Genomic DNA, 66981 nt, shown 5'->3' with positions numbered 1-66981 from the left:
CCGCAATACACATAAAAGTTCATTGATAAAAACGGCATGGGGATTTCCCCACAGGGGAACTCCGAACCAAAATGTAACAAAAAAACGGTGGGGGCCCCCCTAAAATCCATACCAGGCCCTTCAAGTCTGGCATGGGGTCCCCCCAAAAATCCATACCAGACCCTTATGCGAGCACACAACCTGGCAGGCCACAGGAAAAGAGGGGGAGACGAGAGAGCGCCCCCCTCCTGAACCATACCAGGCCACATGCCCTCAACATTGGGAGGGTGCTTTGAAGTAGCCCCTCAAAGCTCATTGTCACCATGTTGATGGGGAGAAGGGCCTCATGCTCACAACCCTTGCCCGGTGGTTGTGGGGGTCTGCGGGTGGAGGGCTTATCAGAATCTGGAAGCCCCCTTTAACAAGGGGACCCCTAGATCCCGCCTCCCCGTGTGAATTGGTAATGGGGTGCAAATGTACCCCTACCAATTCACAAAAAAAGTGACAAAAAACTTAAAAAAAGACAAAATACAGTTTTTTATTAAATTCTTCTTTGCGCTTCTTCTTTCATCTTCTTTCTTCTTGTCTTCCTTTGGTGTTGTACTTCTTCTCCATCTTCTTCTTCATCTTCTCCTAGCTCCGCTCTTCTCGTCTCACATCTTGCTCCAGCTTCTTCTCCGTGCACGATCGGCCTCAGCAGTGTGATGCTCCTCTGATGCACGGGGACTTCCCTATGGCTTTCCCTGTGTTGTCAGAGGGGGGCGGGTCACCCGTAAACGGGTGACCCCGTCCGTTTTGGTTTGGGGTTCCCCATGGGGAAATCCCCATGCCGTTTTTATCAATGAACTTTTATGTGTATTGCGGACCAACAATTTATTGTAGCCTCGAGTAGTTTTAAATTACTTTTTTTCCTTTAGAAATGTCATTTTGCTGTCGGACTGTTCTAAACACGGGAAACATGCGCCCCTTTACAGGCATACTATAGACACCTCCCAGGTATGAAATTTAAAGGAATATTAAACTTTTATTGTTTCACTTTAAGCATTATTAAAATCACTGCTCCCGAAAAAATTGCAGTTTTTAACACTTTTTTTACATGTCCCCAGGGGCAGGACGCAGGTCCCCAAACACTTTTTATGATAATACCATGCATATAAGCCTTTAAAATTAGCACTTTTGATTTCTCCCATAGACTTTTAAAGGTATGTTCCGCGGCTTCCAAATTTGCCGAAAACACCCAAAATTGTTCGCTGTTCCGCGAACTGGCGAAGAGCCAACGTTCCAGTCGAACATGAGTTCTAGTCAAACATAAAGCTCATCCCTGGTCATGACACAAGCCAGAACGGGGAAATGCCTTGCTTACATAGCCACTTCCCCGTTCTGAAGCTCAGTGACACGATCGCGGGGAGACCGGCTGACATCGAATCTGCAGGTCCTGTGGGCACGGTCAAGCTGTACGCTGCGGGCGCATTCTTCTGGTAGTCTGCTATCCCCGCCTCTTCAAGGGGGCATACAGGTACATCCATTTGCCCACTGCTGCTATTGTGCCGATGTATATCAGTATGCAGCGGTTGGCAAGTGGTTAATAAAGGAATTGTCAAAAACGGTCTCTGTGTTTTAATTACTTTTGACACTTTTTTTGGTAAATTGGTAGGGGTACTACATACGCCATACTCATTCATCATGGGGGTACCAGTATCTGAGGGGTCCCCTTGTTAAAGGGGGCTTCCATATTCCAGTAAGCCCTCTGCCTGCAGACCCCCACAACCACATGCTCAGATGGAGTCTAGTATGGATTTTGAGGGGAGCTTCACCCCTTTTTTTTTCTTCCATTACATTTTGGCATGGGTTTCCTATCAGGGAATCCCTGTGAGATGTCTGGCACACATATGTGCGCAGGCCCGTAGAGTTTCTCTAGAATGGCTAACAGGCGTGCTCATGCACGCAAGAGTCTGGGATCACGGGTGCGCAAGCGCACAGGCATAATCCCTCTTGGCGCCAGACAGCCTATTTAAAGGGCGTTTAACCTCCTATCCTTTGCTGACTGATCTGTATCCTGTATCCTGATCTGATCCTGCGTGCTCTTCCAATTGCTGACCTGGCTTGATCTTTGACCTTGGCTGTGTATCCTGTTCCTGTTCTGCTGCCCACCTCTGACCCGGCTCCATTCCTGACTCTGGCTCTGTCCATGATTTGGTACCCCACTGCCCGCATGCTGATGACCCTGGCTATTCCTGAGACTCTGCTTCAGTCTATGATCCTGGCTTCTGTTAACCCTCAGGTGCCTGCCTGGCTGTCTACTGCTCCAGCTCTGCACACCGCTGCATACTCCAGTCTCCAGAACCCTGACAAGCTGCTGGCCCGGAATCATCCATATCAGGCTCTCGAATCCCTCCTGTCCTTCAGCTTCCTCTGTCTCATCCTCAGTGGGAGATATAAGAGAGGCCGACCTCATCAACTCAGTCTCCTATCAGGTACATGACAGTCCACCTTGAAATTCATACCAGACCCGAAGAGCCTGGTATGGATTAGGGGGACTCCCATGCATTTTTTTTTTTTGTTTCAATATGTCTTTATTGGTTTATCAAGATGATCAAACGTTTTAAACATGTTAGTATATACTTCTTGTAAGTGCATATAAACGTATAAGCAATCATGGTGCAGAGAGAGAGGGAGTAGATGGGCAGATGCCCAAAAGGATATAGTCAGGGGGAAGGTATAGATGAGAAGTAAGAAGGAGGAAGATGAAAACGGGGGTGCGAAGGCTTGGGTGGGGCAGGGGTAGGGTAGAGGGGAGGGGAGTAAGGGAAGGTAGAGAGGTGAAAGACAAGGGAAGGGAAGGGGGGAGGATGACACCACAAGTTGGATAACAAACACAAACAAGGGAGGAGGTCATATTTAACCACTTACTTACCGGCCACTTAAACCCCCCTCCTGCCCGGACCAATTTTCAGCTTTCAGCGCTGATGCACTTTGAATGACAATCAAACAACTAGATATTTCTTTTGGTGGTATTTAATCACAGCTGGGATTTTAATTGCTAAACAAACAAAAAAAGGAAAATGTTTAAAAAAAAATCATGTTTCATAGTTTGCTATAAAATGTTTCTCTTTCATTGATATGCGCTGATGAGGAGGCACTGGTGGACACTGATAGGCTGCACTGGTGGGCACTGATAGGCACAGTTAAGGCAGCAATGATAGGCACAGTTAAGGCGGCACTGTTGGACACAGATAAGGCGGCATTGATGGGCACTGATAGGTACCACTGATAGATGCCACTGATGGGCACTGATAGGTGGCACTGATGGGCGGTACTGGTGGGCACTGATGGGCACTGGTAGGTGACACTGATGGGCACTGGTAGGTGGCACTGATGTGCAGCACTGTTGATGAGACACTGATTGTGGGCACTGATAGGTGGCACTGTGAGCAATGATGGATGGCACTCTGGACACTGATGGGTGAGGCTGGTGGGCACTGATAGGTGACTTTGTTGTGTACTGTTGGTGGCACAGCCGCCAGTGATTGGATTTTTCTTTTCTCCTTGCACTGTCAGCGTGAGGAGAAAAAATAGCCGGTTACCGGCTCTGTTTACATCACATGATCAGCTGTCATTGGCTGACAGCTGATCACGTGGTAAGGGGCCAGGATCGACCCCCGACACCAATCTGTGATCCAGCAAGTCTCAGAGGCATGCAATCCGCTCGGGCACGGGAGGACAGCAATAGTCGTACTCCCGGCAAAGCAGGTCCGTGCTGTAGCCATAATTTGGCTATAACGTGGATCTGAATATGTTAATTGTGTTACATTTTAGCAATATATTAAGCAATTTTGAAACCGGATTGATTACATCAGGTTAGAGATTGCTAGGGTTGGGGTAGAGTGCCAGTAGGGTGAGAGGTCCATGGAGACCATAGAAAGATAAATTTGTCAAGATGCAAGTTTTATTTTCCGAGCATAAACTCAAGAAGTGCATGTTCATTTAACATTTTAGTTGTAGTAGCAACATCAGGGGTGTTTATTGTTTCCAGTTCCTGGTTATTGTGAGTCTGGCTGCTTTGAATATGTGTAGGGGGGTTTGGAACCAGTGATGGATGGTGCTTCATTTTTTTTGGGGGGCGCAAACAGAGCCCCAACCATCAACCCCTCCCCCGTCACTCGCCCTTAATAGGGCTTACAGACAGACAGATTGATAGGCAGGCAGATAAATAGATAGATTTAATATTAAAACTTTTTTTTGCATTGATACATGTCCCCTGGGGCAGGACCCAGGTCCCCATAGACTTTTTATGGCAATAACTTGCATATAAGCCTTTAAATGAGCACTTTTGGTTTTTCATGTTAGTATCCCATAGACTTTAACAGTGTCCCATGGCTTTAGAATTTGCAGCGAACAACACATAATGTTCGCTGTTTGCCGAACAGGCAAACACCCAATGTTCGAGTTGAACTTATATTTAACTTGAGCATTGGACTCATCCCTAGTTGTGACATATTATGTATTCCAGCTTGGTCCCAATCTACCAGTGAGGTTACTGGGATCAATGGTTCAAGAGATCTCAGTGGGAGGAAGTGAAGAGTTTGTTGTGAAAGGCCTTAACTACTGAGCTCTATACTTTAAGAGATGCTTTAATGGTGTCCAGGAATTGTGGTGGGAGAATTTGTGAGAGCCAGGTAGCCTTTAATATAATTTTCAGGTCTGATTTCATAGCAGCAGACTCAATTTGAGTCCAGGGTAGTCCTAGAGTAGGAGTCCGCCATGGCCTTGATTGGGAGAGAATGGTAGCTTTGTAGTAGGCAGTAAAGTTGGGAGCACCCATGCCTGGTAATTTAGGCAACATGCTGAGAGTCTCTTTTCTGAGGTGTGGTTTTCTAGAATCCCAGATGAAGTTCTGTATAATGGTTTGGATCCATCTAAACTGTACTTGAGAATGTGGGAGAGCCAGTGTGCAAAATAGATACATAGCATGTTGTAATAATAACATTTTTGCTATGGATATACGACCTACCCATGAGGTAACTTTAAGGGTAGAACATTGTTTTAATAAGGTGTTGGTTACATTTATAAGGTTGAGAGCCTGTATCTTAAAGGCTGGAGACATAAGTTGAACTCCTAAGTATGAAAGCTTATCTTGAAGAACCTACGAGAAGGGAGTGATACTAGCGATTTTGGTTTTAGTTTGTGGTGGGAGCTTAACAGCTAACATATGGGATTTAGAGCTTATATAAAAAATTAAACCGAAGTGGTCTAGTAGGGCACAAAGGGGTGGAAGAGACTATTCTAGGCTTGTTAGGGGAATGAGGATATTGTCAAATGAGGATATATATCTGTTGAGGGATGGGATCTAATGTGTTCGGCAAGGGGTTCCATGACTAAGGAAAAAATTATCAGGGAAAAGTGGGCACCCCTGATGTGTTCGTTTTGTAAAATGGAAGGAGGATGACATAGATCCTGAGGTCCAGACTTTGGCAGTTAGCTGTGAGTACAGAGTGGTTATAGCTGAGAGTATGCAGCCTGAAAATCCAATTTGGAGAGTACAGCTAGCATATATGACCAGTGTACCTGGTCAAAGTTTTTCCCTGCTTTGAGTAAAAATAGTATAGAGGGAGTTTTATGATATTCAGCCCACTGTATTAAGTTCATAAATCGTCTAGTGCCGTTGGACGTTTGACGCCAGTATACAAATCCAACTTGATCTGGATGTTAGGAGTAATCAGCAAGGCGAAGTGCTATAGGTTTTGCATATATTTTGGCGTCCATGTTCAGTAGAGAAATGGGGTGGAAATTGGCTGGGTCTTCCATAGGTTTCCCAGGTTTAGGAATGGTAACAATGATGGATTCAAGAAACTCAGAAGGGCATACTCCATTTTTAGCAATGATGTTTATGGCGTTAGTAAAGTGAGGGAGTAAATGCGTAATGGGCCGGGGAGTAGAAGGTTTAATCCCTTTCGTTGCCATGTGCACAGCGCCAGATATCATACAGGTCCTCCCAGGTTAGGAAGGCAATTTAGTTTAAGTGATTTATTATGAGAGGGGTCCGTTGAGTCAGAGGCAGATAATTAGTGAATGAGACTTGTACTGTTGGAGTTTCCACACTAGAATAATGAAGAATTTTGGGGTGGGGGTGTTCGGGGCATATACTGTATGTTGAATATAGTGAGCCGTGAGTTACTGTAGGAGGCAGATAATATCAGGAAGCAGCCGCTTGGATCGGCATTCACAGAATAGAGCTGAAAGGCTACAGAGCTTTTTACTGCAATCATAATGCCTCGGCGATTTGGAAATATCATGGTGGGTTTATTGGACACAAATGATATAGCATTTAGAGGTGAGAGCTTCCTTCCAAACAAGGGAACATTTATAGGGGCTATTGAGCCCTTTTTGGCATTTAGAGATACAATTAAAGTGACATGGGGTAAGAAAGGACAAGAGCAGATCGAGATTAATTTGACCATGGGTGCATGCAACGAAAAAGACAACAGCCTTTTGAAGCAAGTAGCATTAATATTTGCATAGGTATAAATGAATGTTTCGGGGGGCGTGGCTTGGCGCGCAACGAGGATGGCAGCACATTAGGTGAGCTCCGTCGGACGCGCGGCCCTACGGCCTGAAAACCCACCGCACAGCCCTCAATGCCGGGTAAAAAGCACTGCAGCACGGCACCCTCTCGCCCCAGACGTGGCCAGACACCCGCGGCAGCAAGAAACATCTCGGAGCTGTTTAAACACAGCTCCGCCATCAGGAGCAGCGCGGCCGAATCCAAGATGGCGCCGACACCCCGCCATGAGGTGGACCAGGGCGGAGACTCAGACTCGGCCACGGAGGCCCCAGGTAGGGGGAAAACGAAGTCAAATCAGCCCCTGACATATGCAGACATGTCCTGCTTCACAGCAGACATTAAATCTACATTCTCAGCCGCAATCACAGACTTGAAAACGAACCTAGTGGTTCTCACTGAAAAACTGGCAGCCACAGAGCATGCTGGCAAGCAGAGGGACAAGGCCCTACATAGACTGGATGAGGTAGCAACGGCACATGCACAGCATTTTATTGAAATGAACAGGCATTTGGAAGACCTCGATAATAGGGGGAGAAGGAACAACATAAGGGTGAGGGGAATACCCGAATCTGTGGACGCTGACCAAATAATCCCTGCGCTCCAAAGAGTGTTCAATAGTCTCCTGGAAAGACAAGAGGACACTGTGATTGAGTTTGTTCAGGCGCACAGGGCCCTTAGACCGAGGGGTTTAGATAATGCTCCCCCCAGGGATGTGATTTGCTGCCTCCAAAGTTTCCAGCTAAAGGAGTCCATAATGCGCAAGGCCCGCAGGAATGATAGGATTGTTTTTAATGGTGAAACTATCATGCTGTTCCAGGACTTATCACAGATCACCCTCAGGAATCGCAGAGCCTTACGCCCCTTGCTTGAGCAGCTGAGAGAAAAAGGTTTGAACTACACGTGGCGCTTTCCTTTTGCACTTATTGTAGCCGCTAATGGTCGCCAACATGTGCTGCGATCACCTCTGGACCTACCGGACTTTTGTGCAAATCTAGGTCTGGAGCTTGTGGAGCTCCCGGATTGGTATGCAGAATTCGCCCTCCCCCCTAAATGCAAAAACCAAGTGCGCTCACCGTTTGCCACTCCGGAGAAGCACAGCAACAAGAAACCGAAATATGGCAAAGCTGGAAGCTCGAAAGTTGGCACGCCAAACCTGAGAGGCGCCCTGGAGCGGGACAGGGCCGGAGAATAATGGACGCGGCTCAACTCGCAACATCGTCACCAACTTCTGCACCTGTTCCTTTCAACAATCTGTGACTGAGGATGGTCTGTCGCCATTTGATGACCCCCTTTGTGATGTTTTGGTTGCCCTGCAGCACCCGGCGACGGACAGTATAGCATCTCGACCCCCTTTTGGGGGGCACCAAACCTAATGCCTCTCTCCTTCACACGGCTCAGTAGGCTCCATTGCTTTACGGGGATTGAACTGTCATCGATTCATCTGCACGAGGTAGATTGACTGGCACCTTGCCCGGGCACACTGGACTACTCCTCTCAAGACCGGGAAGGGAGCTCCCCAGGGGGCTGAGGCTCATATCTATGGGGACTCGGCTCGCGTTTGCTATATTGCAGCGGACTACTACTCTGCCTTTCAAAGCTACAGGGCCTGCTCGGAGGGAGGCTGGACAGGCATTTTTCTGGTTTGCAGGTTGTTGACGGGGTTGGAATGCCACCACGACGCTTGGAAGGCGGTGGTTGCTGCGGGGTTTCCGTAGTTTGAGATGTTGCTCAGTTTATTGTGTATGCGGTGCTCTATATACATATATATATGTCTATATGTAGGCGTAGATGTATGATTTTTACCACAGGGGGAGTTTGGGGTCGGGCGCCTCACTTCGGTGGGGCGTGGGGCCCCACTCTCTCAGGGTTGATTAATGCGCTTAATTAATACGTTTACATATTAGGGCCGTGCGTCGAGTGGAGATGGCTTTACGTGACATCAAACTCATTTACAGTGTTTAGGAATTTGTGTTGATTCATATAAGTTCCGAGTTGACGTCTCCCTCTCGCCCCCACAAGGTGCCTTGGCTCTTCAAGGACACCACATCATAGCTGGATAGGGAACTATCTAGTGATAATACTTGTTCTCCTTTTACTATAGCCTTAGATCTCTTTTTCTTGGGGCTTGGGTCGACCCCCTAGAGTAATCTAACTAAATTGCTCGCTATTGCTTCCGCGCTTCTATAGCCACCCATTGAAACTGTTATTTAACTTTTTGCTTTTTCTTCCAGTGCACAGGCCCCTCCGAACCACGAGTCTCCTGGCCGCACACCATGGCCTATACATCCCTGGGTGCTGCACCCACCGTGATATTGCATAATGTACGGGGACTGAATATCCCTGAAAAACGCGCCACGCTATTGAGGGAAGCCAAGAAGGGTAAGCCGCACTTTGTGTTACTACAGGAGACACACTTTAAGACTAATGCCGTGCCTAGAATTACTGATGCGACCTATACCAGGGCTTTTCATTCCACAAATAACCTAGCCAAATCCAAAGGGGTGTCAACCCTGATTCACAAAAATGCGCCTTTTGAGTTGGCAGAGCAGTTAACTGACACGGAAGGACGCTATGTATTCATTAGGGGGAAATATGGAGGTACGCCCATTACTATAGCAAATGTATACTTCCCCAACAAAGGACATTTGACGTTCTGCAGACATCTGATCCATCAGTTAATGGGTTTTGCAACCGGCTGTCTGGTTCTGGGTGGAGACTTTAACATACCGTTGAGCCCACTACTGGACACGTCCACGGGCAAAACGTGTGTGCGATATAAGACTCTCCAGTGCATTAAAAAGCTCTTGCAATCCTTACATCTGATTGATGCGTGGAGATTTAAGAACCCAGACGGACGCGACTACACATTTTACTCCATCCCGCACAAAATACACATTAGATTGGACTATCTTTTTATTTCCCGAAATGATCTAGCCAAATTGACAGACGCCCGTATCGGTCTGCAAACGATCTCGGATCATACCCCAATCGCTCTCACCCTGACCCCGACGGGACCCTCCCAGCGGACGCAATCCTGGAGACTGAACGCCTCCTTACTTACTGACCAGACGTTGTTGCCCAAATTGAAAGAGTCCATTGCTGACTTCTTTGCACGAAATGACACACCAGATATCGACCCTTTGACTATCTGGGAAGCTCATAAGTGTACGATGAGGGGAGAGCTGATGAAATTAGGGGCACAACGTAAGAGACTGGAGGCACGGGAAGTACTGGCACTGACCGACCGTATTAACAAACTAGAGACATTGCACAAACAGTCGCTCTCGATAGACTTGGCCAGGGAACTGTTGGACCTGCGGAAAACGCTCCAGCGGATTTTTGAAACAAAATCTAAACGATTCCTGTTTTTTAGGAAAAGAGTCTACTATGAATCGGGGAACAAAACAAGCAGGACGTTAGCCAGAGCCCTCAAAGAGCAGAACTACAGTAATGCTATACTGGGCATTAAGCAGTCCAATGGATCTCTGGATATCACTACAGAAGCCATCGCGGGCCATTTTCATGCATATTATTCCAATCTTTATAACCTGCCACGACAACATAGACAACCAGACATGTCAGGCGACAGATCCCAGATTATCGCAGATTTTCTGACTAAGAGTGGTCTTCCTTCCCTTGATAACTCCGATGCAGACTCTCTGGAACAACCGATAGGAGTGACGGAGATTAGGCAGGCGATCAAAGCACTGAAACTGGGAAAAAGTCCGGGCCCTGACGGGTACACAGCGATCTATTATAAGACTTTTATTGATCTTCTAGATGGACCATTGGGGAAGGCCTTGAACTTCTTGCCCCAATCTACAAAGACGTCACAGGACTGGCTCTCAGCCTTTATAACGGTCATACCGAAACCAGGAAAGGACCCCTCGGAGTGTGCAAGCTACCGGCCAATCTCACTTTTAAATCTAGATTTGAAGATTTTTGCTAAAATTTTGGCGGAAAGATTAAAACCGCTCCTGGCTAATTTGATAGGCCCAGAACAGGTGGGCTTTATGCCGGGGAGGGAGGCCAAGGACAATGTTATTAAGTCCTTGCTGCTGATCCACGCGGCGGAAAAGGGTACGGTCGAGGGCCTTCTCCTGTCTACGGACGCGGAGAAGGCCTTCGACAGAGTAGCGTGGGACTACATGATGGCCACATGTAGGCATGTGGGTTTGGGCACAAACATGTTAGCCTGGATCTCGACTTTATACCGGAATCCCACGGCTCAACTGAAAATAAATGGCACACTATCAGAGAGGGTCCGTATTGCCAACGGAACAAGACAGGGATGTCCACTGTCTCCGCTGTTATTTATTTTGACCCTGGAGCCGTTCATTCGGTTGATTAATTTAGAGCCCTCCATAAGCGGCTTCCGGATGGCGGGCGGGGAGTTCAAGGTTGCAGCTTACGCAGACGACTTGCATTTTTTACTTGACTTCTCCACACACGTCCCTCCCTAATTTGCTGAATGCTTTTAAACAATACGGATACGTATCCAACCTAAAAATAAATTACGCAAAGTCTGAGGCCTTGAACGTGACATTACCGACCCAGACGCTTAACGCGACGAAAGCCAACTCACCCTTTCGTTGGGAATCTCGCTCCCTGAATTATTTGGGGGTTAGGTTACCTACGCAGGTCTCCCAGACCTTTGAGCAAAACTTTACGCCCATATTTAAAGCTATCGAACAAGACCTGACGAGATGGCACACGGGAAACTTCTCATGGTTTGGCCGTGCGGCGATCGTCAAAATGACAGTTCTCCCGAGACTTCTTTATTTGTTTCGCACACTTCCCATCAAGATCCCGAGGCGTTGGTTTCATGCCCTCTGATCGTTGATCATGAAGTTTATCTGGGCACACAAAAAGCCGAGAATTAAGTACGAATCCTTGATTAGATCAAAGGAGCTCGGAGGACTGGGAATACCTGATTTTCACAATTACTATGTGGCTGCGCATGTGGCGAGAATCATAGATTGGCACTGCCATGGCAACACTAAGGACTGGGTTGCGTTGGAGAGGTCAATCTTTTCATTACCGCTGACTTTCTCACCCTGGATCCCATGGGAGGCATATCCGGATGACCTGAAACGTCACCCGGTAACCGGGACGACACTTAGGCTGATACAGGATCTCCCCCTATGGACAGAAATCACTTCAGGTAGAGGCCCCTTGACACCACTTCACGACAATCCAGACTTCATTCCAGGGCTAGGTAACCCACAGCTTCAGACTATCAATGGAGACAGACCCTTACTAGCCAAGGACTGCTACACACACAATGAGGTGAAAGGCCTCCCAGAAATGAAAGGGGACTTGGGCCGTCCCAGGCTGACTTTCTGGACTTACCTCCAACTGAGGAGTTATTTACAGACGCACGGGAAGTTGGGCACGTTTAATAGGCACTTGACAGGCTTTGAGTCGGTGTGTCTCTCTGGTACACAGGTTATTAAGGCTACCTCGATGGCATATGAGTGGCTGCAGGAGGCTAAACAGCCAGTGGGGGACGGACCCAGGAGACGGTGGTCGGAGGAACTACAGGTAACAATCAGTGAGAGACAGTGGAGGAGTGCTTGTTTGTTAGCTCATAAGTGCTCAATCAGCACTAAAATTCAGGAAACGGCCTTTAAATTACTGACACATTGGTACCTAACCCCCCAAAGGTTACACAGGTGGAACCCACAGGTTTACGAACTATGTTGGAGGTGTCAGAGGGAGGTGGGTTCCTTACTGCACATTTGGTGGCACTGTCCGCGGATTGTCCCTTTTTGGGATACAGTAAGGAAGTATATCAGGGAAATGACAGGTACCACTTTGGCCCTGGATGCTGCAGGCTGCTTGTTACACATATCCAGCTGGTCTCTGAAGAGATACAAGCGCTCTCTCACCGTACATCTACTGAATGCGGCAAAATCTTTAATCCCAGTGCACTGGAAGTCCTCTCTGGCCCCTTCTGTGAAAGATTGGCTACACAGAGTTGTAGACATCTACGAATTGGAAAACACAAGGGCTCAGGCAGATGAGAAAGTGGAGAGTTTCCTGGTAACTTGGCAACCATGGATTATCTTCAGGTACTCAGCGACATTCGCAGAGATTGTCTCAGGTTGAAAAGGGGAAGCACACTGCTCTCTAGGACCGACCCACATCTCCCACAGCCACGAGGAGGCGACTCCGCTGGCTGTGGGGGTTGACCCGCTCTTTCTTACTCCCGATCCCCCCTTTCCCCTTTTTTTTTTATACTTCTCTTTTCATTTCTCATTCACTTTCTCGTCTATTTTATTTTCTCACTTCCTCTTCCCCGCAAGGCCCCTTTCCCCTACTCTTCCGTGCCTTTTCCCGCTACTTTTTGCTACCTACTCTTTATATAACACTCTTCTGAGGCTTTAAGACATTCCTACTTTTGGTTAAACACAATGGAAATATGTTATCTGGTTATATTTGCATGTGGTATGCGAATTTTGTATGTTGATTTCAGTAATGGCACTGTTGTGGGACTTGGGATTTCCGCCACAGCGAAGCCATTTGGCGAACAGTGTTAGCAACCACACCGTCCTACTTTGGTTCCAGCTCACAGTATGATGTATTCTGGTTTTATAGGTAACCTTAAGCATATTTGATTGTATAGCTATTGATGTCATTGTGTTTCCTGTTCACATTGTATTATTATCGGTCTCAATAAACTCTTTAAAGTAAAAAAAAATAAATGAATGTTTCATATAACAGAAAATATGTGTGTGTGTCTGTGTGTGTGTGTGTGTGTGTGGGGGGGGGTTAAGGAAAGAAAGTGAGGAGAATAATGAAGAAGAAAATGAGGTAAGAAGAGGAAAACAAAATGACTTGCGTACATAGTACACCTTAACTGGGAGGGTAATAACATGGCTCTGCAAGTAGCAGGGCAGAAAAATATATAATAACAGTAAACCCAGTAAATTAACTGCTAACACAGGGGAAGAGTAGATACTACTATATAGATTGTGCCTGTCTATTAGGTCTTAGGTAGTCATTTATTGATGATGCCATGCTAGTCTTCTTGAATATGATTAGGTGTGTTGTAGTTTGGGGCTCCTTCATCAGGTGCTAGGCTCCAATTATGGAGTCATTTTAGGCCCTGTTTCAGGTGTAGGATGGCAGTGGTTTTGCCCTGGTGGGTAATGGAGATCTTGGCTGGTAATCCACATTTATATGGAATGTTGTGTTGCTGAAGAATTTTGGTGATTGGGGCAAGCTCCTTTCATTTCTTCGCTGTAGCTGCAGAGATATCTGAGAAAATGGCAAGGTGAGTGTAGGGGTCTGGAACAGGGGACATATTTCTGGCGGCCCTCAGTATTTTCTGTTTGGAGTTGAAAAAATGTATGCGGATGAGGACATCTCTTGGCTTGAATACTGCAATGTGTGGAGGCTTAAAGATCCTGTTGGCCCTATCGATAAATAGGTCTTGTTCAGACAGGGAGGGTACCAGAATCTTAAAGAGGCTTTGGAGATATTGTGTCAGCTCCTGAGGAGGGGCCGATTCAGGGACACCATGGATTTTTAGCTTGTTTCTGCGAGAGCGATTCTCAAAATCTGGCAGCTTAGATTGAATGCATTGGAGCTTAGTCACCTGTTAGCGATGGGCATCAAGCGATTCATTATAAGCATCTGTGAAATCTATTGTCTCTCACCTTGTCAGTGCATTCTCTTAAATCATCTATTTGTATTTGGATGTGGGAGATTGATTTTGAAAGGTCTTTCTGAATGCCTTTCTGCAGGGTCATGAGCATCTGTTTCAAAGTGTGCATTATCCAATGTAGGAAGGTCATAATCATCATCCTCTGCCTCCCCTTGTCATTGTGGAAGTGTAGTGACTTTTCTCTTTCCTGTGGCCACCTGGCTTGGTGAGGCAAAGGGTAATGAGGCAGCCTTCTTGTTCCTGTCCCTGCTTGGCATGGCTATAGGGCTAGAGCACTCCATGTGAGGAGCTTGAGGCTGTGCAGAGCACTGCGGGGAAGCATGTGTTGCTGCCTGGTCTCTGTGTCCGGAGCCATCTTGGGGCCTGTGCGGTTGGGAACTGCTAAAGAAGGCAGACAGCCTGTGGGTTTCCGGCGGCTTGTTGTTCAGCTTTCAAGACATAACTGCAGGGTCTCCAGGTAGGAGCTGCTTCGGGTGGTGTCGGCGCTGCTAAGTCCCCTGTGTTAGCAGAGAGCACGGCTCAAGTGGCCATCTCGGATTGCGGCCAAGTCCGCACCCTTTTTTCATTTTTTTATTGCTCAGAGTCTTTTTTTATTCAGCTGTCAGCACAGAAGCCCATTTACAGCTGATTACTCATCATCGGTTGTTAAGCATTCCACGGCCGACTTCCCGGCCTCGCTCCTTAACAACCAGCTATTCACTGCACCCTGATTAGGCAAATCTTTGCCCAATCAGGGCTTAGAATGCAAAAACTATTCATAAACTTCTTCATATGTAACATAATTTCTGTTTAGATCACCATGTTGTATTCACCCCAGCCAGGCTATTCTGTCCCCTCCATGGATAGTGTATTTTCACTTGCAGGACCCATTCACGTCTAGCATAGTAAGGGCGCATGTTTTGTGGACCGTTTTTACTGTGCCACGCATAGGGCAGCCTGTTGATTTTAATGGGCTGGTCTACATGTGACTCATGGGACATTTTGGTTTGTTGTGGGTTGCTTGTTTTTCGCAGCATTTGCCACTCCTTTTTTCACATGGAAAAATGTGTGTTTGCTTCTGTGTTCTGTGTGCCATTAACAATTAATTGTACTGAAAGCACAGCTAGAAATTTTAGGTGTATAAAAGTGGCCATATACTATACAATCTGATTGTACAATCTACTTTAGATTTACAAAATGTATATAATAGGAGGAAACACCTATCTAGCCAATCACTCTGTATCCACTCAGACAGGCCCTTGCACTACATAGTTCATGGTAGATCTAAAGGAGATTATACAATCAGATTGTATATTTTATGGTGAACTTTAGGGCCCTTTTACATGGGCAGTCTGGCCAGCAGACTCCGCTTTGCTTAGCGGGGGGATTGCTCCACATTCCCCCGTTGAGCAGGCGAATGACAGATCCGTCTCCTCTTACTGTGCAGAAACACACCTGTCAGAGCCCCGCTCTCATCTATGGAGAGATTGGATGAAAACAGATCACTGTCCGTTTTCATCCGATTCTATCCGATCCATCAGATGGATGGAAAATAGGGTCGCTATACATCTGGTTTTCATGAACAGGATTGGATTGGATAGCAGCAGGTGACCATCCACCGCTCCATAGGAGTGAATGGAGCATCTGATCAGGTCTGCTTGAAAAACTGACAGAGGGACCTGATCGGAAAGCTCGTATGAAAGGGGCCTTATAGAACCTAGGACACACGTCTCCTCTTTTCCCTACTACAGCTCTATACACATAAGCTGTTATTTCATATCTCATTTTCTGCACACTTCAAAATGCCAAATGAACGCTCTATGCAACATTAAGCTGGGGTTCATACTGTAGCGAACACAGACTTTGCATATGATTCGCACCTGCACTGCAGTGTCGATCACATGCAATATCTGTGCAATGCGAATTCAGCCATACAATTTCTATGTGTTGATAAAGTAACACGAAATGGCTCCAAACTATCAATGTATAAATGAGTGAAGCTGTCCCTTTAAAAGTGGCTAAACACTCAAGTGGTATATATATATATATATATATATATATATATATATATATATATATATATATACACACATCTACTAAAATCAAAATTGGGAATCTAATACCTGTGATTATATATAAAATATAACTAAAACATTTAACAATCAGCTTCAAAAGAATAATATACAATCAACAAAAAATCCCTAAAAAAATCAAGACACCATGATAAAACGTGAAAGAGTTCAAAAATATTTTTAGGGATGCAGTTCTAAAGGTGATAAGAGTGTCAAATCACCCTAAAACATACGTGGGGTGTTCCCACTCATCAGTACTGGTTGTAAAAAAACTCAAGGTTGGTAGATATCTCTACACCAGCAACACAGGTAATGATAATTCCTTATTTTTTGTTGAACTTCAGGCAATCATGCTTAAAGAAAGACAAAGAAGACACAATCATAGCGTAGCAAAGCTTAATAGCAGGAGCTAATGCAGGTTAGAAAAACAATGCCCACTCACATTTGAAAGTGCTATGTGCTAGCACCAACATCAATCAACAACTTTAGGGTACCTATGTACGCCATCCAGACGCCCATGGTGTGTGTTCCAAAGCAAGAGGAAGTAGAATCCAGCAGGCATGGAAATTATGTCAGTGAGGGATGGGCAAACAGCCTCTATTCATTTGTTACGCTATGATTGTTCCTTTGTTGTGTCTCCTATGTCTTTCTTTGAGCATGATTGCCCGAAGTTCAACAAAGAATAAGGAATTATCATTACCTGTGTTGCTGGTGTAGAGATATCTACCAACCTTGAGTTTTTTTTACAGAAAGTGCTGGTGAGTGTGAACACCCCACATATGTTTGAGTGATTTTACACTCTTATCATCTTTAGAACTGCATCTCTCAAAATATTTTTGAACTCTTTCACGTTTTATCATGGTGTTTTAATTTTTTGGGGATTTTTTCTTGATTGTATATTATTCATTTGAAGTTGATTGTTAATCATGTTTTAGTTATTTTCGTATAGATATTCATATGTTTTTTAGTAGAGTATTATATGTATTTTTTGTTTTTTTGAGGTAGCGCCATACCCTTTTTACACAGCCTTATACAAAATGTATGCTCGCATTGGATTTTCACAAAAAAGGTAAAAAAAGTGCAGGGACTTTTTCTTTCCTGCACTGGAATCTGTCCGCATGAGTCTTCTCACATCTGTGATCCAATCTGGGCGTGTAATTGACATTATATTGACACTCGCAGCCATTCACAGAAGGCAGTGTGAGCTGCCTGCAGGAGAGATGTGATGTGGGAATGGGAGCTGTAATGGCGCTGGTTCCTGCATCGCCACAGTGTGAACCCAGGCTAAAATTAAGTAAGGACATTTATTTAGTGAGAGGGTTGATCACTGATTGATTGCATTTAATTTAAAAAAAACATACACCTGGGAGTGGGTGGGTAGGTAGGAGGGTGAATGATGCAGGGTGTGTGCTAATGAGGTCAGCTGGTCAACTCCTTCCTGTGTCATGACCTAAAGTCTGTCCAAGAAGTAAGGTAGAAGTAATGGATACGTTTGGAAATATGGATAAAGACAATGAAGTAAGTGTATGTTGAATTAATGGAAAGCTTTGATATTTTTGCAAAAGAAGTACACTAATGCTATATTAATGCATAGGGGAGCTGGAATTTAAGAAAAAAAAGGTGGATAAAGGTGAACTTAGCCTTTAAGCTCCTGGTGAAGTGGACCAAAGTCCAAGAAAAACGTCAAGCTTTGCAGACATTGTTTAGATAAAAACTGGATATAAGTTTGTATACCCAATTGGGCTATTGGTGTAAAAAGCCAAGTTTACCCCTTGCCGCCGAGCGTACGCAGATGTGCATACTTGGCTTTCGGGGGTTATACCGGGATGATTCCCACAGCTGCAGGCATCATCCCAGTACTGTTTTTTAGAGCCAGCAATCGGCTTTCCAGCGATAACAACCAAAGCAGCTAAAAGCCACTTGCCTATTATACCGGAGGAGCCGGAGGGGATGACCCCCTCCAGCCGCTCTTATCCGGCCTCCCGTTCCCCCGAGAGGCTGTTCCTTGTGACAGCAATAAAATTGATCATTTATTTTTAAAACGATTTATTAATATTAAAATAAATAAAAATAAATAAGATAAACATTATTTAAAGTGCCCCAGTTGCCGCGAGCTCGCGCAGCAAAGAAATCGCATACGGAAGTCACGCCCACATATGTAAACAGTGTTCAAATCACACATGTGAGGTATCGCCGTGATCGACAGAGTGAGAGCAATAATTATAGCACTAAACCTCCTCTGTAACTCTAACCTGGTAACTGTAAAAAAATTGTTGCCATTCCACAAATGCGTGCAATTATAAAACGTGACATGTTTGGTATTTATTTACTCGGCGTAACATCATCTTTCACATTATACAAAAAAATTGGGTTAAATTTACTGTTTCGTTTTTTAAAATTCATGAATGTGTCCCTTTTCCCAGAAAGTTGTGTTTAAAACACCACTGCACAAATACCATGTGACATAAAATATCGCCATTTTATTCTCTAGATTCTCTGCTAAAAAAAAAAAAAAAAAAAATATATATATATATATATATATATATATATATATATATATATATATATATATATATATATATATATATATATATATATATATAATGTTTGGGGGTTCTAAGTAATTTTCTAGCAAATATACAGATTTTAACTTTTAAACACCAAATGTCAAAAATAGGCTTAGTCATGAAAGGGTTATTGATACGCATAATTTTAACTGTGTGTGGTTTTTAATTAATTTGTAACTTTGAATGATAAGCAGACTTGTGCCATTAAATTCCCACCATATCTTGGAGGCAACAAAACCTCCTCCTTTTTTTATACTGGTGTTTGATTAAATGAACAGCATTGGATGGAGCACAGATCATAGACTTTGTTCAGGAAGGGGTAGGGGAGTGTCATTTCAGTATAAGTCAGCTTGAATGAAATTTTTTATGTGTAGTACAGTGGCATTTTAAGTTCAAAATACTATATTTCTAATAATAGGAATAACATTTTGGTAATGTTTATACTATGGCTAGTCCAAAAGTTGAGAAAGGAGTTGTATTGGTCTTTGAGCTTGCAACCAAGCCTTGTAAAAAGCTGCTAAAAAAAATGCTAATGTGCCTAATATCAGGAAAAACACTGTTTTAAATGTTTTAAAAATTTGTTTTTGTTAATTATTAGTTTTACTTTGTCATTATATCCACAATTACCAATAGACCAGTAACACAATTTTTTGCACCATTTTGTTTAATGCCAAGTGTGCCAAGAAAAACAACTGCTATGGAAGGTGTTAGCTGATGTGCCTAAAAACAGGAAAGACACAAATGTACTTTAATTAAATCATAAACCTTTTTAAATTATGTATATATGTAATTTTAATAAAATGTTTACTTTTATTTTTGCTGTTGTGTCTGAAGTTATCAGTACACCAAAACACAATTAATTGCACAGTTTTATCGAATGCCTATATATATATTTTTTTCTTCTTTAAAGCAAATGAACACAGTCTTGTAGTTTTATTCCACAAACTTTGAATATTGCCTTGGGAATATATCATAGTCTCAGAAGCCAAACGTAATTCTAATACACAATTCTCAAATCTCCAAATATGCACCCATCTGCTTTGATGATTTACTGTTGGCTTACTGTGCTGTGTAACTGCTGTAAGGCAAGTTGCTAGTCCATGATTGCTTTTGTGGTTATAGTAGTCAAATTTCATAATGTTAAACAATGCTTCTGTAATACAGAATGCATAATCAAGCTGAAGACATTAAAACACTGACACTATGGTGCTATGTGACTACTGTGATTTTACCTCCAGTTAAACTTCCAAATATATCCTTTTTTGAAAACACTGTGAGCTTAAGAAGATAAAGTGTGCAAAGAAGACTTAAATATGGATTCCAATATTGTACTGAGATTGATTTTTTAAAGTATACCTATTAAGAGTGTAGTATTGGGGCTACCATTGCTTGTCTTCTTGTGAAAAATCTTGTTGCCTGGCTGATTCCTTCATGCAGCAAATGAATGTCAGAAAAAATCTTTAATTTATTTTAAGGGAAATTATCAAAAGTCATCAAAAATGGAGCAGACAGAATATGAAAACAGATGAGCATGGCAACCAATCGAGTTCTATCTTTCATTTTCAAAGCTTAAAGGGTAAGTCCATTCCCCTCTGAGTGATCTATGTGCATTGCAAGAATTTTAACAAAGTTTGGTGCAGATTCCTACCTTTTATAATTCTGAAGAAATCCCTGTGTGTTTGGCTGTATTCATGTGGGAAAGTTAGTCTAATGGGAGTGGTTTCATAATTATCAATCAGCTGTGCACCTGCAGGGCACTAATGAGGAAAGCTGCAGGGTCTGCATCCCTTTAGATGCGATTTTCTACCGTGGGTATCTCACCAAAAATTATTATTATTATTTTTTTTTTTTGCAGGGGATGTCTGAAATCTGACTTGTACCTTAGTGCAGACTTCTAGGAAAATCAGTAAACCAATCACACAAGTAGGAAATAATGTTTCTGGGGGGCATTCTGTACACATTCTGTGTACAGAACACCTCCAGGTAGCCATATTGTATTGCATTTTCAGAAAGCACATGTCGGCGGTATTTTTGAAAGCCCATGGTGTGTGAAACACACTCAGAAATGTCACCCAGTGGCAAAAAATGGGTGTACACAAGCCCTCTAAAATCAGAGGGCCTTGCCCTGATCCCCCAGGGCATTAGGCTCCAGACTGGGACTGAGGTACTTACACTTGGTCCATCTGCCCGAAACCAGATGGAACCCATTCTCTGGAGGATCTGCTGAAACAGACCCATCCAAGTACTAGGTGGGACTCCCCCGAAGGGAGACCCCATGAGAGAGGGTGAACTAAGCCAGAAAGCCATGTCCACTCCCTCCCAAGACTTTCAGGGCAGGCCTAAGGACCTACACCATACCAGTGCAACGTACTAAAACCATGTACAAGCATAAAAATACAAAAAGTGACAAACGTGGGTTTAAATAAAAAGAAAGCGGGGAAGAAGGATGTGGAGAGGAGAGTGAAAAATGGTCATTATGTGAAACAATGACCAGGCCCTCTGGCCAGGAATAAAAAATTCCTCCAGTCCCAGCCAAAAGCACTGACCCAGGTGGAAAAAAAAAGTGGGATAAGGTGCAGTGACCATGGTGCCATAAATAAAAGTGACCCTCACTTACTGTGATATTATGGCACCCCTGGACTGCCACTCCAAGGACACATACACCATGGGTTTTTCTCCAACCCTGGCCCTGCAGCCCCCACCCCTACCAGGAAGGCCTGGATCTCTGAGAGCTTAGGGAGAGTCCTGGACGCAAGGGCTCAACCACCACTCCTGTCGCTCCTACCTAATTTCATTAGAGAAATACTAACCATCCCCCTGGTGGCAAAGGGGTCCAGTGTTCTTTCCTGAAAAACTGGCAGGAGCAAGGACCGCACCAATCTAGGCCAGAAGGCCAGGGACCCGACCCATCTGCCAGACCCAGCACCTATCTTCACCAGGAGCACCCTTCAGGCCTGCTCAGACACAACCATGCATTGGCCTCTATCACCTAAGAGTGCCCCTACCGAAACAGACCGTCCAGATACAATTGCACCAGAGGATTTGCATAGCCCTCCACATTGGCAGCAGCACAGCACCTCCTCTGGCAACTGATAAGAACAGATACTACACTTGATCTTAGCCAAAAGGCCAAGAGACTAACATCTCCTTTAGAACAATGTCTATAACAGGCTGGTTATTTGTGGAGAATATATCTATGGAATCTGGCAGCTCCATGGTGTCATCCCCTGAGTCATGGAGAGAGCTCACCTCATGATCTGCATCCATCCAGAATCTTGCATTTTCTGGGCTCCCAGAGGTTGGTGTGGTTGGCGAAGATTGTGGGCTTTTAGGGGGGCTGCTCCTTTTTTGAGTTTTCCCTTTCTGTGCTGATTAATTAGGAAAGCCAGATGCCGGGGTGGATGAGCCAGCACCATTTTGTTTAGGCCTGAGGGTGAAGAATTCCATGAGTTTCTGGGGGCAATCAATCTCCTTCCTGTTCCTGGACATGATGTCTTCTCATTTCTCTGGTGCTTTAGAGCAAGAACACAGAGTTGGGGTGAGAAGAGATGGCCCTGGTAGGTCAATGTGAGCTGTATTTGTCCCATTGGTACCAGAGCTCTGTTACTAAGCATCTATCATGATCTCCCTCTAGCTCTGCCCCCTCAATTTTTTTATCCCCATAAATGTGGATTTACCATTTGACTAAACAAGGTAAAGATAGAAATGAATTGGTTGCCATGCACAGCTGCTCCATAGCTGCCTTCTCCAGATTTGATAAATCTCCCTGTGCAGAGGAGGCACAATTGAGGTTTGAGGCTGCGGGTGCAAAGGAGACACAATAGAGACTAGAGACAGTAGGGTTGTTTTACTAAAGGCAAATAGAGGTGCATTTTACAGGTGCAGTTGCACTCTGCTAGTGTGTTTGACCCAGAGAATAGTAAATGAGCGGAAGCTTTACTTTACAAAGAATACCCATTTTTACATGGGAGGAAAAAAACAATATTTTTGTTTGCACATAGATTGAATGATGGAAGTCAGCAGAACTTTACCCTATTTACTAAGCTCTAAAGCTACTGCATTTGCAAACTGTACACTTTGGGGTTGTTTTACTAAAAATGGAGACAAAATCTGGTGCAGCTACACATGGTAGCCAGTCAGCTTCTAATTTTAGCTTGTTCAATTAAACTTTGACAAAAAAATGGAAGCTGGTTTCTATGCAGAGCTGCACCAGATGTTGCACTTTCCAGTTTTAGTAAATCAACCCTTTTATTTGCCTTAAAGGGGTTGTAAAGGTAATTTTTTTATTTTCTACATAGGTTCCTTTAAGCTAGGGCATTGTTGGTTCACTTACCTTTTCCTTTGATTTCCCTTCTAAATGTTTTTTTGCTTTGTCTGAATATCTCACTTCCTGTTTCTCCTCAGTAAACTTCTCACCATCATCGGAGCTGGTGGTTAGTCAGCCAGAACAGCTTACTGAACAGCTTACTGGGGTGAAACAGGAAGTGAGAAATTTAGACAAAGAAAACAAAGAAAAAAAACATTTAGAAGGGAAATCGAAGGAAAAGATAAGTGAACCAACAATGCACTAGCTTAAAGGAACCTATGTAGAAAATAAAAAAATTACCTTTACAACCCCGTAAATCAACCCCTGTGGGTGCAGATGTGGTGCAGCATCATTGAAACCACAGAGGAGATAGGATGCTCCCAGTCTGTGTTATTGTTTAGAAGAAAAAACAGAAAGGCACATACACCCCATCATCCTATTTTTGTATGTTTTTTTTTTTTGCCAGGGGTATTGGGTAATTTGGTAATTGCATGGATTCTTTGAATCAGTAGACCCGGCCAAACTTATGATGCGCTGATAGGAGTGAAAAAAGGAGGCTTTAAACAGCTGAAAACTTTTGAATAGACCATCTTGATCACTGAAAGTTTTTTTTTTTTTTTAATGTACATATTCAGTCCGGTCTATTATTCCTCCCTAGTTAAATTACAATTCAGAATTGACTTTATGTTCTGGTTGAGAGAAAGTTAATGCAGAAAGATGATGAAGAACATCGATCCCCTCAAAAAAAAAATATATATAATTTGTGTTACTGGCAGGATTATCAGTTAAATATAAGGGAAACAAAAATGAAAAAAATAACAACAAACAAAAGTAGCCACCATATAATTTTTGTTTTTTGGTTTAGATACATTTGCTAATACTGTTAATAGGTAAATCAATTAATAGCACATATTGAATGAAATTACATATTTACACTGTTTTGAATAATTGATTATGGATTTTTATATTTTACTTCTATACTTCTATACCTGATAGAGATATGCATTTGACGTTGTTTGGATGGTGTCCTTTACAATAAGAAATGTTTAAAAGAACTTAAATACATCTGTTTTCTTCTTCACAAACATGCATGCATCCATTCTTTATTAATAGGCTCTTTTGTGAATCCAACATTCCTTCCAGATGTCCTGTCCCTTTCCATATACCTTTCTACAGCTAAACCTGCAAAAAAAAATAACAGGCCTGCAGTGCTGGTCTTAATCTTCTTCAAAGGGTGGTCTGGTAGATTGGTCAGTTCCACATACCTCAGGCAATACTTCTCAGGCCAGTTCAATACTTGCCTCATTATAGCCTTTTTGAAGATTTTTTCTCTCTCAAGATGTCATTTTATTTCATCCATGCTAAAATGGACGCTATAGATAAAAACCAGATGACAAAGTTTGATATCATATGGAAACCCTGGATTAAATATTATACGTCAGATAATATTGACAACCGAGTTTTATTGTTATGGTGATTAAGATTTTTTATAGAATTACAACATTAGCTGATATATAAAACCTCCTCCGGAGAATTATTCCCTCCCCTTCCCCTCCTATATACCTTTTATGTTCTTCCCTTACTATATAATACTTACTATAAACATACTTTAGAAGTTATGGTCAAAACTTTAAAATCATATATTTCCTTTTAGACATATTTATATTTTCTTGGGATTAAAATGTTTAAAACTCAGCTATAAGAATGTTTTCAAATTCTAAAATATATAAGGCCATTTATTGTCATTCCCACGAGAATATCTTGAAATTCTTCTTTGCTTTGTATCATCCGTACTTCAATATGTCTACTTTTTATTTCTGGTATCACATAATTTGTCTTATATTCTGTACATGTAATTTATTTTAACATAAAATAAAAAATTTTGAACGAGAAAAGATGTCATTTTAAGAGATGTATGTCTCCATAGTAGAACAGTTCCTGTGCAACCTACAACCTACTTGAACTTGCTCTTTTCTTTTTATTCTTTACAGCATCCTGAATTATCTGCTTGGCTGGCCTTTGCTGCATCAAATTGTCTCTTAGATCTTAGCGGATTGTTGTCTAGTGCCTAGAGTTACCTGTATCTTGTTAGTTCATTTATTTATCATTCACTCAATTTTTAACATGTGTATGTTATTTTGTTTTTACATCAGGTAGATGACTATTTTTACTTTGGATATGGGTCATAGCTATGTATGGGTTGCCACTTGTTATTGCATTTGTCATGCATCACTACAGTCTCCCCATATAAACAGGTGATTTTGAGGACAAGGATTGTGTTTTTTATTATATTGGGAAAGCTACCCCACCTACGGTCTGGTTTGGAAATCTCATATATACACAATGAGCTTTCCAAAGATCAAGATCTCAGAAGATGGCAAATGTATTGTCTAGTTTCACATCCTTTGTCCTATCTTAAAATGATCTACAGGAATAAATGTGAGATCTTTGTCAAAGGTTTTGTTTTGTGTCACATGGGTAAGGAGGGGGGTGAGGACCCATGGAAGTAAGAGGCGATTGAATCTTCTGTCCTTGCTTTACTTTCAATATTTTCATTTCAATTTTCAGTATAAAAGAACATCATTTACACTCATGGTGTCAAAACCATAAAAAGACAAACACAATAACTTACAAGGCATCTAATAGGCATGGTAAAAACAATGAGAGGTTAAGAGGGAGGGTGGTTTTCCAGGATGTACAATAAGCATTTCCTAAGGGATATACAGTAGCTAATATACTGGAATGGTAAAGCCAGCAGGGAAGCCTCCTATAAAAAGGCGCTCCATCAAAATTCCATTCTCCACATCTACTATCTATTTCCTAGGATTGAAGAAAAAATGTACAGATTTTCAGTACAGCTTTTAAGTCTTTTTTTGGATAGTTTACAATTTCTGAGAGTTGAAAGCAAACTTATGGCAACTGATAATAATTTTTTAGAAGACTGAAGATGAAAACATGTTACCAAATTTGTGTCACAGATATTAAAGGGGTTGTAAACCCTCATGTTTTTTCATCTTAATGCATCCTATGCATTAAGGTGAAAAAATTCCTGGCAGTGACTGGCCCCCCAGCACCCCGTTTTACTTACCTGAGCCCTGGAATTTCACACGCTAGAGATGCTCTCTTCCTCTGCCCCGGGTTCTCAGCTCCTGATTGGATAGATTGACAGCAGCGCAGCCATTGGCTCCCGCTGCTGTCAATCAAATCCAATGATGCGGGGACGGGGTCGAGTCAGGCATTCATGTCTATGGATGCAAATGCTGGACTCAGAAGAGCGCCCACAAGGTTCTCCTGGGAGGGTTATCTGATGTGGGGAAGAGCCACAAGAGCCTTCAAGGGACCCTGGAAGAGGCTGTTCGGGGCCCCTCTGTGCAAAATGAGCTGCACAGTGGAGATAAGTATGACATGTTTGTTATTTAAAAAAAATGTAAAAACACACCTTCACCATCACTTTAAGCTTGTATGCAACTGAGCACATTGCATCTGGAAATAATATTAGTGTCTTGTTTAATAGACTGACAAGGCCAAATGTTACAGTTTAGTACTTCAGATATTCAGTATGTATGGAAAGATTGCAATTTCTGAGTGACTGTGTGGGCATATTACATTGGGAAAGAACAAATCGGATTCTTGATTCAGAAACTGAAGAGGGAATAAAAATTCAGATTAGCATCACCGCTATTAAAGTGGTTCTAAAGCTAAAACATTTACTTACCTTAATGCATTTCCTGGATTAAGGGAAGACATGACATTGGTTCCTGCTGCTTTCAGCCAGATTCAGTGAGGAGGGAGCTGAGGGGTGCATCTCCATAGGAAGTGGCTTGAGGATGAGCCAAGAGTGCTGGCATCGGACCCCAGAGGGTGAGGAATTGGTGGCCACTCTATGCAATACCTATTGTACAGAACAGGTAAGTAAAACATGTTTGTTATTTAAAAAAAAAAATGAAGACTTTAAAATTACAAATGATTTTAATCCTTTTTGGACAGGCTAAATTTACAGGTATTAGGAATCAGCATGCATATTGCATCTGGGAAGAAACAAATGGTGTCTATCTGTTGTTTCAAATTTAAAAAAAATGAATGCACAGATTGTAGCACACATTTTAAGCCTTTCTTTGAGATGCATGCAGAATTAAAAATAAATAGTGTTTTGTTTCAGACTAAACATGAAAAAAGGTTACAGTAGTGTACCCCAGATCTTTAGAATGTATGGTCAGACTGCACTTTCTGAGGAACTGATCAGGCATATTGAAGCTGGAAGTTAAAAATAGTGTCTTTTTGTGTTAAATGTTAAATAAAAAGAAAATTAATTGATTCTGGTATATCTGGTGAGTGGCCATTGCATCAGGTGGTGGTGAAGTCACTCTTTTGGTGGATATAGCAGCCCTTTATACAGGGGGAATATATTTGCACAGAAGCGATCACTCATGCATTGCACTGAAGCAAATTATAATTATCATTGTTCTTTATTTTTTCATTTTTTGTTATTTTTATAACACGGAATTGCACTTTATATATTGTTGTTGAATTGTATGAATGTATATGTCTTCATTAATGGTGTATATGCATTGAGGAAACTATATATGTTTTGATATATGCACAACACTTTAAATTTTTATAAATAAAATAAATATATGCAAACATTGCAATCTATTTCAGTGGTTCAAGGTCAGGAGGATCATCTGATACCCTCAGACACCCCATCTGGGAACAAACTGTGTCTTGAAGGGGAGACGCTTCAGCTAACCTTTAATCTTGTGTGTAAAAATTCTGTAGGTCAGTAAGGAATCAAGGGATACTTTCAAACTGTGGTCCTTAACCAGTTGCCGACCAGCACACGCCGATGTACGTCGGCAGAATGGCACGGACAGGCAAATGGGCGTACCTGTACGTCCCTTTAAATTTGCCGTCCTGCCATCGGGACCCTGGTCGGGACCCCCGTGAGTCCGGTCGCGGGACCCGTGGACTCGATCGCCGCGGGCATACCCGCGATCGTCTCACGGAGCGGCTGAATGAAGAAATTCCGTTGTAAACAGCATTTCTCCATTCTGCCTAGCAACTAGTGACGCTGATCTCTGCTCCATGTGATTGGAGCAGAGATCAGTGTTCACTAAATGAAAGCCCAACCCCCCCACAGTTAGTAACACACCCCTAGGAACACTTAACCCCTACACTGCCACCCACTGGTTAACCCCTTCACTGCCAGTGTCATTTACACAGGAATCACTGCATTTATATAGCAGTGATTACTGTATAAATGACAATGGTCCCAAAAATGTGTCAAAAAATGTCCGATGTGTCCGCCATAATGTCGCAGTCACAATAAATATCGCTGATCGCCGCCATTTCTAGTAAAAAAAAAAATATTAACAAAAATGCCATAAAACTATCCCTTATTTTGTAAATGCTATAACTTTTGCGCAAACCAATCAATAATCGCTTATTGCGATTTTTTTTACCAAAAATATGTAGAAGAATACGTATCAGCCTGAACTGAGGGAAAAAAATGTTTTTTTATATATTTTTGGGGGATATTTATTATAACATAAAGTAAAAAATAATGTGTTTTTTTCAAAATTGTCGCTCTATTTTTGTTTATAGCGCAAAAAATAAAAACCGCAGAGGTGATCAAATACCACCAAAAGAAAGCTCTATTTGTGGGGAAAAAAGGACGTCAATTTTGTTTGGGAGCCACGTCGCACGACCGCGCAATTGTCAGTTAAAGCGACGCAGTGCTGAATCGCAAAAAGTGGTCTGGTCTTTGACCAGCAAAATGGTCCGGTCTGTAAGTGGTTAAAAGTGGACAAGAAATAAACAGGTGGCTTAACAGTAACCATGTATTTTTAATATTGAGGGCGTTATGCTTTCATGTAGACTTTATATACCTATTACACATCACAAGGTTACACCCAAAGTGAACTGAAGCTTATGGGTAGTGTTTAAGTTGTCACAGATAGCGCAATTAACAGGTAGAGCTTACACAATGCAGTGAGATAGCGCTTGTGTAGGAGAGTCTACTGTGGTGTTCTAGATAATTCTGGGAAGTTGGCTACCCTATTGGGGGAGCCATGGTATATAAAGAAAGAAGTAGTAGAGGAAAGGGGAAGAAAGGGAAGATAGGGTGGGAGAAGGGGGAACCCGTGGTGTCACCAAATGGAACCTAGTGGGGAATATCAATATGCCATTAGGTGATATCTATTACAGGAGTAGAAGAGATTTGTCAAAGTTGGGCGGCTGATATTTGTGTTCGAACTAATTTACACCATAAATAAGTAGAAATAGTAAAAGGTTTCAACCCTTGGTGGGAAAATGCATTTGGATCTTTCAGTTTGTAGCTCCCACATGCAAATTTTTAGTGTTGCTGGTGTGACAAAGTAAGAAAATGGAGGAGTGTGACACATCTTTCTTGGACTTTGTTTTTTTTATTACTATTATTTATTTATTCCATCTATATTTTCTGTTATGTATGCACAATTTTATGGGGAAATCACTTAAGTTATACATTAATTTAGCGAAATCACTTAAGTTATACATTAATTTAGCACCACACTTTAATTTTGCTAAATTTGTATTGAGCCACTAGGCATGAGTGTGGCTAGGGGAATACTTCTTCTATTCCAGCAGCTGGTGCAAACAAACTCTTCTGCTGAATGCTACAGCTGGAGACAGTAGGTGGAGTTGGCATAATCAGGGAAAGTTTGCAGCCTATGCTTGAGCCCCATGCTGACTCTCTTCCACTCGAAAGGAACCATAAGGTAAATCTTTGACACCCCTTGGAAGAATTTCATTCCTTTTGCTACAGGCTGCTGATTTTAATCTTGTATTATGGGTGTAGAGGTGGAAAGGTTGGAGCTTGAAGCCCTTTTCCTGCTGATGGTTGTCATTCAGGTGCTGCTCCTTGTGAATTGTGTAGTTAGAAGCCATGTGTCTCATTGCACATGTGGTACCCAAATGACCATTGGTATTACAGTGGGTTCACACTGATGTGGTTTGGGTGCAGAGTGATTTATCCACATTTTACAGGCAGTTTTAGGTGCACTGCCATTGACGTCTATTAGACCATGAATCTTTATGAAAGAGTATTAAAGTCCTGCATGCTGCATCTTTGATGCTCTTTCACAAAACAGTGAACACACAGTCTAATAGAAGTCAATTGGAAGTCAATAGGAACCACGTATAAAACATGTATACAGTCACACTGCACCTATGTTACATCCAAACCTCAGTGCACTAGTATGAACCCAGCCTTAATCGGATGATAGCAAAGAAAAAAAAACAAGAACGCATGGGACTTTTTAGGTGCTACTTAAGAGTACAACTTTCATTAGCCATTATTGTTAAGGGTCAGTTCACACTGGAATGTGCTTGTCCCATGCAATCCAGTTTTGGCAGTCCATTTATCTTAGTGGGCCACCATACATACCAAAAAACTGGAAAAAGCAGCGCAAGCAATACTTTTTCAGATCATAACACACCAAGCTGCATGGTAGTGAGTTACCATGTGGTTTAGTGGCCACAAATGTTCTGTATTTTTATGAGCTATGTTTGAGATGCCATAACAAATTAATTGTCACCCATGTGTGTTTCGCAAGGGCAGCATGCTCACACATGGTGCTGGAAATGTATGCTGAATGCATCTTTTCTGCACTGCATTCCAATGTGAACAAGCCCTAAATCAGCTTTTATTACAAGCATTTTGCTTTAAAGTTAAAAACCATCAAAACTCTTTTTTTCACATTGTGTGGACAAAATAACATAAAATAAACTATATGCTAACACACCTATTTTTCAAATAGCTTCCAAAAAGATTTACACAACAGGACACGGTTAAAGAATAATAGGGATTTTAGTCATTCCCTTATCTATTTAAAACAAAATTCAAAACTATTTTTTTTTAGCTTTAGATACACTCTAATCACTATTTAAATGAGATGGAATTTCTTTTTTATTATGCACTCAACATATCCTGAGTACAAAAAAACAGTGGATGAACGTATTGTCCTGGGAAATAAATAAACAAGGCAAACAATATCTGACATTTTTATTTAAACCTACAGAGGGAGACTCTTATGAAATCCCAGATCAGCTTTATGCATAATATGAAGCACCAATAAACCATTTAGTAAACAATTTAAGATTAGATATAAGACTACACAGAACACTCCCAAAGGAGTGGAAGAAATAAGTATTCTTGTCATACTCTTGTATGACGTATATCATATTCTTGTCAAGTAATGTGTAAAAATCCCACAAAATAGACAATAATACTTAAAATAAAAGAAACCCTATGGTGACAACATTAAAAAACCAAAAGTAATTTAGCATCAGGTAGATGAGTTCTGGCTTCTATTAGTTGCTAAGTATCTGTTGAACCCTTTAATGCTCAGTTCACACCGTGGCGAATTGGATGTGGTTTCCCCGCATCCAAATCACAATGGCAGGAGATTTTGACTGGATCTCTATGGAACCCGGTGCACATATCTCCGCAGCGGGTCCGTTTTAGGTCCGAATTCAGCCCAATATTTGGACCTGAAATGGTTAACCAGGACAAACCAGACCCCCGCTGAGAGACGGATGTGGTTCATATGTGAACTCAGCCTCAGTGTTACCATTTTTCTGCACAGCACAACTTATTTGTTTTTAATTTGTGGCCTTCAGAGAATGAGACTGATTTACTAAACAAACTAAGATTTTTCATAATAAATTGTATGACACAAAAATGTGATTGGATACTTGAAGTAAATATGTATTTCATTTCATTTTAATATTGAAATTTTTTAGGGGTCTATATTAAATCAGCCCTAAAGCTGGCCATAGATAGGAAGTGTTTTCTCATTTAGGAAGCAGGCAGAATTAAAAAGAAAAAAACATATATAGATATAGATTTATGGCATTTTTATTAATATTTTTTTTATTAATAAAATCTGCGATTTTTATCATAACTGCAACATTGCCGTGGACAGATCAGACACTTTTTGACATTATTTTGGGACCATTGGCATGTATACAATGATCAGTGCTATAAAAATGCACGATTACTGTGTAAATGTCACTGGCAGGGAAGGGGTTAAACAATAGGGGGCGATCAAAGGGTCAGCATGTTCTAACTGTAGGTGGATGGGCTCACTAGAACATGACAGAGATCACTGTTCCCAATCACTGGGAGAAGTAGATCCATGTTATGTTGCTTGGCAGAACAGGGAAATGCCTTGTATCTCCCCGTTCTGCCTCTCCGTGCCATTATTGTGGGCCACTGGCAGACATCGAGTCTGCGGGGCATGCTCCTGGGGTGTGCAGCGCACGTGAGCCCGCTAGCCATGGATGATGCAGCAACGCACGGGTACGTTGTTTTGTGCACCCGTACAACTTTGCCAACGTATATCGGCGTGAGCCGATTGGCAAGTGGTTAAAGATGTCTAGATGCTGAACCCCATTTAAATCAATAGGCGCAAAATCTATCAAATTAAAAAATGCTAATTTTCTGGGCTAATAGGCAGGTAGGTTTAAAATAAATATATAATCTGAGGGATGGACACTGCCCTTGGGGAAAAAATAAAAAATTTCATGTGACCAAGAGTAGTGATTTTTTTAAAGCACTGACATTTACAAAGGAAAGTTTTAGATTGCCAGCAAATGCCATCTCCCTCCTGGGTTCTTCTTTTATTTTTATTTTTTTTACAGATAAAACAACACACAGATGTTATGTATTGTGGAGGACCTTTAACTGCTTGCTGCCCGCCCACCATCATATGATGGCAGAGTGGTGCAGCTCTTGTTCTGCTCCCCTGCAGCTTGGCGATCGTGGCCGCACCATGTTGCTAGGACATGGTGCGACCCCGATCTGTGGAAAGAGCCAAGTCCTCAGCTCTTTAAACATGTGATCGGCTTTGTCCAATCACAGCCAGTCATATGTAAAAAAGGAAGTGCCTGTAATCGGCGCTCCTCGCCTCACACTGACAGAGTGTGTGGCGAGGAGAGCCAATCAGTGACAATCTCCTCATAGGGGAACATTTAGGAATGTAATCAGGGCACTGATCATCAGTGCCCTGATTACAATAGTAAAAAAAAGTGTAAAAAAAACATTGCCCACCAATGCCAATGATCAGTGCCCACCAGTGGCAGCAATCAGTGCCCACCACTGCCCAAAAGTGCCACCAATCAGTGCCCATTAGCATCCCAGTCAATGTTGGCAATCAATGCCGACTATCGGTGCTGCCCATCAATGCCCATTACTGCAGTCAATCAATGCCCATTGGTGCCGCTCATCAGTGCCACCCATCAATGCCCATCAGTGTCCATCAGTACCGCCTATCCGGTCCGCCTATCAGTGCCCACCAGTGCCACCTATTAGTGCCCACTAATACCACCTGTTAGTGCCCACTAGTGCAGCCTAACAGTGCCCACCAAGTGCCACCTATCAGTGCTCATCAGTGCCACATATCAGTGCCACCTGTCAGTGCCAATAATTGTGGCATATTAGTGCCTCCTCATCAGTGCCACCTAATCAGTGCCAGTAAGTGCCGCCTCATCAGTGCCCATAAGTGCCACCTCAGTTCAGCCTATCAGTGTTCATTGGTGCCGCCTCATCAGCGCACATCAGGGATGGCAAAAAATGACTTAGTTACAAAATTTACTGACAGAAAAAAAGTGAAAAACTTTTTTTTTCAACATTTTTGGTCTTTTTTTTGTAAAAAAATAAAAAACCCAGCAGTGATTAAATACCACCAAAAGAAAGCTCTATTTGTGTGAAGAAAATGCTAATAAAATTGTTTGGGTACACTGTAGCATGACCGTGCAATTGTCATTCAAAGTGTGACAGTGCAGAAAGCTGAAAAATGGCTTGGGCAAGAAGGGGCTGAAAGTGCCCTGTAGGCAAGTGGTTAAAGAGGTCTGCATGTTTTTTAAGATGCTGACAATGAAGTTTTATTTGCTGGCAATTTAACTAGATGCTGACCACTGGCTGTCAAATGACGGCCAGGCGGCGCACCTATTGTGGCGGGAGGCCGTCATATGACGATCGTGTGTGAGGAGGAGATTGCGGTAACATCTCCTTACCGCCTACAGTGTACACCAATCTTACTGATTGCCCCCCCCAATAAAGAGGACCTGTCACCACCCCTCATAGTACCTGTCAATCACAGTCCATCAGAGTACCCGTCACAGTCCATCAGAGTATTTGAGTACCTGTCACAGCCCATCAGAGTACCCGAGTACCTGTCACAGCCCATCTGAGCACCCGAGTACCTGTCACAGCCCATCTGAGTACCTGAGTACCTGTCCCAGCCCATCTGAGTACCCAAGTACCTGTCAGTTCATCTGAGTACCCGAGTACCTGTCCCAGCCCATCAGAGTACCCGAGTACCTGTCCCGGCCCATCAGAGTACCCAAGTACCTGTCCCGGCACATCAGAGTACCTGAGTACCTGTCACGGCACATCAGAGTACCCGAGTACCTGTCACGGCCCATCAGAGTACCCGAGTACCTGTCACGACCCATCAGAATACCCGAGTACCTGTCACGGTCCATCAGAGTACCCAAGTATCTGTCACGGTCCATCAGGGTACCCGAGTACCTGTCACGGTCCATCAGGGTACCCGAGTACCTGTCACGGTCCATCAGGGTACCTGAGTACCTGTCACGGTCCATCAGGGTACCCGAGTACCTGTCACAGTCCATCAGGGTACCCGAGTACCTGTCACAGTCCATTAGAGTACCGAGTACCTGTCACAGTCCATCAGGGTACCCGAGTATCTGTCACGGTCCATCAGAGTACCCGAGTATCTGTCACAGTCCATCAGAGTACCTGAGTACCTGTCACAGCCCATCAAAGTACCCGAGTACCTGTCACGGTTCATCCGAGTACCCAAGTAGCTGTCACAGCCCATCAAAATACCCGAGTACCTGTCACAGTTCATCCGAGTACCCGAGTACCTGTTACAGCCCATCTGAGTACCCGAGTACCTGTCTCAGCCCATCTGAGTACCCGAGTACCTGTTCCAGTCCATCTGAGTACCCGAGTACCTGTCACAGTCCGAGTACCTGTCACAGTCCGAGTACCCGAGTACCTGTCACAGTCCAAGTACCCGAGTACCTGTCACAGTTCATCTGAGTACCCGAGTACCTGTCACAGTTCATCTGAGTACCCGAGTACCTGTCACAGTTCATCTGAGTACCTGAGTACCTGTCACAGTTCATCTTAGTACCCAAGTACCTGTCACAGTCCATATGAGTACCTGTCACCGCCCTTCAGAGTACCCAAATACCAGTCACCAAGCCATCAGAGTACCTGTCACCAGGCCATCAGAGTACCCAAGTACCTGTCACCAGGCCATCAGAGTACCCGAGTACCTGTCATCATGCCATCAGAGTACCCGAGTACCTGTCATCAGGCCATCAGAGTACCCGAGTACCTATCTCCAGCCCATCAGAGTACCCGAGTACCTATCTCCAGCCCCTCAGAGTACCCAAGTACCTATTTGCAGCCCATGTTTCATAAAATATACGTTGGGTGTTTGCTTTCCAAAATGGGGTCATTTTGTGGGTAATTTAGCTGTCCTGGTGGTCCAGGACCTTCAAAAGTGTGAAGGGTAGGAATGAAATGAGATGTGTCATTTATGCTCCTAGAACGCCTGAACGTACTACTTCAATGTTTGGCCTCTCTATGTGGCCAGGCTGTGTAAAAGTCCTACACATGTGGTATCGCCATACTCGGGAGGAGTAGTAGAATGTGTTTTGGGGTGTGATTTTTGCTATATACATGCTATGTGTTAGAAATATCTTATAAATTGACAATTTTGTGTAAAAAAAAATGCATTTTAATTTTTTTCCACATATTCCAAAAACTTCTGGAAAAAAATTAACCATTCAAAAGACTCATTATGCCTTGCAGATTATACGTTGGGGTGTTTGCTTTCCAAAATGGGGTCATTTTATGGGAAATTCCATTGTCCTGGTACTCCAGGGCCTTCAAAAGTGTAATAGGTGGTTGAGAAATGAGATGCGTCATTTTTGCTCGTAGAACGTCTGAAGGTACTACATCAATGTTGGTGCTCTGTATGTGGCCAGGCTGTGTAAAAGTCTCACACATGTTACTTACTTAATACCTTGGAATGTCTACTTTGTAAAAAGGGGTCATTTGGGGGTTATTTGTACTTTCCTGACTTGTTAGTGTTTCAAGAAATGAGATACACCTGATGTACTGAAGGCCTGATCAGAAGTGATCAATTTTCAGTGATTGGCACCATAGTTTGTAGACTCTATAACTTTCACAAAGACCAAATAATATTCACTAATGTGGGTTATTTTTACCAAGATAGGTAGCAGTATAAATTTTGGCCAAAATGTATGAAGAACAATTACTAATTAGCAAAAATTTATGACAGAAACAAAGAAAAAGGCATTTTTTTCACAAAATTTACGTTTTATTTTATTTATAGCACAAAAAATAAAAAACCCACTAGTGATTAAATACCACTAAAAGAAAGCTCTATTTGTGTGGAAAAAAGGACACAAGTTTCAAATGGATACAGTGTTGGATGAATGAGTAATTGTCATTCAAACTATGAGAGCGCTGAAAGCTGAAAATTGGTCTGGTCAGGAAGGGGGTGTAACTGCACTGTATTGAGGTGGTTAAACTGTGTATTTTTTTTTCTTAGCATAGAGCCCTACAAAAAATACATATCAGAACTTATAAATCTGGTATGGATGTTAAGGGAGGTCCCCCAGGAAATACATACCAGACACTTAAGGGCCATACATGTGGGCTGAATATCGGATGGTATCAGCTGGTTCAAAAAAAGCCAGCATTTGGCCCGTGTGTATGGAGGATGGTCTGGCAGAAGCTGGCTGTTCAAGAGCGCTGACCAGTGTGTTCTGGCATGGAGGTCAGCCCTCATCAGAACACAATAGTTTAGCGGGGGAGATAGCTGTACTAAAATCAAATTGTTAGTACAACGGCTCTTCCTGAGCTCTTCTGTTTTTTATGTTTCAGCTTGCTGGGTTGAAAAAAACCTTTAGCATGTACCAGGGTTCAGGGTCTAGTATAGATTTTAAAGGCAAAAAGACCTGAGCATGCAAACTGGTTGCCCATGATTCAGGGGCAATAAGTATGTGACCCCCTTCTGAGCCATGCTTTCCAGGAAAAGCACCTTGTTACTATGTTGAAGAGGACAATAGCCTGTTTCCTACAACCTGGCTGGTTGTTGTAAAGGTCTGCAGGTCGGGGCTTATTGGAATATCAAACCCCCTTTAATAATAAGGGTACCCCCAGATACTGCCCTCATGCATGCATGAGTATGGAGTACTATTCACAAAGATGTCATCTAAAAACAAAGAAAACAAAACATTTGAAAAGTCTTTTAAAATCCCCCAAAAGTCCCTTATTGTAAATCCATTGTCAATCACGATGCCTACTGCCAGCATGCACACTCCTAAACATAAGCTTAACCACTTCCGGACTGCCACATGCTGGTATACGTCCTCACTTTGAGGATGGATATCCTTGTTATGTTATACCCCGGTATTGCCGTGTTAGGCGGGCGGTCCTGTAGAAGATTAAAGTGGTCTTTGCGGCAGATTCACTGCGAGATCACTTTTATTGGCGATGGGAGGGGGCCCCCCTCCCACCGCAATCCGGTGCCCTTCACCGCTGCCGTCGGCAGTGGCAGAGACAGTCAGATCCTTCCCGTGGCTGTGCATTGAGACAAGTGAGGGGAAGATGGCCCTCACCCGTCTCCATGACACTACAGGGCGGAAGCAACGTCAAAACGTCACTTCCGCCCATAGCTCTTAAAGGCCTATTTTTTTTTCATTTTTTTTTTCATTTTTTAAGTGACAATTTTTTTTTATTGCATTTTTCCCGCCGATCTCGCGTACAGAAGCAAACGCATATGCCAATAACACCCACATATGAAAACAGTGTTTAAACCACACATGTGAGGTATCGACGTGATCGGTAGACCAAGAGCAATAATTCTAGCCCTAGGCCCCCTCTGTAACACAAAAACATGCAACCTGTAGAATTTTTTAGTTGAAATAATTTTTATTGAGCAGTTTGTTGTACAGAGAACAGTATAAAGGTTTTAACAATTGACAATAAGGCACTTACATAGTAAAGCCAGGATATACTATAACCTCTCTATGAGTTCCTCTGTTCTTATTTGTAATCAAATAAGGATTGACTGCATAATAGTATGTTTAATTAACATTATAACTTATGTAAATAGAAAGATCATAAGATTTATGGAACTTCAACAAATGTCAACACTTTAGTGTTGGCAATTAGACGATATAATAGTAGAATGATGATAGAGGAGGCTAAGGAAGGGAAGAACGGGGAAAGGGAGGAAATTTAGGCAGTAATATAGTTACAGGACTACGACCAAGAGGAGTTCAGGGAATTCCAAATTGACCAATTGGAAATATATCTTGCAACAGAACCGTCTTTGAAAGCTAATATATTTTCGTAATTCTGCCACAGTATTAACTTTTAATATTAGTTCTCTCACACTGGGGATTTCACTGGTTTTCCATTTGCTTATCATTAAGGATCTAGTGGCAAATACACTATGCATTGCTATAGATCTTACCATTAATGTATATTTTGACATATTAATGCTCAGGATTGCTTTTTCAATAGACAGCTGTACAAAGACCCCAGATACCTTCGCAATTAATTTGAAAACTTCTGTCAAGAATCCACGTATGTGAGGACATGCCCACACCATATGGACCAGCATTCCCACCTGTCCACAACCCCTCCAACAAAGATTTGAGTTGCTGTTGGAAAATTTAGCAACTATGTATGGGGTGTAGTACCATCTTGCCAGTAGTTTTGTGCTAATTCGTCATAGTTCGAGCATCTTGAGAATTGATTTTTACATTTGGTTGCATAGATCCCTTGTTTTTCTGTGAAAACCTTGCCCAATTCCTTTTCCCACTTGATTAGTTGGTTGGATTTGAGAAAGACTGACTTGGAGTTGAGTAAGTCGTATATCAGGGAGATACCTTTCGCTTTTGAGTTAGTGGAATTTAAGTGTCTCCAAAGTTGTGTAGGGATTGGGAAATTATTTGTATTTAGTTGTTGATAAATGGCGGATATTTGGAAATGTGTAGGAAGGTATACTGAATTTATCTTGGATTTCTGCAAATATCATCAGTGTGTCATCCTTCATAAGGTCTTTTAAGTGGAGAGTTTCCTTTCTTAGCCAGTGAGACAGGGAAATGTTTGGAATTAACCAATGTATGGATTCCAGAGGGATGGAGACTTTTGTAGAATGTGCCTTATGGTATGTTGCCTCTCTTAAATATGTCCATGCGCTCAATGAAGCTTGTATGGTGGGGGAGTCTATTGAAATATTTGTATGTGACACATTGTGTGCTATCAGGAGGGACTTTGGTGAATAGGGAAATAGCCAAGACTGTGCTACATGGCACCATGGTTTAGCTACAGGCTGGTCAAACCAGCCTCTGAGCTGGCCTAGAATCGCCGCTATATAGTAATCTTTCAGGACTGGGATACCTAGCCCACCTACTGACCTATGTTTCTTTTGCATTAATGAGGGGAATCTTACTGTCTTAACTGCCCAAACAAAATCCGATAGTTGTTTTTGCATGGATGTAAAGAATGATGATGGAATAGAAATTGTAAGTGCTCTGAAATAATACTTTAATTGTGGTAGAAGTAGCATCTTATATGCCGCTAGGCAGCCGCTCCAGGAGATGTAATGCTTCTGGATTCTAGAAATTTCCTGTTGAAATTTTGGGATTAATGGATAGTAATTGCCCTTATATAGATTTGAGATAGGTGAAGATAAAGAGGGATTTCACTGTAAAAAAAAAAAATTAAAAGCCAGCAGCTACAAATACTGCAGCTGCTGACTTTTAATAAATGGAAACTCACCTGTCCCAGGGTCCAGCGATGTCGGCAGCCAATGCCGATCGATTGCTCGGCTCTCGGCTGCTGCCGCCACCATTCTAGGTGAGGGAATCAGGAAGTGAAGAATTGCGGCTTCACTGCCTGGTTCCCTACTGTGCATGCACGAGTCATGCAGCGCAATAGGAATGGTCCGCACTGTCTCTGGGACCCATGTGTGTCCCAGCAGACAGAGCGCCGGGACAGGAAGAGACATAAACTCCCGTGGGAGTCTATGCCCGGAAGTGGGTGCAAATACCTGTCTTAGACAGGTATCTGCACCCCCCTCCCCCCTGAATGGTGCGAACTGTGACACCGGAGGGGGGGGGGTTCCGATGAGAGGAAGTTCCAGTTTAGGGTGGAAGCCCACTTTAACTGGATTCCCAAGTATGAAATAGAGTTGGAGAACTAAGGGTATGGAAGGTCTCTTTGGATGGCTGATTTAGTTGAATTGTATATTGCTATACCTAGAATGCTTGATTTAGATGCATATCTCTTATAGTAGGCTATCTTACTAAACTGAAGAAGAGTGTCATGAGCTGCATCGAGTGATATATAGGGATCAGACAATGTCAATATGACATCATCAGCAAAAAGTGAGATGTTGTTGGTTCCTGGAGGGATTGCCCTGGATAGTGGGGTGTGTTCTGATCTTTTTCACTAGGGGCTCCATGACTAAGGCAACAATTATAGAGGATAGTGGGTACCCCTGTCTAGTCCCATTGGTTATTCTAAAGTTCCTGGAGAACATGCCCTCTGTGTATACGAATGCTGAAGGAGAGGGGTACAGTGCCATAATGGCCTTCTGGATTGGACCAATTATACAAAATTTCTCCAGGACCTTAGTTAAATACCCCCAATGCACTCTATTTCTCTACATTCTCTATGTCTAACATGAGAAGCAGAGAAGGTCTTTTGGATTTTTCAGCAGAGTGTATAACGTTGATCATTCTTCTGATTGCATTGTTCGCCTGGCGACCAAGCACAAAACCCACCTGATCATGTTTATCAAGTTTCGGTAAGAGACTGGACAATCTGTTTGCAATTAATTTGGCATATATTTTAACGTCAACATTCAACAAATAAATGGGTCTGAAGTTTTGTGGATTAGAAGGTTCTTTACCCGGTTTAGGTAAAGTAATTAAAGTTGCTGTTAGCATTTCTGATGGGAAAGAGGATTTAGACATTGTGGCATCAAAAACTTGTTTTTGAAACAGCTGATAGTATTCAGATGAGTAGCCTTCTAATTAATACATTTTTGATTTCAGTGAACCTAAATGGTAAGTTAAGTGATAATAGCTCCTTTTGGGAAAAGTTTTGGAAGATGTATTGAAGAAAGGAAGTCAGTTATCATGTCGTCAGTGGGTTGATGGGTGTCTGGGTTGTCTTTAAGATTAAACAAAGATTCGTAGTAGTCGCTGAAAGCGTCTACAATTTCTTTAGGGTTCGACACTGATTTCCCTGTTTTGGGGTTTTTCGTATGTTGGATTTTTTGTTTGATCATTTTATCTTTCAGCGGATTCGCCAGCAATTTCCCCGCTTTATTACTGCAACAGTAGGTATTGGCTTTTAATTTATGAAATCATAATGTACATAATTCCTGTCCAGCATAGAATAAAGAATCTCTAGTTTTTTGTGTGGTATTTTGCTTGTTGATAGTTTCTAGATTTTTGTTTAACAAGTCATTGAGCTGCTTTGTCCGCTGTCTCCTGAGCTTACTGCTCATTTGTATGAGCAACTCTCTAATATAGACCTTATGTGTGTTCCAGTGTATGAAGGGGTCTTCCACCGATTGAGCATTGAGTTTGAAGAAATCCTTCAGAGCATTTTTAATAAGTTTCGAGTTTTCAGGTTGGGATAGAGTAAATATATCATTCCTCCATCTATTTTCCCTTGTTTCAGTGCCATCGTTCCCCCACACTAATGCAAATTGGTGCATGATAAACATCTCTGCGTTTTTTTGGTTCCAAAATTTGCCATTCTTTCATGAGTCAGAGGCCTTCTTTTATACTAGAAATCATGTAAGAAGTGCTCTCTTTGGTGACCAGTAGTTTGGCAGGTTATAGCCATCTTTATGGAATATGATGGTGATAGTGGCCCGTTGCCTGCATTGCTGCATGGTTTATGCAGAAAGATCTGCGAAGAAGGATAAATCCTGCATTTCAGGTGGTAGATCATCTCAGCCTCTTGCTGCAATCATGAATTGATCTTTTATGTGGTAAAAATGCACTTGGGCTATAGTGTCTCTGGGTAGATGAGAGGGGATATCTTTAGGCCATGGCAGCCTATGAATGGGGTCAATGACAATGTCCTCTAATGGAGCATCTGGAAGCGTCGCTTTCAGGATATTGACAAAATTATTTTTCAGGTCAGGGGGTTTGACCGATTCAGGGATCCCATGGATTTTAACATTGTTACGTCTGAATCTGTCTTCCAAATCTGCCAATTTGGTTTAATTTGCGCAATCTGGTCATCTCTGTCATTCTGGGCATCAACCATGTAATTGAATTTGGATGTAAACTCTCTCATTTTGGATTCAATGTGAGTGATTTTGTCGGACACAGCATTTACCTCTGACTTGAATTGCGCAATAGCAAGTATATCAGCATGCAGAGTGGTGCGCAGGGATACCAGCATATCCTTGAGGGTTTTGTCCATGACAGGCTGGTTTAATGTCAGGAAATCAATAATGGAGTCTTGTAACTCCCTGATGTCATCTAGTGAAGAGTTAAATCTGCTTACCTCCTCAGTATCTGCAGGCGCTATAGATGTTCTTTTTTGTCTTCTCTTTGCTGGGCGGGAGGACTCTGATGGAGGTGTGGAGTAGCGATCATACCCCTGGTTGAAATTTTTGTTGCTGCGGCTTCTGTTTGGCTTTGGAGCCATTCCGTGCTGTCTGAAAGCGCCGCGTGTGTCATCTCTCCGGCCGCCAACGCCATCTTGGCTGTGAGGATGGCACGGCAATGCAAATAAATCTGTAATTTTCCCTGGGATAGCACACCCTTTGCTCTGGCAGGACAGCATCAGGGAGTATGCCCGCTCAAGTTGTGCTAATTTGTGAGCAAAAACGAGGCTCGTAGTCACTGTGGATCCCCTCTGTGGCCCGGGATGAAGCGGAGCTCTTTCAGTGTACAGCCATCTGTGCTGTCGGCTAGCCACGTCCCCCGCAACCTGTAGAATTTTTTAAATGTTGCCTATGGAGATTTTTAAGGGTAAAAGTTTGTCGCCATTCCACTGGTGGGCGCAATTTTGAAGCGTAACATGTTGGGTATCAATTTACTCTGCATAACATTATCTTTCACAACATAAAAAAAAAATTGGCCTAACTTTACTGATGTCTTATTTTTAAATTAAAAAAGTGTATTTCTTTTAAAAAAAAGTGTGCTTGTAAGACCGCTGTGCAAATACGGTTTGACAGAAAGTATTGCAACGGCCGCCATTTTATTCTCTAGGGTGTTAGAAAAAAAATGTTTGGATTCTAAGTAATTTTCTAGCAAAAAACAAAACAAAACTGTTTTTAACTTGTAAACAACGCATTTAAAAAAGGTGGTTAAGCTTTAAAGTGTTTCAATTGAAAAATCTGTTGTTGATTTTGTAGCTATCACTATTTTTGTAGAAGTCAACCAATCTGTAATTAGTGTTGATTTCTATAAAGTTTCAATCATGGGAATTTATTGCTTTCAATATAAGACAAACATTTCATAAAACTGGAAGTGAATAATAAAATGGTCATATATATTATTGCAAAGCAAGATGATTATTATAAAATAGTAAGTGAATTGTAAGACATATACACACAGAGCTTGCAAGGTTTTGAAAGAGAATCGCAGATCTGGCATTGCAAAGCATAAATGTAATTTTATCACACAGGAAAACACATTGAGCATTTAAGTGCTAGGCTGGCACACATTTATGTTTTATCTCTGTACAGTCAGCAATATCAAGCTCATTTATAACCTTAGCTCAGTCTCAATACATTCTCTAGCTTTACTTGCTGAACATTTTACAAAGCTGTTGGTTGCTACCATTAATATAGTATTTTCCATTATCTTTCTCTCTAAATGTAAAAAATGCAAAAATTTGAAAATGCTTACAGAATTACAGGTTCATTGACTTTTTTGTAATTGAGATCATGCAACATTTTAGCTTTAATAATGTATGTAGATGCTAATAAGTAATTAGTCTATAATTTTACGGTAGATTGAATTTTATAGTCAACATTTTGTTTGTCTGTTTGTGTGTGTGGCATTTTTTTTTTTTTTTTGTGCTGTCAAATAGTCTGATTAATTGATCTAAACAAATGCTATTCTTCACATCCACTAATAAGCAGCAAAAATGTCTATGCTCAGTTTGAAGTAATTATATTAGAAAATATATAGTCAGCTAGTTTTTAACATACTTGCCTAGGCTGATCAGTATAATTTGGCAGTAGTAGTTTCAGCAAAAAATGAAAGTTTAAAATCAAGGCACTATATTAGTTATCTAGGTAAAGACCAAGCATATTAGTCATCATATGTTTCTTCTATAAATGCTGTATTCTTATGGAATTTTTTATAGCACCAACAACTTACAAAACACTTTTACATATTGTGCATTCGCTCTCTCAAGGGGCTTACCATCTTAGGATCCTACCTCACATACATAACTATACTAGGGACAATTTAGAAAAGGTAATTTATAAAGAATCCAATTACCTAGTAGTGGTAGGTGAACAGTTTGTGCTGAGCAAAAGTTTGGCCTGAACATCACCAGCGAACATTCGAATTTGCAGGATGCTCGGTGGGATATTAGCCTGCTGAGAGCCCCACAATGCACTGCACACTGCAATCTAGAGCCCTAATTGGATGAAGCAGTGCCCAATCAGGGCAGAGAGCACAGTCAGAGCCATGATGGGACAAAGTCATTTTGACTTTGCCCCATCATGGCTCAGTGCTCATAGTCCCACCCCACACTATAAAAGGTTCCTTCCCACAGGAACATTTTCAGTGTGTTGTTGGAGTGGAGATAGATATACATGTGCAGTTTGTTTCATTCTGAACTGGAATTTGTTCAAATTTTCAATTTTTGGTAATTCAGATGTATTCAAATTTTCAAATTACAATAGTACCAAATTTAAACGAATCCCAATTAACAGAAAACAAATTCAGACAAAATTCAAGTTTTTGAATCAAATTTGAATAGTTTTCAAATTCGAAAAGTTTTCAATTTTTTTTCAAATTTCCAAAGAGAATAAAATAGAATGGAAAATAAAGGAAAAAATAGAATAGAATAGAAAAGAATAGAACAGAAAAAAAGAATAGAATAAATTAGAAAGACTATAACCATCTTCTGAAATTCACATTTCAAATAGAATAAATTTGAAAACATAAAAAAAATTGAATAGAAAAAAAGAATAGAATAGACTATAATGGAGTAGAAAAGAATACAATTAAAAAAAACAATAGAATAGAAAGAATATAAGCATTTCCAAAAATTCTAATAAAAGCAATGTTAACTTGAATAGAATGAAAAAAGAATACATTATAATAGAATATCAAATAACAGAATAATATAGAAAAAAAAAACAATAGGATAGAATACAATATAATAGAATGAATATAACCATCTTCCGAAATTCACATTTTGAATAGAAAAGAATAGAATAGAATGGAATATAATAGAGAATAATAGAATAGAAAAAAATAGATAGAACAAATAGAAGTAAAAAACAATAGAATATGGGGGCGTGGTCTGGCTGGGTCCTAAGATGGCTGCTTAAGCACAGAGCTCCCGCAAGCTGAGGATGAAAATTTGCTTTCTTGGGGAATCTCCACACCCTAACATCATGGGCAGGCCTAACAGGAGTGCTTCAGTGTCCCGGACACCGAAGGAGACCGGAACGCAGCTCAGCCGCAACATCCCTTAGCTGTTCGGCACCCTGCACGCCAAACACCACGAGGCCTCGCAGGCCTCAGGGCCCTACTCCCCAAGCAACGGCTCGGACTCACAGTCAGAAGAGACACACAGGGCGGACAATCGGCTCCCACGGTAAGCCTGTCTAAAGAGCCTAAAGAAAGTTGCCTCCGACATCACAAGCAACATTACCAGCACCCTGTCAGCTACCATCCTTGATCTCAAGACGGACATACAGGCGGTAGCTACCCACCTAGCAGATGTGGAACAAACCACGCAGCTCCATACGCCTGCTATAAGGCAAGTCCAATGCACTTATGATTCACAGCTTTCATACTTATTTTACCTCCACCGTCAAGTTGAAGACCTCGACAATCGGGGTCGTAGACATAACGTGAGGGTTAGGAGAGTACCCGAGGGCCTGGAAGCCGGCTCCTTGCCACAAACAATCTGTACCATTTTTAATGAGCTGCTAGACCGTCCTGTGGACTCTTCCATCAAGATGGAGAGATTACACAGAGCCCTGAGACACCCTCCTCGGGATAATGAACCCCCGAGAGACATAATATGCTGCATAGTGAACTTTCCACTAAAGGAAGAAATACTGAGAAAGGCAAGGGAATGAGGTTGTTTATTATATAATGACACCGAGATCAAGCTTTTTCATGATCTCTCTCCAACCACTTTGCAGAACAGAAGGGTCTTGCGCCCCCTGCTGGACCAACTAAGATCTTGCAACATACAATACCACTGGAAGTTTCCGTTCTGCCTTTCAGCCTCCGCTGAGGCCACACTGCTCTCCTGTGCTCACCAGATGACTTGCCAGCCTTCTGTGAGCAGCTTGATTTGCCCTTAATGGAACTTCCAGACTGGTGCGCCTTCCACTTCCCAACTGAGCTGTGGCGTCTGGTGTCACACAACCCCTCTCCTAAAGCACAAAGGCATCGCTCTCGTCACCGGAGATCAGGCCCTCCCTCACCCGGAGCCCATGCATCCTGTGAGAATCTAAGCCAACACCTCCTGAAACTTCTAGCAGGGATCGCCTGGACGCATGAAACCCATTCAAGTCTTTTAAGACTGCCTACACATAAGTGCATACCAACTCCCACTTGTTCCAGCCAAAATTTTTTTTTTTTTCTGCTGAATTTGCCTTGAGCCCCAACCTGCCTTTGCTGAGACACTAACACTGGGGATAAACTGTGTCTGCCATAGGCGTACTCAGGGACTGACCTGATGTCTCTGAACTTTGACCCTGCAACAAATTTGGTCGTCTCTATCCTGACCTACTCCAAACTGCAAAGGGAACTAATTGTTGTTGTAGGATTGAGCTATATCTCCTGAAGCTCAGTGCTTGTCCCCTCCCCATCACATATACCGCAACTTCATGAGTGTACTTGAAGCATCCAATTGCGGAATTGACTATGGCTTCAGTCGTGGCCTTGCTCTCCCTTATCCCCCCTTTTTTTCCTGAATATAAACACCTGATTGCCTATATATACACACCATTTACCTATGTTGGCTTGCCTCATGGATTGTCGATGCAACTATACATAAACCTCGGCCCTCTCTATGGAGCTTCTCGCTATAATCATAACAATACTGGATCATAGAGGTAATGATACCTCCTTGTATAATTATGATCTAACCTGTCCAGACCCAATACTACTAAAAGCATAGACAATCCATGACCATTCCATAATTTTTAAGTAGCCCACAATAGGAAAAGATTTAATACTTGATATGTTTATTCCACAACTGAGCCTTAGGAGAAAAAGGAATAATTTTCCTATCCCTAGTAATGTGAGAATAACATCCCATTTTCCATTAACGAGGGGGATGGTTTAGTCTCATTTCAACTTGGATTTTAGTTTGTGGTTTGATTTGGGTCCTCATTTTCAGTTCTAGATCTGACAGCACCTGAACCTCTTAAGTATGCCACGCTCCTGCACTCAGAACCACATTTATAACCTTGCCTGTGCCCCGGAGGGATCTGAGTGAACCTCCCCTTACACTTATAAAGATGGTTCCATACTGCTTCCAATAGCGCCCCACCCAAGTTTAGTTGGGAGAGTTTAGCTCTCCTTGCATCATGCAGAAAGGCTCAGGGGCCACAAAGCTCTCTGACATTGATGTGTGTGTCACTTAATGTAAAAGGCCTAAATGTACCCGAAAAGCGGTCGCAAGTCATGTTCGAACTCTTCAAGAAGAAAGCCCAATTTATCTTCCTCCAAGAAACCCATTTCCATTCAAACTCTATTCCCACAACCAATAACCACCTATATCACATGGCTATTCACTCCACAAACCCCACAGCAAAGACTAAAGGCACTTCCATATTGATATCCAAACACTCCCCCTTCCAAATCTCAAATTCGCTAGTAGACCCAGAGGGCAGATTTGTTCAGGAAAGTCAGCGATCTCTTACTGACCTTCAGGGAGGGCATGGTCCTTCTTGGAGGAGACTTTAATGTCCCATTGAACCCAGATATGTACTTCTTTTCAGGCACTTCCACGCTGCCCTACCGAGCCCTTCGACAAATTAAATTACAGCTTCAGGTCCTGGAACTGCACGATACATGGCGTACATTATTCCCCTCGGTCAAAGACTATACTTTTTACTGTAATCCATTTAAAAAATATTCACGCATAAACAATTTTTTTCTCTCCCAACCGGACCTGACTTATCTTACACAAGCAACCATAGACCTAATGTACCCATCAGATCATCATCCTATCTCATTTACCCTGACTTTTCCGGACTCAGCCCCAAGAACTAAAATCTGGCGACTAAATTAGTGGAATTTACCACATGCTTGGAATCCCAAATCCGCAAATATTTTCTAGAAAACACTACCCCAGACGTATCTCCAACTACCCTATGGGAAGCACACAAATGCGTAGTTTGGGGGGAACTAATGGCACAAGTGTCAAAAGTCAAAAGACAACCAGAATACTATAGTAAGGCTAATCGATACAATTAAACACTTAGAGACTTCATACAAACACTCCAATTCACAGCGCCCTCTACAAGAACTATCTCTTTCACGTTTCCTGTTACTGGATGAGTTAGGGAAACGCACAAGACACCGTTATGTCCTCCATCAGAGAGTCTTTTATGAACAGGACAATACATGTGGGAGAATGTTAGCACGAGTAGTAAGAGCCTCCAGACCTTCCAACACAATCCACCAGATCCAAAACCCACAAGGTACGTGCCTTTCTAAAAACAAAGACATTGGGAGATGCGTCGAGCACTACTACAAAGAACTATATAACCTAAAACCCTCCACTCAGAACCCAGATCAAACTGATAGGAGATTAGAAGCTATCAGGGACTTTCTAACCCAATATTGCCTGAAACCACTCCCACGATCACAAACGAAAGACATGGAACAACCCCTCTCTATAGAAGAGCTCCAAACTGCTCTAAAACAAATGAAAACAGGGAAGAGCCCAGGCCCAGATGTGTTTGCGGTATGATTATGTCGGATTTTAGGTGTCATGGTTATGCAATAGAGTTGGTCTGCTTACCTGTTTCCATGTGTTCATCTCTAGCCACTTAAGGACCGCCGTATTGCCAATGTACGTCATTGCAATGGCACGTACAGGCACAAGCACGTACATGTACGTGCTTGCCTTCCAGCGGGTGGGGGGTCCGATCGGACCCCCTCCCGCTGGATACGGCGGTCCGTTTCGCTTCAGGAGCGATCCGGGATGAGGGGATGGCCGTTGGTTTCTGGCCATCCCCTCTCGATCGCTCCTGGCGAATGAGAAGCTTCCTCCCACTGTGTATTGTATACACAGGCAGGGAAGAAGTGATGTCATTCTCCTCGGGGCGGTCTTTTTGACCGGACTACGAGGAGAAGACAGAAAGTAAGTGTGCACCAACACTACACTGACATGTAGGCACACACAGGCACACAACCCCCCCCCCCCCCCCCCAGTCACAGTGTCACTGATTGCAGTGATCATTTATTTACTGATCACTGCATTCAGTGTCAGTTGTAAAAGTAAAAACTGTCAGGGCAGTTAGTGTTAGGTCCAGGGTAGCCCCCTACCACCCCCCAATAAAGGTTTAACCCCCTGATTGCCCCTAGAGTTAACCCTTTCACCCCCTTTTGCCAGTGTCACTAAGCGATTATTTTTCTGATCGCTGCATTAGTGTCGCTAGTGTCACTAGGTAGCTAGTTATTTTTTTAGGTTCACCGCCAGGTTTTTATAGCGCTAGGTACCCCGATATACTACCCAATAATGATTTTAACCCCCTGATTGCCCCTAGTTAACCCTTTCATCCCCTTTTGCCAGTGTCACTAAGCGATCTTTTTCTGATCGCTGCATTAGTGTCGCTAGTGTCGCTAGGTAGCTAGTTATTTTTTTAGGTTCACCGCCAGGTTTTTATAGCGTTAGGTACCCCGATATACTACCCAATAATGGTTTTAACCCCCTGATTGCCCCTAGTTAACCCTTTCACCCCCTTTTGCCAGTATCACTAAGCGATCATTTTTCTGATCGCTGCATTAGTGTCACTGATGTCGCTAGGTAGCTAGTTATTTTTTTAGGTTCACCGCCAGGTTTTTATAGCACTAGGTACCCCGATATACTACCCAATAATGGTTTTAACCCCCTGATTGCCCCTAGTTAACCCTTTCACCCCCTTTTGCCAGTGTCACTAAGCGATCATTTTTCTGATTGCTGCATTAGTGTCACTAGTGTCGCTAGGTAGCTAGTTATTTTTTTAGGTTCACCGCCAGGTTTTTATAGCGCTAGGTACCCCCATATACTACCTAATAATGGTTTTAACCCCCTGATTGCCCCTAGTTAACCCTTTCACCCCCTTTTGCCAGTGTCACTAAGCGATCATTTTTCTGATTGCTGCATTAGTGTCACTAGTGTCGCTAGGTAGCTAGTTATTTTTTTAGGTTTTTGAACCCCCTGATTGCCCCTAGTTAACCCTTTCACCAGTGATCACCGTATAAGTGTTATGGGTGACTCTGGTTAGTTTGCTTTTTATAGCATCAGGGCACCCACCATTTATCCCGAATAAAGGTTTAACCCCCTGATCACCCGGCGGGTGATATCAATTAGGTTTTAGGGTCAGGGTCTGCGTCGCCCCAGGCAGCGCTAGGTTAGTGCCAGTACCGCTAACACCCACACGCAAAGCATAAACCTCCCGTAGTGGTATAGAATGTGAACAGATCAATATCTGATCTGATCAGATCTATACTAGCATCCCCAGCAGTTTAGGGTTCCAAAAAAACGCATTGTTAGCTGGATCAGCCCAGATACCTGCTGGCACCTGCGTTTTGCCCCTCTGCCCAGCCCACCCAAGTGCAGTATCGATCGATCACTGTCACTTACAAAACACTAAACACATAACTGCAGCGATCGCAGAGTCAGGCCTGATCCCTGCGATCGCTAACAGTTTTTTTTGGTAGCATTTTATATTTAAATCCGGAAGGCAGTGCTTGGTTTTCGGGGTCCCGTACGTGGCTAGACTCCCAAAAAGTCTCCCACATGTGGTATCCCCGTACTCAGGAGAGGCAGCAGAATTTATTTTGGGGTGTAATTTGACTTATGCCCATAGCATGTGTGAGCAATATATCATTTAGTGACAACTTTGTGCAAAAAAAAAAAATTTGTAAAATTCCTGCAACTTGTGGCAAAATATAAAATATTTCATGGACTCAACATGCCTCTCACTAAATAGCTTGGGGTGTCTACTTTCCAAAATGGGGTAATTTGGGGGGGTTTTGTGCTATTTTGGCATTTTATGGCCTTCGAAACTGTGATAGGTAGTGAGGAGTGAAATCAAAAATTTGCACCCTTAGAAACCCTGAAGGCAGTGATTGGTTTTCGGGGTGCCGTACGCAGCTAGACTCCCAATAAGTCCCACATATGTGGTATCCTCGTACTCAGGAGAAGCAGCAGAATATATTTTGGGGTGCAATTCCACAAATAACTATGGCATGTGTGAGCAATATATCATTTAGTGACAACTTTTTGTAAACTTTTTTTTTTTTTGTGTCATTATTCAATCACTTGGGACAAAAAAAAATATTCAATGGGCTCAACATGCCTCTCCACAACTTCCTTGGGGTGTCTACTTTCCAAAATGGGGTCATTTGGGGGGGGGCTTTGTACTGCCCTGCCATTTTAGCACCTCAAGAAATGAGATAGGCAGTCGTAAATTAAAAGCTGTGTAAATTCCAGAAAATGTGCTCTAGTTTGCAGACGCTATAACTTTTGCGCAAACCAATAAATATACGCTTATTGACATTTTTTTTACTAAAGACATGTGGCTGAATAAATTTTGCCCTAAATGTATGACTAAAATTGAGTTTATTCGATTTTTCTTATAACAAAAAGTAGAAAATATAATTTTTTCTCAAAATTTTCGGTCTTTTTCCATTTATATCGCAAAAAATAAAAATCGCAGATGCAATCAAATACCATCAAAAGAAAGCTCTATTTGTAGGAAGAAAAGGACGCAAATTTCATTTGGGTACAACATTGCATGACCGCACAATTACCAGTTAAAGCAGTGCAGTGCGAAATTGTAAAAAGACCTCTGGTCCTTAGGCTGTTAATTGGTCCGGGGCTGAAGTGGCTAGAGACCAGCCGACCCTCACCTGACTGCTTTTGTAATCCATCCTCTGGCATGACTCCACCCTAGCTCCTATCAGAGAACTCTATATTAACCTGTGCACTGCAGGCCAACCCCGCTGATCAACCATTGTGTATTTCTTTGTGTGTTAGCTTCCTGTTACCTGCCGTGTGCTCTTCTGTTGTTCCGTTACCGACTTTGGCGTGTCTTTGACTATCCCTGTTTGCCTGTGATCCTGACCTTTTGGCGTGTCCCTGACTATTCCTGTCTGCTTGTGGCCCCGACCTTTGCTTTGTCCCTCACCATCCCTATCCTCCTGTTGCCTACTGTGGGTGTGAGCTGGGAGACCCTGGGGGTCGTGACCTGGAGCCAGTTGCAGCCAAGTCCATCCTCACCACTCGAGGCTCTGGTGAACACCTGCTGGCTCTTAGACTCCGCGCCCCAGGGAATCTTACGCTCTAACCCCGGTGGGACCTGTCTCCCGTCCGCAGCAGTCAGCCGTAGGGACCACAATCTTGCGGTGCACTCCTGATCCCTACGGTATGCATCTGTCACCTCGCCTCAAGGTGACCTGACAGTTTGATCAGCCATGGACCCGGCTGACGTGCCACTTCCTGCAGATGATCCATTGCAGAGCTTAGTTCGCAGACTTGAGACCCAAGAATCGCATTAGACCCAGGTGATGCGATTCCTTCAGGATTTGGCATCCCGTGTTGAACAGGTTCAGGCCTCATTAGGACCCCCGGTTCAACAACCTCAACCGCTATCTGCCGCTGCACCTATCGCATCAGTCGCAGCCACACATTCATTACAACTACCAGTTCCGGCCCGTTTCTCTGGGGACTCCAAGGCTTGCAGGGGGTTCCTTAGCCAGTGCACAATTCATTTTGAACTTCAGCCCCAAAACTTCCTTTCTGGTCGGGCGAAAGTAGCATATATTATATCCCTCCTGTCCGACGAGGCACTAGCTTGGGCTGCCCCTCTGTGGGAACTGAATAATCCAGTGGTTTCTAGCCTGTCTGATTTCTAGAAACTTTTTCGGAAAATCTTCAAGGAACCGTGTCGCGTCTCCTCTGTGGCTAGCGCTCTTTTACGTCTTCCTCAATAGTCCGCTTCTGTGGGACAGTATACTCTTCAGTTCCGTATCCTCACAGCTGAATTGAGCTGGAATAATGAGGCCCTAGTTGCAACCTTTTTACATGGCCTCTCTGATAGAGTGAAGGATGAATTAGCAGGAAGATCCCTTCCTGCTGATCTGGACAGTGTCATCACCTTGTGTAACCAGATCATTATTCGATTTCAGGAGAGGGCCTTGGAAAAAAGATGCCAGCAGTCTCTGTTCTTTAGGCAGCCTGAGCTCCCAGTCCCTTCTCTTTGATCCGAGGAGCACCCCCTGCCTGCTGAGGAGCCTATGCAGTTGGGCCAGACAAAGTTATCTCCCGAAGAACGCGCTAAGCGTAGAACTCTGGGCCTTTGCCTCTATTGTGGGGCCAAAGGTCATTTCCGTGACACTTGTTCTCTTTGTCCGGAAAAACGCTCAGGGCTAATACATCTGGAAGGTGGAGTATTAGACCCTGAAATATCACCTTCACCTTCTCGTCTTCTCCTTTCTGTGTTGCTTCATGTCGGTGCTTCCTCTCTTTCGGTCTCAGCACATCTGGATTCCGGAGCCGCTGCCAATTTCATGGATTGGGAAACTGCATCCTCCATGAGACTTACCCTTTTGCCCCTTACAACGCCATTGGTGGTCTTGGCGATTGGTGGCACTGTTCTCCCAGGGGGCCCTATCCGCTTCCAGACTCTTCCTGTTAAGATGTCAGTAGGGACACTCCACCAGGAGTGGATATCCTTCCTTGTCTTGCTTAAGGCTTCATCTCCTATCATATTAGGTCTTCCTTGGTTACGGCTCCATTCTCCACACGTTGACTGATCTGCTGGACAGATCCTGGCTTGGGGTTCCTCCTGTTCCTCTTCCTGCCTACGCAAGGGTACCCCAAAAGAGAAACTTCCTGTTACCACCATCCCAGTATCTTCTGCCCTTCCCGCTGTATATAGCGATCTCTGGGATGCGTCCTGCAATAGTCGGACTGATGCACTCTCTAGGTCATGTGGTACTCTGGATGAGGGGCCCACCTATGAACCTGAGTCGATCATTCACTCCAGTTTGCATAACCATTTTCCTTTGCCTGTCCCTAATCTCCCTTGGATGCACAGCCAGGCTAACTTGTCTGCAAGTTCCACAGTTGCTATGCCCTGTGATGCGATTGAGATGGTCGCTACACCTGACAATACTATTCAGTCAGGCTCTGCACCAGTTATGCCAGTCCAGCCCATGCCCAATGATCTTCCTGCTTCTTGTTCAGGACCTTCTGTGACCTGGCCTCACCCTACTGCTACTATGTCCGTTCAAACCCGTTTAAGAGGCTCAATCCATCCTTTGGATAGAATACCTCATTCGGCCAGGTGGGGTTTTCAATCTTTTTCTCAGGGTTCTCTGCATTATGTTTGTGTTTCAGCTATCCAGCTTGACTCTTGTGACATGTCACCTTCTAACCAACCTGACCTCAGGGATCCACTGACCTCTGCCCAGTCTGGTGGTCCTGTTATGGATGCCCAGCTCATCTTTAAGGGTCTGGGGGACCCTGCTCAGGTCCCTGATCTTCTCATGCCCTTACCCATTCCTAAAAAGCCTTTAGTCCTCAAGTCCTCTCGTCCTCTTCCTACCTCGGTTCCAGTCTCTGAGGATAATCTAAAATACGAGGTTAGTCAAGTTTTGGATTCCCGGCTCCGTAAAGGCATTCTTCAGTACCTCGTACATTGGAAAGGGTTTGGCCCTGAGGAGAGGTCATGGATCACTGTATCTGAGGACTTTGCTCCTAGTCTGTTGAGGAGGTTCCATCTGGAGTTTCCCTTTAAGCCTGGACCCAGGCGGGGGAGGGTGAGTCCTCGAAAGAGGGAGGGTACTGTCATGGTTATGCAATAGAGTTGGTCTGCTTACCTATTTCCATGTGTTCATCTCTAGAGACCAGCCGACCCTCACCTGACTGCTTTTGTAATCCATCCTCTGGCATAACTCCACCCTAGCTCCTATCAGAGAACTCTATATTAACCTGTGCACTGCAGGCCAACCCCGCTGATCAACCATTGTGTATTCCTTTGTGTGTTAGCTTCCTGTTACCTGCCGTGTGCTCTTCTGTTGTTCCGTTACTGACTTTGGCGTGTCTTTGACTATCCCTGTTTGCCTGTGATCCTGACCTTTTGGCGTGTCCCTGACTATTCCTGTCTGCTTGTGGCACCGACCTTGGCTTTGTCCCTCACCATCCCTATCCTCCTGTTGCCTACTGTGGGTGTGAGCTGGGGGATCCTGGGGGTCGCGACCTGGAGCCAGTTGCAGCCAAGTCCATCCTCACCACTCGAGGATCTGGTGAACACCTGCTGGCTCTTAGACTCCGCGCCCCAGGGAATCTTACGCTCTAACCCTGGTGGGACCTGTCTCCCATCCTCAGCAGTCAGCCGTAGGGTCCACAACCTTGCGGTGCACTCCTGATCCCTACGGTGTGCATCTGTCACCTCGCCTCAAGGTGACTTGACATTAGGTGCTGAAAGTGGTACAATTATTTTGCATGGAAATTTGGCGTTTTATATTGTAGGCCTGTAATTATTAGGAATAACTCACTTAAATCTGTCTAGTAGACATCCCAGGTATGATAAAGTTTGAAAAATTTAATCATAAATTATAATATAATTACTATAAATAACTATACCAAATAATAATATAATAATAATAAAAATTATTCAGTAATGTAATCAAATCAAAAGCACATGACGATCTCCCCACAAATCACTATCTCTCAATTCTGCAAGTGATTCTAATTTATTACAAATATAAATTGAAAATGAAAAACATGTTAATGAATATAAGCTGTTAGAACTAACATAGGCCATATCCACTAATAGCATCTTCTTATAGCCTAGGCCATCTTTATGTAGAGTAACGATTATTTTTTTCATATTGCCATGAGGTGCCATGTTGAACTTCCAGTGCATCAGTATGAGAGACATTCACACATGAGACCTTGTAACATAACGAGGCACATGACACTGTGGATGGAGAATGGTTAATTGGGCCCAATTTGGACATTTTCAGTTAGGGGTGTACTCACTTTTGTCACTTTTGTTTGACATTAATGGCTGCGCGTGGAGTTATTTTGAGGGGACAGCAAATTTAGACTGTTATACAAGCTGTACACTCATTACTTTACATTGTAGCAAAGTGTCATTTCTTCAGTGTTGTCACATGAAAAGATATAATAAAATGTGAGGGGTGTACCCACTTTTGTGAGATACTGTATGTTCAAAATGGAAAAGATAACGTGTGCATCTTAGCTTTTAAGGCTTCACAGGAAAGAAACCTCTGTGAAAAAAATTCTCCACGTGGATCTGTATGTGAGGTCAGATATCTTTTAGTAACTGAGGCCTGGGAAGAAAGCAGGGTTATATTGGAGAGGGGTGAGTGGACAGAGGAGAGGGCGAATAATGAGTATTCTGTATATTCTCTAGGAGTATGTCACTTAGGTCACCATGGAGCCAGATGCAAGGGGACTGTCATGTTTAAAAAACAAGCAAGATCTTGCGAGCTACCATGTAGAGATCCAAATGATACTTAAAATGAATTAAAAGGACAGCTGCTAACATTGATCACATCTCATATGCTCGTGCCAACCCTGCAAATAAACCAATAAAATGCTGCGCTATCCAAATGTAATCATGTGGTCTTCATAATAAATACTGACACTGTTGATTCCAACTAAAATGATATTAAAATATTATGCGATTCGGGGGTTGGGGCTAACGGCGCTGAAGAGAGAAGCATAGCTCTGTAACTCCGCTGTGAGGGAGAACACCAGAACAACACAGGCCCGTCTGTTGCCACACAATTCCACCATCCACACTCCCCAGCATTCCCTCCAACATGGAGTTGGCAGCAATGTCTTGCAAGAGGATAGGAGAGTTTAAACCCAGGAAACTGACATCCTTCATGCTTTCTCCTGAGGACAAGGTCAGTACTCCCTAAGATGGTGATGGCGGCCTAGCTGCGCTGCGCAAGGCCTAAACGTACCTCCCCAATGATACCCAGGAAGAAATGGGCCTCTCAGATCATCCTCCTTCCCCCACACTTGATCCAGGGACAGATCCCCTCATGAGCAGCCCCGCCAAAGCCCAAATGTGGATGGATGCACCACACCCACGGCTGTCATTACTGCTACTCAAGGTGCGGGCCTTTAATCCACTGAGCTCCAACCAGACCCTGCACAGTTCCATGGTGTCCTTCCCCACTACAGGACAGCCAGTCATGGACACAACCCTAAGGACATGCTCATGTCACTGGAGACATCACTGATGACAGATCTGTCCTCCCTCTTTCATAAAATCTCCACTGACATGCATCATATAGAAAACAGGGTCACTAACATTGAAGCGGGCATGACTGAATGCACATCTACTGTAAACTACTGTGAATGACCTAATGGACAAGCATGAGGAGGTAAGGGAAGCGCAAGATTGGGTGCAGGCCAAGCTGGCTGACTTAGAAGACCGCTCAAGATGCATGCAAGAGCATCAAATTGTGGGGGGTCCCTGAAACAGTCCCCCCAACAGATCTGCCTAAATATACAAGGGACCTTATGCACACTATCCTGCCTGAGGCATCCCACAGTGACATAATCATTGACATGATTCACAGAACCACAAAGCCATCCCATCTAGTGGCATCTGTTCCAAGAGATGTGTTCATTCGAGTTAATTTTTTCCACGTCAAAGAGAGAATGATGTCAGAAGCTAGGTCCAAAGCACCCCTACCCCAACCATATGAGGGAGTCCAGATTTTTCCAGATCTTTCAAAATATACACTGCAACTCAGGAGAAACCTGAACCTCATCACGAAAGGCCTACACAACCACAACATTCAGTATAAATGAAGATATCCAGATACCCTCCTCATCACCAGGATTGGTACCACGCATACTGTGGATGTATTACAAAAAGGCATGCACCTGCTGCATGAATGGGGCATCATCCTGGAACCCCCCAAAAGAACAGATCCAACTTTACAGCAATGCAGAGCCTCACAATCTCGTTGCTCCCAAGGACCTAAGAGTTCATGAGTGCAGCCTACATCTGCCAGCCGGGCCTAACACCACAACCAACCTTTCTCCCTCACTGTTACATGTTATTTACACAGACCTCTTCAGGTATTAACTTTTCCCCCCACAGCGGCATAGCTGATATCAGCTTCTTGTTTTCATACGCCTCCCGGATCCTTTCCTGTTACTTAGGTTCCAATCCTTTTATGCGAAGCCCCAGCAACAAACAGGACAGTTTATATAAGTTTTACCGATATCAATCTAACCTGACTTATTGTTTACACAGATGCTCTAGCAATACAGCATAGTACCACGATCTTCAACTCCACCAGACACAAGCCTCTGATGCCATCCACCCAACCCACCTTGGGACTCTAAGCATCTAACCCATAAGTGTTTTCCTTTATCTCCACATCCTACTACACACCTTGAAACCAGTCATGCCCATCACAGTCTTATCTCTCAACACTAAGGGTTTGAACCACCCAGCTAAATGCTACTCCCTCTCTCACACAGTAGAGAAACTCAAAAGTAACATTGTGTCCAAGACACACATAGTACCCTCCTCAACACCTCTCTAACACCAAGTATCCCAACATCTACCATGCCACCTTCCACTCCAAAAAGAGGGGTGTGCTAATTGCCATAAAGAAAGAAGTGGACTTTTACCTACTCCAGGTCATAATTGACCCACATGGCTGCTACATTATTTTGATCTGCACCATTAACAATTTTACCTATGCTATCCCACACTATGCTAAATGTGTATGCCCCCAATACGCAACAGATGAGCTTCCTCAAAAAAGTATTACACAAAACTCAAGATCTTCGGAAAGGCCATCTACTGATCTGCAGGGACTTTAATCTAGTTGCGGACATCGACAGCAAAACAAAGAGAATCCCCCTTGAACCAGCTCATCACATCATAAGTCATATTTGAGAATAGACATGTTCCTCACTGACAAGTGGTTGTTGCAAAAAATGTGCGCATCTGTAGTCCACACCATGACAATCTATTAATGACACTGGGCACCAAAGGAACACGTTCCTGTGGAAGTCCAACAATTATGTACTACAACACCCAAAATACTCCCTAGAATATAGAGGACATCTAACTGAATACTTTAACCTCAATGCAGGATCAGTGGTTGACCCCAGCATAGGTGCGGAACGTGCACAAAGCAGTTATTAGAGGTACCATAATGAAGCTAAGCTCTATAAGCAAAAAGAAGAGGACGCACCGTATTGAGGATATAACCTCACAAGTAGCCAGCATTGAAACCCAACACAAACCTGACCCGACCTCAACACGGACGTCACAACTATTGACATTAATACAGGAATTGAGATCACTTCTCCTACATTCCCTTGAGCATGTCCAACGCAAACTTAAGGCCACTTCCTACTCCACATCTAACAAAGCGGGGAAAGAATTAGCACAACACCTTAAAGGACAAAGGACCAAAGCCAAAATAAACCCCTTAATCCACCCACACACCAAAACACGCCTGACCAATCCGCAATACATAGCGAACACATTTAGTGACTACTACCTACTACGGTGACTTATATAACATCCACAAAGACCCTTCCACATTCCATCCCACAAATGAGGATATCCAAGCTTTCTTACAACACATTACTCTCCCTACTCTGACGGGAACACAGCTACAACAACTAAATGAACCCTTCACTGACCTAGAAATTCTCACCACAATAAACTCCCTACCCTCGGGGAAAGCACCAGGTCCCGACAGACTAACGGGGGAATACTATAAAAATTTTGCCATTCAACTGTCTCCACACTGAGCTCATCTTTTCAACACCGCTGCCTCTTCTTCTAGTTTCGCTAGAGAATCCTTAAATTCTATAATTATTAGACATGTGCAGAGTGAAATATTTCATTTTGGAATTTCGTTTTCGTCCGAAAAATTAATTTATTTAGTTACTCCTGAAATTCGTTTTTATTTATTTAGTTTTTCATTCAAAAATTGCATTAGTCCGAAAATCCACATGAATTATAGTTGAATCTGTCTTTGAAGGCTTATGGTGTCTGTCGAATGTATAAAGAAGATTCGATGGAGCTGCTAAACTCTATATAGCCTATAGGCGGAGCATTTGACTCTGGAAATGTACGACTGCAGCGGCGTACAGTTTCGATGCTCCGTCGAATATTATTATAAAAGTGTGTGTTTTTTGTTGCTTTGGCGAATCTCCGTCGTTCATGTTGAATGAATGGTCTAAGTCTCACAGTGTCAGGTGTCACATAGTGAGTGACTGATAATAACGAATATGGCGGCAATCCATTGTGAGAGCGACATGGAGGCATTGGAGGACGTTCCTGGGCCATCTACAAGTGTTTCTGTATATATATTATATACTCGTTCAAACAGAAACTGGTGGACTGGTGATAGCGATCACTGATCAGACAGGTAACAAGATTCTATAATAATAAATCCCCCCCTCCCCCAACAAAGGCAGCCTCTGAAGCTATCACAACAACATTAGCAGCAACACTAGTATCACTATAAGGTTCTTCTCACACTAACACAATAGCAGCAGATTATTAGGAAAAAGCTAAGTTGAACTGTAGCTTGCTTCACTATTGTTCTGCTGCTGTGCTTATGGTTAATAATAATTTGGGTTCTCTGACAAGTGACAATTCAAATGGACCAGCTAAGATTGACTGTCTTCTGAAATGATTCAGTGTGTGTGTGTGTGTCTATCTGCTAGCAATCATAAGTGAAAGTAAGTTGGCTGTACGTGTGTACTTAGTTCTAGCTATTTTACTGCTCCTCCTCTTTGGTTACAATCAGCCAATAACATTCATCATCATCATTATTTTATTTTACTTCCCCCACCCAATTCCAGAATCTTTTCTCTCTATCGAATCTTTTCTCTCTATGTCGAATATTTTCTCTCAATGTCGAATATTTTCTCTCTGTCAAATCTTTTCTCTATATAATCTTGGACTAATAGAGGTAAGGTTAGGCACATTCGACCACAGGTTCAATAGACACAGATTGTTATTGTCAGAGTAACGTTGAATCTACTATTCTATATCGAACTGTTGTAACAACGAAAACAAAAATAAAGCATTTATTTATGTCGGATATTTTCATTCGTATTCTGAGCTTTCGTTATCGTTTGTCAAAACGAAAACAAAAATACCTGAAATTCAGACGAAGATGCATTCGGACGAAAACAAATGCACATGTCTAATAATTATAACTCTCCCAAAACAAGGCAAGGACTCAACCTCTCCCCAAAATTTTCACCCCATATCCCTGCTGAACTGAAAAAGACCATTGCCAGACGCCAACTAGATATTAAGCCAGACCTCATCCGCATGGACCAATCAAGGTTTATCAAAGGGAGACAAGCGCCTGATGCTACCAGATGTATGATTAATTTAATCCACCATGCAGAATCCAGTGGAAAGCCTTCTCTGCTGCTCTCTTTAGATGCAGAGAAGGCACTAGACAGGGTGCATTGGAACTATCTACAAAAGGTCCTCCAAAAATTTGGCTTCAAGGACCACATCTACAGGGCCCTTATGGCACTCTACTCTGCACCATCGGCACAAGTTTACTCCGCAGACATGTTATTCCAATCATTCAACATCACAAATGGTACCCGTGAAGGGTGCCCTCTTTCACCAATCATCTTCAACCTACTGATGGAAATCTTGGTGGAATATATACGCTCAAACCCTCTGATTTTGGGCCTAAAAATAGACACACAAAATCTGCCTCTTTGTGGACAATGTGATCTTGATCCTCACAAACCCAACCTCCTCTCTAGCAGAAGTCCAAAAAACACTGGACTGGTTTAGTAAAGTATCATACTATCGACTGAACATGTATAAATCACACATACTAGACCTTAAACTTGACGCCACCACCAAAAACCTACTGCAGATCCAATACTCATTTGCATGGTCTGACCACAGTGTATCATATCTTGGGGTTAAACTTACCAGATCGGTCAAACAATTTTTCTCAGCCAACTTTAAACCCCTTCTTTCCAAACTACACACTGACATCCAAAATACAACACAACATCAACTATCATGGTCTGGTAGGTTCGCAGCATTTAAAATGCTTTATCTCTTGCAAATTCTCTACTTCTTCAGAACACTACCCATCCCTAAGCACTTCTTCAAATTCCTACAAACCTTACTCAACAGATGCATTTGGAAAGGAGCCAAGCCTCGGGGTGCACATGCGACACTTAGGAAACACAAATGGGCAGGGGGAGCAAGGACCATTGAGTTTGAGGATTACCACTTGGTCTCTGTACTGGACCAATTGACTGACTGGTTCCTCTCTGAGCCATGTAAACTGGAACAAAATTGAAAGCTCATCATTATTACACCCAAACCTGATGTGGTGGCTGATGAGCACCCCCCTAAATCAACAAATACCGGCGATATTCCCCACCATGAAATCAGCAGTGCAGGCATGGAAAACACTAGCCCATTCCAACCATAGCTCATCCACTCCCCCCCCCCATACCTATCCCGATCGAAACACTCCACCACCTCTCACCAGATTTATCTTTATCCAATTGGTCACGCCAGGGAATTAAATTCCTTCAAGACCTACTTCAAGGCTAATTTACGCAAATTTACGCTTCCACCCATGGAACTATTCACTTACATTAGGGTCAAACACCGTCTGGAATCACTAAGCCTTCCTCTACACTCAATACTCCCAAAAGCATGGGACCTTCTCTCTGGATCATCCCCCAAGCCTAAAGGGATATCACTATTCTTCAACCTACTACACCAAAAACCTACACTGAACAACAATGGCAACGGCCACTGCATACAAAATAACATAATGCTCAGCTTTGTGGGAACTCACAAAAAAATTGTCACTCAGATGGTATCCATCGCCCTCAAAGCTGGCGTTATTCAGCTCAAATACACCCAACAAATGTCGGAGATGCTGCTTAACCAAAGGCGACATGTTCCACATTTTTTGGCAGTGTAGGAATATTCACAAGAATTGGGAATTTATTTTCCAAGTCATATCAGACATTGCCAGTACACATGTCCCTCCCTCACCTGACCTTGCAATCTTGAACCTCAATATAGAATCTATACCGCAGCCCTTCAGACATGTTACCACTCATATCCTACTAGCTGCAAGACTGAGTATAACAAAGTTGTGGAAAACAGAAAAAGCCTCTTCCATCAGACACACACTTGAACTGGAAAACCTTCACTATAGTTATGAACTAGCTATGGCCTCCAGAGGCACTCTCAGTAAAATGTCGAAGGTTAGGTTACCTTGGAAAAAGTGGTCTGGAGCTGTGAACTTCTTATAGTAGTGAAACCTGGAGATTTTGTATATATGGTCCAGCAGTAACACCTGATTTAGATCTCCCCCAAGCAACATTAGGGGTTCTTGGAGTAGCAGAAACCACACCTTCTGAGGTGTGAAACCACACCTCTTTCACCTCCTTTCTTTAAGAATACAGGTCATACATAGGGAAATTTCTGTTTGTTTTTTTCTATAGTCAACGTAATACGTTTTTATCTGTACTTAACAAATGTACCTCGGCGTACAATGTATACATTGTCTACTTCTGTTTTCATAAACAAGGTTTTTTTTTTTAGGGACTTTAAGGAAGCCATGGCCGGTAGGTCACGTATTTCCATCCCTAGGGACTTTAATTGAAACCCTGACCTGGTAAGGTCAGGCATTTCCATCCCAATCTGATTCAAAGAAAAGGGGGGCTAAGCAAAGGGGGGAAAATAGGACTTTATATGAAGCCCAAGACTGCAAAGGGGTAATAGGTGAATCTAAGGAATTTTATTGGATACATCACAGATACAGGTATAACAATATCTGATGTACATGATAACATAGGTATAATACATAATAAAACAGTATAAACATACAAGTAATACTGGTAGTAATCATAATTTAGTATACATGATAAAAGCAAATAACATAACAATATCATAATGTGATATAACAACAAATTTCCTGTTTCACCACTAAAGAGATTTATATAAAAATGTAATCCAAATTAATATCTGCGGGACCTATGGCCTAATTGGCCTGTAAGGGTAGAAATTCCATGAACTTGTAAAAAATGTAAAATGAATAACAATATGACGTCCGGTAGCTCTACGCGTTTCGTGGCTTAAATGCCACTCATCAGGAGAAATTGATATCTGAAATGAAACTAATATAAGTAACAATGTAGAACACTTAAAAAATGTTGGTTGGGGGTAGGGTACATAAAAATAACCCCCAAAGCCAGTAGTTACTTACTGAGGTTGTGTGTGTCAAATGCGTGGAGGCAGGACCCCATAAGGCATCCGAAAGTGTCCCCAACTGGGAGCCCTGGTGAGCCACCCCGCGGGGATGGGCAGCCACACTGGCGGACAAGGCAAAACGAGACAATACTGTGAAAAAGTGAACATAGTTAACCAAATGGGTGGTGGGCAGGTGAACGTGAGGAAATGGAGAAGAAAGAGAGGGGGAACCAAAGTAGTGGAAGAAGGGTTGAGACCAAAACAAACCACCCATGATATCAGTGTGCACAGTGGAAGGTGAAGGGAAGAAGTGCTAGTTTAAAGTAAAATAGAACCAGTTCACCGGAGAAAAACCAGAAAGAGTGGTCAAAGGTGTTAAAGTTACCTTGTAGGAAGGGAAAAACCCGACCGTGTAAGAAGGGACCATGAGGTCCGGTGATTAGATAGCCTCGAGTGCGGAGACCCCTCGTGAGGAACCGCCCATAAATAACCCATCGCGGGGACGCCCACCAACGTCATGCCGGGGATCCTGGGAGGGAAGAAGGCACCGCGAGCCGGACAACCCGGTCTCCGACCCGCTGGTGCACTAGAACCCCCCAGGTCCACGAACCTGGAGTCACAGTGTGCAGAGCGGTGTCGGAAGACACAAAACAATAAAAACAATTGAAATAAAAATATTAAAATATTATGCTATTTAATTAATGTGCATACAATGCAATCCTATGCGATTAAAGATTGGAATCCTATGCAATACCACCAGTGACAACCTGTACACACAACTCTATATACACATATTGCAATCCTGTGCGATTATCAATAGGGATCTGATGCGATAATTCCTGTGACAGCCTATATACCTATACAAAACTATAATTAAAGTGCATCACCATAAAATAATCAATATACAATAAAGTAAAATAAAATCAATTAAAATAAAATAAATTGTGTTTAAAGTGCTCTTGTCCAACAATTTATGCATTAATGTATCTAAAAAGGAATGCAACATAAAGTCCATTCCTAATTAATCCATTCTTCTGATTCTCATTACAGATGATATAACAGCAGGTGTTTGTGTCTACTCATGTGCTCCCCCTTTGGTGTATGCGCTCACCTTAGAGCGTGTGACCTTGTACCTAAGCTCGGTCAAAGCGCGCTTTTAAACCTCCTCTGGGTTTATTGTCAGCATTCAGATCCTTGGATGGTTGCTTGCACATATATCCATATAGAAAACAGAGGAAACTGGATAGTGTGATACAGTTTTTTACGTTTATTAAAAATAACAATCTTTCCTATATTAGGGTACTCAAATTTCATAGGTGCTCAAGCACATCATTCTATATAAGCCAGAAATCGTAAAAATGCTGTACTGGCGTGTCCTCTCCTGCACTGAGAACACTCCACCAACTCACACACCATCCTGTCCCCTCCCCTTATTTTATTTAATTTTATTTTAATTAATTTTATTTTTTTGTAATGTATATTGATTATTTTATGGTGATACACTTTAATTATAGTTTTGTATAGGTATATAGGCTGTCACAGGAATTATCACATATGATTGCTATTATTAATCGCACAGGATTGCAATATATATATATATATATATATATATATATATATATATAGATAGATAGATAGATAGATAGATAGATAGATAGATAGATAGAGAGAGAGATGTGTATAGGTACACAGGTTGTCACTTGTGGTATTGCATAGGATTGTAAGCTTTAAAACGCATATGATTGCATTGTATGCACATTTATTAAATCGCATAACATTTTAATATAATTTTAGTTGGAGTCAACAGTGTCAGTATTTAGTATGATGACCGCATGATTACATTTGGATAGTGCAGCATTTTTTATTTATTTTTGCTGGACCATCATGTTTGCTTGTTTATAAGGATCCAGGCTTTTGTGGTGTGGTTGTCAGGGCTGGCTCAGCCCTTCCTTCAGGACTGGGATCAGCTGTCGGCTAATTGCCAGCTCCCATCTATCTACAGTGACTCACCTGTTGATG

At 42.7% G+C, this 66981-nt stretch overlaps 1 pseudogene; it reads right to left on the bottom strand.

Moving 5' to 3' along the window:
- Nucleotides 1-21821: 21821 nt before the first annotated feature.
- LOC143979959 (U2 spliceosomal RNA) lies at nucleotides 21822-21972 on the bottom strand (annotated as a pseudogene).
- Nucleotides 21973-66981: the final 45009 nt, after the last annotated feature.

This window comes from Lithobates pipiens, unplaced genomic scaffold (genome assembly GCF_037356315.1).
Source record: "Lithobates pipiens isolate NorthernLeopardFrog02 unplaced genomic scaffold, aLitPip1_a1.2 Scaffold_13, whole genome shotgun sequence".
Lineage (NCBI taxonomy): Eukaryota > Metazoa > Chordata > Amphibia > Anura > Ranidae > Lithobates > Lithobates pipiens.
The sequence above is the reverse complement of the archived record's forward strand: the minus strand, read 5'-3'. Positions and strand labels throughout refer to the sequence as shown.